Here is a 60,948-nt window from a genome sequence, read left to right on the forward strand (position 1 = left end):
TTTCTGAGAAATAATCACTGATTAACTTAATATCATCAATAAAATGGAATAGATTTACAGCCACAGGCTTCTTCCATGCAGCCAGATCTTTTGCCAGAAAGCTTTCCAGATGGTTTGGCTATGCAAATAGGCTCAGGGAAGAACTGTAAAAGTCCAGTGTCAGCCTTTGCACAGGAAGGCGAAGGCAGGATGGTTTGACTTGCCTAGGGAGACACTAAAGAAACCATTAACAAGACCTACAACAAAGTGATAGTGAAGCAACTCTGTACTAATTTCTTGCAATAAACTGACAACGTGTGGGCCTGCTGAATAGAGTTGTGGTGCTACTTTACTTAATTCTTTACTTAATACTTTACTTAATTCATTAATCTACCGTCATGCACCACCCTGAAGCAGCCCCCAAGGCCACTTTATTAGGTAGCCACAGGGCTGCTTTTTTAGTGGAGGTGGGGTAGATCAGATGAATACTAGCTAAAGCAGCCACCTCTTGATTCCCAGGCAGAAAGGTTGGTTAGGTGACATACAATATTTTAAAAATAATTAAAACCATGATTAATAAAATTATACTGTTATTTAATATGAAAAAATATGCAAGAAGAATTGTTAAATTTTAGGAAAATTTTATATAATCTTTAAGTGTTTATATACACGTATATATATGTATATATATTTTTTACCCATACCTCTTAAATTAACAGAAGGCTAGAAAATCCCTTTTAACTTTGTTACACTTTCTATATACTTTTTACTTAATTAATAACACATTAAATGAACTTAACTTTTTAGTACTTAAAATTTTTTAGGGTGAAAGAGCACATTTTTGCAACAGTTTGAAATAAAAAGATATTTTTCAGGATTTGACTTGAGAAAACAAAATGCTAAAAGTTGCTAGGTTTGAATATTATGCTCTTTTAAAAGTGAGAAGATGTTTTTAATCATGCAGGACACTATAATGCTAAAGTGTAAGAAGCTACTTTGATAAAACAGACTTTCTGCTTTGTACACCATTTATTCAGGGAAAAAAACTCTTTACAAACTTTCACTAAAACAGACTATTTAAGAAATATTTTCACTTTAAAAGAGAGAGAACCAAATTTTAGTTTTGCATCAGTATATTATTTGAAACTAAGGCTTTTTAAAGTTTTCTTTTTTTTAGATAGATCCATTAAATCTCACTTACTTAGACCACAAAACTTCCTTTTCTACAAATCTTCTGAACTTTCTGTATTTGTTCAGCTTTTGTCCCACATTTTCTTTTCTCTTAATAACCAGTCATTTTCTTGAGGCCAAACTACATTTTTTAAAAATAATAAAAGCATATTCAATATACCTTGCAGAACAGCCAAAGGTGTGCTAATGCAAAATACCAGAAGACTGTTGGCCTTTATAAAATGGTATTTATCTGGAGTAGAAGCTTACAGTTACCATGACGTAAAGCATAAGTTACTTTCCTCACCAAAGTCTTTTGGCACATGTTGAAGCAAGATGGCTGCCAAAGTCTGCAAAGTTTCAGCTTCCCCCTTCTTCTCTTGCCTCTATTGTCCCAGCTTCTTCCAATATCAGCTGTAGGGTTGGATAAGTCTTGTCTCTCTCCTGGGGCTCATTCCTTTCTGGGCTCAGCTGCTCTGCTCCCTCCACAAGGCCAACTGTAGACTCTTCTGTGAATGGCTTGTTTCTCTTCCTGGGAACTCTGCCATGTCTAATGGAGATTTCTCTCTTTTATCTGCTTCTCTGTGTCTACTTCCCAGGGGCTCTAGCTCAAAAATCCAATCTCCCTTTCTTGCAATGTGTTTTCCCTGTGAGTCCCCAACCACCAAGGGGGTTTGCATTCAACATCCTACTGAAGTGGCCCCTTCAAAGCCATAAGCATTATTTAATTAATTAGAAGTGAAACCTTTGAATCTAGTACAGTCTAATATGCCTAGAAAGGAGGCCAGATTACAAATATCATCTAATATCTATTTTTGGAATTCATAAACAGTATGAAACTGCTACATTAACATACCTAAGCTATCAAATGATGTTAGAAACTGTCACAAGCAAATTATTTAAATCATAAAACTACCATAAATATTCAACAAACTTTTCAGAGTAATGATTCAATTTGGTTACATGGAGACACAACTTTACTTCACTTCAAATACCCAGGAGCATGCAATACTCAAAAGAGTTTTTGAGAGACAAGATGGCAGAGGAGACTGGTTTCTATTGAGACTAAGCCATAATTTAATTGTAGGCTTACAAAAGCAGTCAGCATTTTTTTTTTTACTTTTTTCTCTTTTACTTTCATCAAGTTGTTTGGTTTTAAAGTAACTAAATTTTAACAGCAATAATTTTGTCAATGTAACTCTAAGGTCCAATTAGAATTAACATGGACAAAAAAGAGAGAACATTAATGTTGCTATGTTTTTCTACTTCTCCAGTAGTTAAACTAATTCTATCAGCCCCCACAATCCCACAGCTGCATCATCCAGGTGGTAGGAGGTTTGCAGGTTTGCTGCAGGAATATTTTCCTTATCTCAGTTAACACTGGCAGAATATTTTCTTACAAACATGGTTTCAATGACAAGTGCCCTAAATTAGCATTTTTGTTTGTGTGAGTTGTTGTAATTGAAATGTATCCTTCCTTTGCAAAAGCAGTTCAATATGATTCAAATATTTTTTCTTCCAGAGGTGCTACCTCCGAATCACTGTCTTTCTTGCCATGGGTACCAGATGTTAAGTTCCAAATCCTTCTTAAATAGTTTCTCATAGAGATCATTCTCTAAGGTAAAAGTGGACGTTCACAAATCATTTTCTAGTTGTAACTCTTCCTTCAAACCGCAGATTTCTTTGTTTTCCTCAAGACAATCTGTTATAGCTAGCCATGCCACCCATTGCAACAGACAATTGACTCCTGTGGCAGCATGCCTGTATCTTTACCAAACTTCATAATCTTTTGTGCTTTCAGCATGAACTCTATTCCCATAAGGGTATTTGGCTGTCCTCATAGGCACATGGAGTTCCAAGACATCCAATCAAATGGGCAAACCAATATTCTCTTCATCAACTCCACTCATCTGGTCCCCAAATTCACAGGAGGGCAGGCAATTTCCTACATGAAAATGATAGGACAATGTGGAATATTCCGCACAGATACTCCCTTTCTGAGCTCATGCCCAATACTGCCATTTTCTTTCAGTCTCCTTCTGTGGCTCAACAATTGTTTCAACCCAACTTTAAAGGACACAGGTTGGGGAATCCATTTGACCAAAGAACACATGAGGCAAATGAATAGCATGAGCTTTTTTAAGACTTATAAATAGAAGAAGCTTCAATAGTGGCCAGTGAAAGAATGAACTTATCAACCCACAAAGAAGTAAAAAAAGAAGGAGGATGTAAGGGACCTCAGGACAAAGACATTGCATAGGGTATAAGAACTGAGTTTCTGCAAAAGATACATGACATTCACAAATGGGCTGTCTGTTGATATTTTCACAAGAATGGAATATATAGCCTTGAGAAAATTAAAGTTTGCAGTGGACCTTTACAACTTAACTAGTATGTGCACAGGTTATGGCAGGTCGCTATGTGCTTCAGGCTGAGTTTCTTTTAAATGGGAACATCCTGGTTCCCAGGCTCCCACACCCCTAAACATATGAAAAGATAGTCAAGCTCATTCCTTTTAAGAGAAATGCCAGTTAAACTACCTGCTATGACAAATTTCACCTATTACTGAAAGTATACAAGGCACTACTCTGCAGCCACTCTTCCTTCTGAGCCTTGTTAACACCTATTCAGATTCAGCCCCTCCCCTCCCTGTATTTTAGGCTCAATTACCAACACATTCCCTCATTTAGTATGAATCAAAAATTATAATTACGTACCTGGAACAGTGTTGTGGTGCCCAAACATTCACAAATCACAAGACCACAGGGGGGGATTTGAATTAGTAGGCATCTGGAAAATTGTTTAAGGCATAAGAGCAGGGATTTCTGAGTGTGCTTTGGAGAAAAAAAAAATAGCACTGTATACTTCACAATGCCAAACAATCCAATATAAGTTAAAAGTCATTTAAGTATGTTGTATTACTGTTCCTTTTCCATGCCCATTATATAAGTTTATGATGATATAAATCTTCCTCAAATTTACAGTCTCTTGAAAATTTATCCTTTCTAAGGTGTGAAAAAGAGGATTTATTTTAAGGATGAAATGTAGAAGAGAGTTTAGAGAGTGGTTTTTCAAGGGTGGAGACCTAAAGAAATGGGAAAAAAAAACTCCCCATATTTCTTCACAAACTACTGTTGCATCAATTTTCTCAAAATGAAATATGATTGTGGTATCTATGATTCCCCCCTCCAAAAAAAATTGGTGGTCCAAAAAGATGCAATATTATCCCCACCACTATTTGCCTTTGAAATTCTTCTATATTTCTCTACAAGGCCTAGTATCATCTCTGTAGTTTATACCTTAGAGAAGATACAGTCTCTTTTTTATATAAAACGAAAAGTGGAACCATTCATCAACATTAGTAGGCAAGACAATTCTTAATATTATGCAGTGGAATATTTTGTGCCTCGTGTTTTGAATATCAGTGAAAATTGGATGAAGACTGAGTCTCGATCTCTGGGTATATCAGCATTTCCTGGAGGAGTTTCTAAGGATTGCTGACCCGAACTTGAACTTTTTTTTAGGTCTGAGGTGGTGCTTGATAATCTGTATTTCTAACAATTTCTCTGACATTCATCTTTTTTTGATAATGTGTGGCTATTTTTCCTTATAAAGGGCAACTTTAATATCACTTCATTCCTACCATCTCCTAGCTAAAAGTCTTGATACTCATTTATTAAATTGCCCCCATTTCCTGACAGCAGCCCTCTGAAAAATAAATTCTGCTTTTTTAAGTCCTCCTTAAAGATATCCAGCATAAGGTAAAACCATAAAGCACGACTACTCTAACTTCCTTTAATGGAGATATTCAATGTTTACACGGGGATAATGTTCTTTGGTGCAAGAAGCTGGCACGCCTAACTTGGTTGACTAAAGGTGTCTTACTGCTGACCTGTAGATGCTACACTTTATCAATACTCACTGGTGCATTCTATTTCCTGATGTGTGAAAATTGGTGTCATTACTTGGGTCAAACCCACTGCAAAAGTAGCTTCCAATTGCATTGTTATAAATTACAGAGGGTGGGCAGGCAGTGCTCTTTTGGCATTCATCCACATCTCCAGAATGGAGTGAATAGTTCAATATCAAACTAGCCGAGTGGGCAAACATTTACTCCATCTGTCTATGTAAGGTTGTTTCCAAGGTAAAACTGGTCAAATAACATTATAATTATTTAGAACCACTTGCTGAAAATATAGTTTCACAGGCTTCACTCACACCCACTAAATCAGAATTTAAAAGGTCAGAACTCAGAAATTAATTTTTTAAAAACACACACTATGTGAGTTTGTTCATTCATCATACATTTTTTGGGATCTGTTTTTAAGCCTAGACATAATGATGGCTAGGCGAAGAAGATAAGAAATATTCCTAAGTTACCAAAGGCTAGAGAAAATATCACAGGGTATTTTCTCTGAGAGAATACCTGGATGTAAAAGTGGGATTTGCAACACACTAATAACTCCCCAGGCTTCTCACACTATCAGATGAGAAGAGAAAACTCCACCATTACTACACTGGTAGACCTCGATGGCAGGAACTGGAAAAATAGGGAAAAGTCAGCCTCTATCTGTTATGACGCACTTTTATTCCTAGCCTTTGCTTTTGATAATGCATAAAGGATATTCTCTTTGCTTAGAAATATTTCAAAGTGTGAAAGAGCTTGTGCTTTGTTTACAAAATTCTGACTTTTTAACTGGTGTTAGGGGAGGAATGACTAATACCATAAGATGTAGAATGATCTCAAAATTCAGTGTCATTTTTGTAAGACTTAAATAAAAGAGATAAGTCAGATATTTGCATGCTTTCAAATTACAGTTCTATTCCTGTTCTTTACCTGGTGTATTTATGCACCTATTAAGACAATTTTTAGAATCCCATGTCACATTCTATAGAATTAGTTCAGTTTTGGTGCACCTAATTGCATTCCTATTTTCTTAGAGAAAATGTGCTCTTTTGACTCACCATTGCACTACTCTGAATTGTTCATAAAATGCTATCTTCCACAACTTAATATAAATCCTATACTAAAACAAAAGTGTATTGCTAGTACTTTAGCAAGTTGCATTTGGGAAACAAAGAGTGGAGACATTTCCACAGGGGACAAAATTTGTTGAAATCAAGAGGAGAACAAGAATATACTTCAGGAGGTGGAATCATCATGTCCACTTCCTGCCATCAGAATTTGTGACATGAGGCTTTTAGGTATCAGTTTCCTCCAGAGATGAACTTGACACTGTACATGTGTGTGTTACTCAGCATGTAAATATATGTTAAATGGATGAGCAGGAAACCTGACTGACACTGCCCATTTATATTCATAAGAAAGAAAAGGAATTTTGTTTCAGTAGGAATGAATAGCCCGCATTTAGGAGACATGTAGGCACAGTCCTCTTAGACGTTAGTGTGAATAAATACTTCCTCCTAGGCTTTCCCCAGGGCACATAGCTGATTAATGACTCTACTTTTACATTCCATGTAATTTTCTGATCTTATAAAATAATTTTCTGCCCTCTTGTTTTCTCTAACCAAATCTTAATCCAATCTTTTCTGAATTCAAGCCTGCTCCAAATCTTCAAATTTTCCTTTCTGGTCTGTACTGTAACACCCATCCAAAGTGTTTTGTATATTTGCATCCTATGAAAACCTATACTTACTCATTTGATTGATATGATTTGTGCCCAAGAAGGAAATGTATTCAACACACAAAAGAGCTGTATCTTTTTTAAAATGCTGCATGATTTTAGCTGTTTTATTTATTGGCAATTAAATAAAAAATGGAATTTTATGTCATCAAATGGAATGAGTATCCAAAGAAAATATTATTCATTAAAAAGAGGGAATACCCAAGACAATGTAGTTTTATATTAATCTGATAAGGAAGTGGGATGATATAAGGAAGTAATATGTTCTGACTTCTCACATGATTTTACAACTCAAAATACAGTTCAATATGGCTATAATTAAAATGATGACAACATTAATGAGCATTATCAGATAACAAAATCAACAGGTGGACCTCAAATCTAAGATAATGGATAATAGGATGCAAAGCCATCAAGCCCGTTTTTACCAGCTCAGATCAACTAAAAATTCAACAATAATGAAGAGTATATTATTTGCAGAAGTACAGCCAAAGATACTTTATTTGGAATCAGAAAAATGTACATTTGAATATCTTCTCCCACAGTTTCCAGAAAGATGAATTTGGGTGATTTCAGAACCACTTTCAGTTGGATCTGAGTGGGTTTTCTGCTGTGCATGGACACTGGGTACATTGTGTGGAGGTGATTGTGAAGTTGGATTTTTCTATGTTAGGTAAGAGTGTGAAATAGTTTCTTCTGTTGTGACCTGTGATTCTTCATATTTCCAGGCTGCTCCGGCCAAGAAGAGTGCTGGATTGGATTTGATGGTCTGCTCATGCTGAAGGGACTGTGGGATTGCCTCTGGGGGTCTGCTCATGATGAGAGGAAACTTGAATTTTTAGTTGATCTGAGCTGGTAAATATGGGCTTGGTGCATTGCATCCTATTTTCCATGATCTTAGATTTGGGGTCCATCTGTTGATTTTGTAATTGTGTTCTAGAAGATGAGAGTGGTTCAATTATTTGCATTTTCAAAGGCCAGGACTCAGGAATGATTTTGAGAAGGAAGATATGATCTATTGATGGCTGGCCAGATTTGGGAGCTTTCTATTTCAAAACCAAGTCCTGAACAAGATATTTGAGTTCCTTTTATACAGAGGAAGGGTCAAATTATTCTTTGTTTCAGTGCTCAATAGCTTGAATTAGCATATATCTTCCACATCCTAGGTAAGCTTTTAGCATGGACTTTATACATTCTAGATAAGCTTTTAGCACATTTGGTTTGCATTTTCCCTGAATATTTAAAGTTTATAGAGTTGCATTGCTAAACTGTTTCTCCGGGTCTGGAGTCATTTCCATGGTCACCAAGGGCAGGGCTGCAGCCTCTTACTGTCCCACACCCACAGGTTGGGACACCTACAGCTTAGGTTACCTACAGAAGGGAAGAACAGCCTCCCACCCAGAGCCCACCTCATTTCCCCCCTTATGCTGAAGCTTAACTTGCTAAGCTTTGGCATAATTATTGTTGGAGTTATGAGGTGGGTGACTGTTTGTTTTTTGATTGATTACTTATCAATTTTCAGTGAGGACCTAAACACAAAGTTCCTGTTTTTAGAAGTTTTCATTCTGGACAGTAGAATCCTGGGTGTGGAGCCACCTTGCAGTCATCCTGGGGCCACTGGTGCTCACATGGATTTCCAGTAAGGCCCAAGAAACATCAGTTAATTTTATTTTACCCTTGAAGAGTTTACACCTTTGTCTTAAGGGAGTGCTGAATGGGCATGATCTCTTTTCTGTGATTGATTCCTGCTGGCCATGGGCTGTAGTTATCTCCTAACAAGGTGTAAAACTACTATTTTATTTTAACTGGAGGAAGATGGATCTGGCATTCTGTATGAAGTTTTCATATGGTTAATAAGAAGCTCATTCTGAAAGAAACAAACTTAATTAAAAATTTGGAATCCCCATTTTTAAAAGAGGACATTGAATTACAGAGGTAGACAAGGTTAGGTGCCTATAAAGATGGCATCCCATTTTAAAAGCTGGTGGGAACTGTATATATATATATATACATATATATATATATATATATATATATATTCAGAGAGAAACTGCAACAGCTATTTAGCTTTGTTTTGCAGACTCATTTCAGTCTGTTTAATGATTGGCACTCATGTGCTCTGTCAGATGGTCTTGGTGAACTGGCAACTTTTCAGCAGTTGGTTTTATTTAGGATTAGTGCACCAAGTTGGAAATTTTCTTAGTTTTAGCTGTGGGAGTGATCAGAACTACAGAATAAAGTTGTTGTTTTTTTTTTTTATATTTTGGTTTTAATTATACAATTTCTGGTAATTTTGAATGTTCAATAGGCGATACATTATTAGCAAGCAAGCCTCATTTTTGCTACACAGTAGAATAGTAACTTGATTGAGCCTGGCTAAGACTGCACCTTATTTTATAAACATGTTTATTAAATAGTTAGAAAGTGAGGTTACCAGGATTTTAACATGTCTAATGCACTTTTTTACTTGATCTAGAATAGAAAAGATAACATTATAATTATTAGGCATATGTTTAGTACAGGATAAAAGTACAGCATTTAATATTAATTGACGTATTACTTAATGCATAAAAATTCTGAGTTGTCATTAATACTTTTAAGTTTCAGGTTTGTAATACTTTACATGTTATCTCTCCATGGGAGCAGGACATACTGAAAATTTTGTTTAAATTTTACTTACAGAATCCTGATAATCGTGGCTCCACTTAGCATGTTCTTCACACAGTGAGTAAGTCACATCATCCCTGATCCTAGAGAGAGTTTCCAGTATTCTACCAGCCTGGTGCATAGTGCCCCCGTCACTAAGGAACAGTGCCAGTCTGGAAGCAATATTCATTGTACGCTTTGATATACCGAGTCATCATTGGCTGCTGCATGAGCTTGAAACTTCATCGTAGTTTTTGTCAACTTCAGGAGGATAACAAGAGGCTGATAGAGCAAATATTTCTATTTGAGGGCTCAGTGACCAGCCAATAACTCACATGGAGAAGCAACCTGTAATGTTTTCAAGGCCTGGTTTGTATGCACAAAAGAGTTTGACAATGTTGAAGTTTATTCCTTGTTCTTATATATTTTAAACATTTTAATGCAACTCATCATATGTATCAAATGACTTTATTTACTTATTCAAATTTACCATGAAGATAATAGTAGGTATTTTACTTTACTAATAGAGGGAAAAAACTTTTTCATTGTTGAAATGAAAATGGAAGATTCCCAGTAGAATCAAGATAACTTTTATCACCCTTTACTTAAATGTGCACCTTGCAGAGGCCTTCAGACAGGTTTTGTGATCAAAAGTTATTCTTTGCCACCAATACCAATCCAGGTTTTTAGTTAACAGTGAATTCTATAACTAGAACCATTTAAATGTTTTCAGTTTGGAACATGTTTTTACAAACTCTTTTTAATTGACCACAACCACATAGACTAGTTACCTTACATTTAAATGAACTTATTAAGTTACAATTACCAACCAAAGAAGTTTACCTTATTGATTTAAGAGAGCATATCTACATTTTTTCTTAGCTTAATTTCATTAACATGAACTTAAAATTTTCATTATTCCAAAGATTTTGTATATATAATGTTAATTTATTTAATGGGTAATTTATAAACTAAGGGAGATTATACCCAAGCTAAATAAAATTGAAACGATTATAGTTTTTGCAAGGAAAATTCTCTTTTCTTTGCAGGATGCTACAACCTCTTTTCTTTGTTTTGGTTTTGAAACTGTGAATACTTTTATATGTATACTGGCTACCAGGTTCCAAAACACATTATAATCATATAATTTGTTTAATCATAATCCAGGAAAGATCTCTCCACAGCTTTTATGGACCTTCCTTTACTTACTGAAATTTACGCAACGGAACCAAAATCATCCTTATTTTAAGGTTGTCAAAAGGTTTTAAACTGGGGAATTACAGGGCAAACTGATTCTTAATTCCCCAGCCTAGCAGATAGGTTTTAATCTGCCACACCTAGTTCAGCCCTCAAAGCTCTTGTAAAGAGAAGGCCCTTTCCCGATAGTTTCTATAATCAAATTTTTATATGACCATCCTGCTTAGTTTAATTTGTGCTCCTGGAATATTTATTCAGATATATAACTGCATATTTCACTTTTAGGAATTTGAATAGAGCTCTTTTAAGAATTTTCATTTGTTACTTTGATATTATTATCCTCATGTATGAAGATATGCACTGAGAAAATATGCAGACACAAATAGAGTTAGACACAGAAACACAACTCATTGATGTTAGTATAATTTACATTATTTTATATACCTTTCAGTCTCTCTCTATATTTATATATATTACTTATATAACTGCATATTTAAGCAACAATGAGCAAATAGGCATACATGAATAGTTTGACACAGAAACATAACTTAGTTACTTAAAACTTTCATTGTTTTTATAAAACAAATGTGACCGCAAACTTTCTAAAGTTTTTTTCCCCTTAATTTCCACTATAACCATGCAATTTTGCACAAGAATTTTGTCACTTAACTAATGGCTTGTAACCAAAATGTTCTCAACGCCCTAGCACCATTTTCTTTTGTTTCAGAATTTTATATTTTACCTGGAATTTAGCAGAATTTTGCATGAACAACGGGACTGATTCTATGTATATTTACTGAGGCTATTGGAGCTTCAGGGAGACTGGTTTCTTTCATGAATTGCCACTCAAAGGAACCCTGACAGTCAAGGCAGGAGACCTCCTTTATTTTCCAGTCCTTGGAGATAATAAAACTCCTGTGGTCATTCAACCCCGAGGGCTAAGAATTTCACCAGGCAGTAATTTAGTTCACACCTGGAATGATGAGAGAAAGCAGGGTTACCAACATCAGTAGGACAGGAGAGAAGGATGTCTCATGTCTGCTTTTCTCTGGAGTATAGGGGCAGAAGTTGTTATGAAATAACCATAAGCAAAGGCAAGGGATGAGGCTAGGCTTGATATAACCATAAAAGAAGGTAAGGTTAGATTAGAATTCACACTTACATTAATAGGTTCAGGCTATAAATACACCCCATTTTAATTTCAGTTATTATCCTTGTGCTTCTTTATAACATAAATGCATCTATAAATGATCTTAACTCTTATTTTTCTTATTTTTTTTAATCTTAGATCTTAATTACAGTTTTCATTATGTTTTAACCTTATGGTGAATTGGATACCTTTACTAATTAATTTACAAGAATTTTATTAGTAACAATTCTGTGAAGTTCTGCATTTTCCCAGTAATGGAACAAATTCTCATCTGCAAGTTATACATTTAACTCACCATCAAGAGAGTATTGGCATTTAAAGATTCATTTTTAATTTGTCTTATACAAAGAATACTTAGGCACCGACAACCAACAAAAAACAAACACAGATTTTTTCCTCTGTAGTTTTACAACCCTGATGTTCCCAGCCAGGAAATTAAAAAGGCTATCAAATGATTAGAGATCTATTGTTTCAAGTGATAGCCTCCTTTCTTCAGACAAGTGTACAGTTCTAAAACATTTCAAAGCATTTCTACATAGTCTCACAGAGAGAGAGAGATATTTGGAAAAGCAGAAGAACCTGGACAGAATGTAAATTTATTTTGGCCATTAAAACCCTAGGGAGGAAACTTTACTGCATTTATTTTGATCATGCTCTGCATCCTGTTTACCTCCCCACTTCCAGGCAGTCATGTGCACTGCAATCAAATAAGAATGTGGCTTATAAATAGAAGGTGTGGACTCACTGGAAAGGGGCAAGCCATACCCGCTTTCCAGCTTTCTGCCAAAATGGGCATAAAGAACTTACTCAAATTTGGTGCCCCTCCTGGGAACCCAGCCACCCTGTCTGGGGCCAGCCCCAGCAAACTCAGGTGAATGGTGTGGAAATGGACAGCCCCCAAGCCCGAGAAAAGGGGCAGACCAGAGACAAGACAGCAGAGCATACGCAAACATCCAGACTCTGCAGGTTTGCCTTATAATCAATTCACCCCCTTTCCAATGGCAAGGGAGGGTTCCAGCTCAAACAAATTCCACCACTTTTTGTAACCACACATTGAGATGACACATACAGAAGCAAAAAGGTCATTAATCTGACCCACAAGGTCTATATTTATCTTTTTCAGCACAGCTGCCCCCAGAGCCACAAACCTTAGAGAGAACACTTAACATAAACATCTGATACAAAGTAAATTCATTTGCAATTCAGCACCATAACAAAAGATGCCAGCTAGACCTATTTCACTGTTTAACTTTACACCCAGTCTAAGCTTCACTAGAAAAGGTGAATCATTTTCCCTAACCAAGTTTTTCAAAATCCAGACCAATTTCCAGGACCTTAGGACTCAAAACTATAAACAACCTTTCCCATGATAATCAAGCCTCCACTCTTTCAGCAGAGATAAGACAGTACTAGAGTCAAACATGCAGTTAGACAAAACAAAATCATCAGGCTTTTTCCCTTTTTTCAGACCTAAAGAGAACTGCTTCCCCTCAGATTTCTGGAGGTACTAGGGTCCTTTCTTGGGAGGTGATCAGGATCCCTCTACAGCAATTAAAGCTATGTTTTTTCCCAACTATGCTCCCCTGGGGTCTCTTACCTTATGCCAAATCCAGAGTTCTTTTATTTCCCCAGAATTTTCCTCCAGACTTTCCATTGCCCTCAATTTTCATCAGGAAGACTCTGCTGGAGCCCACATATTTTCTGAATTAAATTTAACCCAGGAGCAGCCTGATGACTGGGGTTCACCCAAGTCCTCCCTGCTTCCTCTGGGATCCGGAAGGGGCAGCAAAATGCTACCATCTCTTGTCTTCATTTCCAATCCTGGATGAGCCACCGAAAATATTGTAGAAGATGACAGAGTTTCAATCATTTGCATATAGAAGGGCCAGTATTCAGAAATGATTTTGTGAAGGAAAAAACAATTTATTGGTGGCCAGCCGGACTCTGGAGCTTTCTGTTTCAAACACGAACCCCAAACAAAATTTTGAGTTCCTTTTATACAGAGGAAGGACCAAACCATTCTTTGTTTCAGTGCTCAATACGCTTGAATTAGCATATATCTTACACATCCTAGGCAAGCTTTTCACATGGGCTTTATACATTCTAGATAAGCTTTTAGCACATTTGGTTTGCATTTTCCTGGAATATTTAAAGTTTATAGAGTTTGCGTTGTTAAACTGTTTTCCAGGACTGGAGTCGTTGCCATGGTCACCAAGGGCAGGGCTGCAGCCTCTTACTGTCCCACACGCACAGGTTGAAACACATACAGCTTAGGTTATCTACAGAAGAGAAGAATAGCCTCCCACCCAAAGCCCCCATCAATTGTACTTTTGCTTTGATGTGGGAAAATGTTGACTTTGAGGAAGTCCTGATATTGATGTTCTGTCTTTGTTATTTCTGTTGGTGCTGTGTATTCAGCTACATCTGATCTCATTGGTGTTTTGGAAAATTGGTCTGAATTTGGAGGAGACCCCCTTAAGAAAAAAGAAATGCTATTCTATTTCCACATTGACTGGCCACAGTATAAAAAATGGTGTAAATAACCTATTAATGAGTCTTTAAATTTCAATAATGTCTTTCAATTGATTTCTTTTTGTAAAATAAATCACCACTGGAATTAGTTTAACTGCTGAAGAAGCAGAAAATCTTAGCAACATTGTTGTTCTCAGTTTTGTTTCCATGTAAATTCTACTGGGATCTTGAAAGATAAGTTAATAATATCCATGTGTTTAAAGTTTAGTAACTTTTGAATTAGACAACTCTATGAACATAAAAGAAGGGGATAAAATTAAAAAAAAATGCTAGCTGCTTTTTTAAGCCTGCAATTTCACTGTGACTTAGCACTGAAAATGTGGCTCAAGAAAATTGTTTCAGAGTGTGTCCTTATAAATGATTCTTAATACAGCTCTATAATATACTGAAAAATAGTAAACTAAAGATCCCTATAAGCTATCAATATACAAGTAGTATTTAAAATGAAGAAAAGTTATGTTTCCATATAACTAAATTGAATCACTATTCTGACCATTTTTCTTAGTGTTGATGATAATTGCATACTTAAAAGAGAATTGCTTGGAGAGAGTTTCGAAATCTTTAGATCAAGTAGTATAGTGATGCAAAAGTAAAATTTGTTTTTTCTCTGTTAAAATGACAAAGTTGCTTAAATTATTAGTATAGATTAGTAATATATCATTGAGTTTTTCTCCTGAATAAGCAGTAAACAAAGGTGAAAGACTGTTTTGTCAAAAAGAGCTTCTTGTTCTTTGAATTTATCGTGTCCTTGGTTTAAGGGAAAATATTCCTCTCACTTTAAAAACAAAAGTGTCTAAACCACAACTTTTAACCTTTTGCTTTCTCAAAGGCAATTCCTGAAAATTATCTTTTTATTTCAAATGATTTCAAAAAATATATTCTATCACCTTATAAAATGTAAAGTACAAAATTAGTTAAGTTCAATGGAAATGTTATAAAATACCTAGGTAAAGATTAGAAAGTGTGTAAAAATTTTAATAGTTGGACTTCAGTGTCATTAGACTCTCTTGTTCATTTAATCCAGGCCCCTACTACGGTGTATGGTGCCTCCCAATCATTATTAGCTAGTTTGACCTCTATGACCCCTAAAATAATAAAGGTATCTCTCACAACTCCTGGACGTTCTCTTGGAGAACATGGAAATGTGTTTCTCCTTCATATATCGTTGGCTCTGCCAACTGCAGATGGCATGGCAATACCTCCATACTGGCTCTCCTTCATATCATGGAGATGCTATGCACCAAGTTTGTGGAATTTATGTGCATGCACATTGCAAGATTTCTGAAAAATATTTCCAAATTATCTTCAAAAATATTTACTTTATTTATATCATTTTAGTTACTATAAACATTATAGTTTCTAATGAACTATAGTAACAATTTCCACATCCTTTCTCTATGAGAGGTTATTATTTTCATTTTCATTTGAAAATGGATAGGGAGTGCATTGATTGGAGGCTTGATGTGTTTTATATGGGCTAGTGTGGAGGACTGAATCATGACCCCCAAAAAGGCATGTTCAGCTCATGGGTGTGTGAACCCAGTTGTAAATAGAGTCTTTTAAAAAGCTTTTAGGTAAGCTGTCCCCAAATTGAATGAGGATAGGCATTAATTCAAAATTGGACACCAAGAGTAAGCCATTGGGGCCAGCGAAATAAAGGAAATCAGTATAACACAGGGGAGAGATTAGATTCCAATGCATTTTTTTGCATTGTACTGATTTTTTTTGACTGTACAAAACAGCACATATTGGACATTATTAAGTGAAAAACATCAGGCTTAAATTTTGGACATATCTCCTCCATTATTTCCTCTAATTTGGATTTTTTTGTTGTTCAATGTATTCTCTCTTTCTGAAACATCTTTAGTGATTGGAATCATTCAAGATTATCTCAATAACACTCATTTCCTTTGGTATTGTTCACTGTTTTCTCATTCTTTTCTGCGTTCTTGGTAAATTCTACAGTTCTATGTCCAATTCCAGTCTTTTGATGACTATGTTCACGTCTGGTCTAAGTATTTGTTCCAAATATTTAAATTGTATAATTCATTTCAACTAGTTTATACATTGTTTTAATGAATTATAATTTTTCTTTTTCTTATCTTTCTGTTCTTGATTACTATATATCAATTTATTCCATATTATTTCTTAATACGCATAATATTTCTTGCTTCTTTGAAGAACTTAAATATACTTGATGTAAGTTCATTTTGAGATTTACCTAGTAGTTCTATTTTTTCCTGAATGAATTCATCTCCCATTTTTGAAGGCTGAGCAGTCTCAATTAGTAATATTTTCTCTCATATCTTTGGATGAATCATAGGGATTTTCTCTCTCCTTCCATGACTCACTCCTGCCTACTTCTACCCACACACGGGAACCTCTACCTAAGAAGAAGAATTTCCATAAATGCTCAAGAATAATTTTTTAAACTCTGATTTCTCACACTTAGGAGCCACAGAAGTGCCTTGGAAAGACAGTTGTTCAAAGCAGGGAAGTAAGAGAGGTGAGCTGCCCATCTCTGTAAGCAGTACATCACCTCATGGCTGTCTTGCACAAGATGGCACAATCAAGAGAGATGATGTCGTGCTGACTATCAATGCTAGAGACTTCACCAATTTAAATCACGGTGTGGTGGTAGCTATGCTGAAAACCAGTGCTGCTTCCCCAGCTTATGCCCTTAAAACACTGGAGGTCCAGTTTTAGAGGAGCCAGTACAAGCCATGAAAGTGCACCAAGTGCATTCAGTGAGAATGAGTATCCTGCCAGCTGGTCCCCATCATGGGTCACATGGTTGGCCTTCCAAGAGCCCTGCATGGCTGCCATGATCTAGATTTAAGAAGAAGCTATTTGGGAAGTTGGTGGACATGAGGAGAGCCACATCAATCAGCATTTTTTCATTCAAACTATCATCCTGGAAACTTCTGCTTATTATGATGGAAGACTAAAATGTGTAGACAATACAGTGGTGGTGAATGGCCTATCTGACATTGGAATGAGCCATTCCACATTAATCTCCATCCTGAGGGAGCAGAGGAACAAAGTCATGTTGACCATTTGTTAGCCTGGAAGCTGCATGTATATTTTTGAAAAGTTAATATATTTTTTATTTATTTTTAAAAGATAGAAATAGCACACAAAATGTTACTAAAAATGTAGGAAATTCTCATATGCCCCACTCTCCTCAGCCCTCACTTTCTTGAAATTAGTTTTGAATCAAGCACCTTTTCTAGTGAAAAGATGAATTTGTAAAGTAATTATAGTTTAGTGCTGAAGATGGTTAAAGCATTTATTTGAATAGTCCTGCAGCATTAAAAATTATTTGCCAAAGGAATGTTTCATTATGAAGAAAAATTCTGAAGCAGTTTTTGCTAAATATTGTTTTTGGAGTATGTATTTTTATTATCAGCCACATTGACTGGAAATATTTTTGTGACTTATGCAATTAAAATGGATGAAGATAAAACCATACTGCTATTAGATATACACTCGTAAATATATATCAAAGGTTATTAAGAGAAGGAGATCATTTATCTTATTTTCATAAAAGTCTTAAATGTTTTAGAAGCCCTTGTTTTCCCATTATTTCTTTAATTCTGAACTTAATTATTTCAAGTAAATTATTGAAAAGTTATTATTTTAATCTGAAACCATAGATATTTGATGTTACCTTACAATCAACTCTTGGTCACTAGACTATTTCATATTTTGAAATATTTTTGAAAGATGAGCACCTATATATATATATATATTTTTGGTCCTTTACTCAATATGGTTTTCCTTTGAAATAGCATAAATAAATGAATTGCAAAAAGTATCATTTCCTTATTAATATTATGCATACTTGAAAAAAGTTTCATTTAGAAACCTAGTACAGAATGTAAGCTAATTTACAAATGACCTCTGGAATAAATGGTATTGATAATCAAAGAATATATTTCAAAACACTATATCTGTTGTGCAACACAGCCACTTTATTTTCCAACTTAGTAATTTCCTTACTATGGTTTAGTATATCTACATGGCACTGATGATTTCAGTAAGTTTTATAATAATTTTTTAAAAAAAACATATCTCTTTTGAATAAACAAGAAATTGCATTTATAATGATTCCTGATAATTTCAGCACCTTTGCTACACTCTATGGTCAACATATAACCAGGACACAGTGAAATGTCCTCTACATTACAGTATGGTTATTAGATGATTGCTTTTGAAATAATTTGATGTTGGAATGCTTTGATATTTTAATTGACATGGAACAAGTTTTTTCCTGTTCTGCAGAGAGAATTTTGTAACCTACTTTGCTATTTTTCAAAACATTTTATAAGAGTACATCTTTTTTATTGGGGAGTAGCCATACATCAACAAATATCATAATTATTAGTCTGTTATATGTGAAAGACTCACATTGAGCCCTGGGGTATAATGAGCATTTTTGGAGGAAAATGTTTTCAATGTTATTTTTTTGTATACTTGTTTTATTAAAGTTAATAGATCAGAAAGAATCCTACATTTAAAAACATAAAAAACATAAGAGGTCCCCATGTAACCCACTTCTGACCACTCCACCCCATCATTTTCATAAATTGTAATTTTTTTGGATATATACAGAAGCCGTGGAATGAGTTTAAGGCACAGGTTTTCTTACAGAGGATTTTTGATACTGGTCGGAACGATGTTTGGTGATGAAAACTTTTTCATAACTTATTGAAACTATGAAAACACTTGGATTTTCTCATTTTAGGGTCTCTAGTTAAATATTTTGATTGTTCTGTGTCTTCCTTGAATTATTTCAGTGTTTTTCAGATGTGTTTAAATAATTTTGTTATAATCATTCTGGATGGAAGCACAAGACATATTTTCCAATTAAAAAACAACAACAAAGGAAAAACCTTCTCCTAAATCATACCAGATTCAGGACATCTCAAGACTTCTGTCTTCCTCTCAAGTTCTGAGAGTTATCCCCTCTCAGACCAAATGAATTTGGCCATAAGCATAAAATATTTTACACAGTCCCATGTTAAAGCAGGAGTTTCAACCCCTCATTCCACATGCTTCCACAGACTCCTAGTTTAGCATATGTAAAAACAAAGGAAACATTTCTTCTTGGAATGTAGATGATTCAAAGTCTCAGGCAACAATCCAAGCATTAAAAAGAAAAAAAAAATCTGTTTCATAGAATATCTTACTTGCTTCATCATGAACTGGTTAAGGAGACATTGTTCCTTGTAATATGTGAGGAAGGACCCATTGTGCATGACTACATTTACCTTTTTTAAGTATATTGAATTTTAAATATAGATGTTCAATGAAAAATATAGAGGATTCCCACATGCCTCACTCCCTTCCCCTCCCACACTTTCCAACAATAACAACATTCTTCCTTAGTGTGGAACATTTGTTACAACTGATGGACTCACATTGAAGCACTATAGTTAAGTGTGGATTAGCATTTACATTGTATTTTACATTCTGTCCCACACAATACATTATTATGAGAAAATATATAATGGCTTGTATCCATCCCTGCAATGTCATTCAGGACAATTCCAAAGTCCAAAAAATGCCCTATATTACACATGTCTTTCCCTTTTCCTCCCCCTCAGAACTTCCAGTGACCATTGTCTTCACCTCAATGATAAAATACCTAACATTGCTGGAATAACACTAAGAATGTACTAGAATAGCCATAAAGTTTCCATAGTCCACCTTTCCTTCCCTGATCCTGAGGATGCTGGGATGGCGATGCTCATCCCACCTCTAAATGAGGAGTCTTAGATCCCATGGAGCTGATGGATGGGACTAACTGGCTTGCAGTCGCAGTTTCTCTCGTTCCTTGAGGTGGATGTGGTCCATCATCATCTCCTTGATACATGTCCTGGGTGTGTAATGAAATGGAGAATAGGTGCTAGAACTTTGTTGAGATTTAGGGCCCAACTGGCACATGGACACATCAAACATTTAAGTCTTACCAAGGCTAGTACTAAGTAGAGGTTCAACTAGAATGTGCAGAAGAACAGTGTGTAGGGAAACCACAAATGAGTCTAACTCTGTCACAGAGTCCAAAGTAGGGCTCATTGGCAGGGTGTGAAATACAGTTACAACTTGAGAGCTCTTTCTGCCAATTTGAATCACTTGCATCACCTATATCCCAATAAACTTCAGCATAATATTCATTGTCACATGAAATTGTCTCAAAACCCTCAAATATGGTAATGAACTTACCAATATATATGACTTCAACAAAACCACAGTGGAGCATGTTTATGTACGAACTTCACTATTACCTGGAAGAGAGAGTAAAAAGCCCCTGTTGTCTGTTTCAGTTGTCTCTTTCTTCCTGGTGTTTTAGGATCTCTGCCTTCAACAGCGTCAAGGATCATTAACTGGCTTAAAATCAGAGGAGGTAAACCTGATGTGGTATTCCCAAAACATAGAACTTCCCGCCCTGACCATTGATTAACTCGTAAGTGTATGTGCCTGTGAGATGGGCACAATTTTAATTTCCCTTCTAAGTTAGTGGCCATAAGCCCTTTACTTTTTATCCAGGGTAATAAAAATCCACGTGTTGCCTGTGACTTAGATGTTTGATATGGTGGAGAGTATATGGGCTATTAAAGTGACTGTTCTCTGCTTTGGGGTGACAAAAAAATAAGTGTTTCCAACATAGCTTTGTGTTCCTATAGAGGTGCAGTTATTAGGGAAAACTATCTGTTGATGGAGAAATGGATCAGTGAAACCTGCTGATCTATGGTTTAAACACATTTTACAGGGGCTGAGGAGTAGATAAGTGTGTCAAATTTTAGGAATTCAAAATGTAATTTTATTTTCACATTAATCTTATGCTATTGATTTGTAATTTCTGAATATTACATGACTGCTGCTTCCCAGGCTTGGGCACATTGGATTGTGAGTGTTTCTAGTCACAGGAATGGTATGCAGGCCGGCATCCACCTTAGGAGGCATGCTGTTTTCCTAATATCAGACATAGCTGTCTGAGGTTGTCCATCTCGCTATTGGACCATGATTCCAGGATGTCCTTTGATAAAGCATGACTGGCATGAGCCCCTATTGACAGAACACTCTTCTGATGCAATAAAAAACAGTTTTTTTGACAAGGGATAGCACTCAATCTGCCTGGAGAGGAGGTAGTCTGTGGGGCTTTGCTATCCCTGGACTGGGGTGAAATCATAGCTCGGAGGGGTGCTGAGGATAATCCAAAACATATTTTCCAACTCTTGTTTTTCACCTGTGCACAGAGCCTCAGCTGCAGAGCCCCAGGGCAAGAAGTGTTACAGGTCCCCCTATTGTCTAGAGAATTTGGAAAAGCATAGCAAAAAAGAGGTCATCACAGCCCTTAGATTTGACTTTCCAGGTCATAACAACAATATATACACCGAGATGTATCTGCATGAGTCTACAGGTTCCATTTCAGCTCTGAATGCCCCTTACCTGGCACACAATTAAAGCTTTGGCTAAATTGGGGAGCTACTTCAAAGATGTACCTATTGATTTTCATTGACCTGCTCCTGCAACTTCCGCTTTCTGCATGGAGGTTAACGGATCCCTCCTGCTTCGACAGAATGAAACCCAGGATATTTAAGGATGGATATCTGGTTATTGTGGGGTTTTTCTCCCTTTATACACTTCTAACGGAAGGAAGGATGGCCCAGCCAATGAAGGAACTCTATGTTCAGCAGTGAGTGCCATTGTCATTTATTTTCTGCCTCATTCTTATGTTGAGTGATTTGTGGATAATTTACAGATGGCTAGACCAACATAATCCACGTTATTGTCCTTGCCTTCCCACCTGCTCTCCTACATCTTAGATTGTCCATAATCTAATAACTGGATTTTTTTCTTTCAAAGCAAAGTGAAAATATTGCATTTTTCTTTATTTTAGTTCCCATGACTTACTCTTTTCGATTTCTGGAACATAAGGGCTGCATCCTACTCCATCAAACTCCTCTCTCCTTGCCTCTCTTCTGACCTCAGTTTCCACATGCAGTGGATGAAATGATAATCCTTAGAAACACAATCCACTGTCATTAGGGCTTTTCTAAGAGATTATAGAAAAATGTCTCTTCCCCAAATGAGGGGTCCGCTAATGCTTCTTTCACCATAGTTATAATTGCTAATATTCCTACAAAGCTGCCACAAATATCTGGGGTCCACTTTATGTACAGATTTCTTACCGTAGACAGCTGGTTGTTCTTTGAAATATCTTTCTATCAAAGCCTGCCAGGTATCCTCCCTGCCTCCTAAAGCTGCCAACCAGGCCACGATTAAAAAGATGAAGGATCTGTGTGTCATTTTCATCTCCAGTATGATTCTGATTTATTTTTGCATTTAAACTAACTGGGTTTTTAGATTTATGTGAATGTCGTTTCTATAGCCAATGTTCTAGTAATGAATTGATATATCTGCAGGAATATAGGTTTCAAAAAACTCTTTAAAAATATTTTTGATGGGCTTCCAGCAAATAGATTCTGCTTGAGTGAAATAGGGTGTTTCATTAAAGAAAATGTTGGCTTAATACTTTTTTGAAGGTGCCAGACCCATTTGTTTTACAAGCATCTGCACACATTTGTGACTGCTGTTGGCACGGTTCAGAAATTGCTGTAGAAAGAGTTTGCAACTCAGTTTTCTTATTTTTCATTTCTAGTTGTTTTTCTGATTATCTCTTTGATTCTTTGACAAAACTGCAGTGATTCACTGCTCATTTCCTTTCTGTAATTTTCCAAAATTGCTATGAATCTCTGTAATATACACACAGCTCATTCTGATGGGCACTGCTGACTGTTCTCCAGTGTCAGGGCTGCACGAGTTGAGGGTGGTTGATTCACGGCATTCTGCCCTGAATCTCCTAAGGAAGAAGGCAAGTTTGACTCATGTCCCAGCTTGCATGAAGCACCCTGTAAGGTGGAGGGGAAGAGTTTGTGCATTGTCAGAGAAGGAGATATTAAATGCTTTTCTTCTTATCTTCTGCTGTTCTCTCAAACTACTAAAGGAAAATGTGCACTTGGTGGATTTCATTGTTGTAGAGTAGAAACCCAGAGTGACACTTGCTAGAATGCCCTGATAATTAAAAAAGGCTTTCTTTTCTGTGGTGACTTATCCACTAGGTTCAGAAGGTGCAGTACCCAGTGCTGACCACACTGGGGATCAAGAAATGCTTTAATATCCTTTTAAAACTGAAGAAAAAATAAATGTTTTGTCAAGGAAAATGTTTTAATATATCATTTTAATAAATTTGCCTTTAAAATAACTCAGTCATAAAAATAAAATCTATATAATAATGTCTCAGACCATGGAAGTTGTAATGAAATCCTGAACATATTCTTTACTTTTTCTGTGCTAAAAATTTGTATATAAGGTTGAGATCATTCTGTCCCCATTCCCCTTACATGTGACTTGCATATAAAAGATGCCATGAAGAAAAATACATGTTTCCAAAATACAATTTGTATGCCTACATATAGTAAAGTCTTAGGGCTAAAATAATTTTTATCCAGTAAAAAGTTTTGTGTTTTTATTGGGTTCTAATATTTTATTACTATAATTAAGTACATAATTAATATAGTAATAGATCTTTGCATTATGAAAGCAGCTAACAGAATTTTTGGGGTTAAGTGGTTGAGTGCAATTGTTGGTGTGTTTTAAATGTTTTATAAGCATATTATAAAAGAATCCTCCAGAAATATACTAATTGACACTTTCACTAGCTATAAAGGAAAACATCACTTTCCTTGTATTGTTTTTGAACATGCTTGAATGAATTAATGTTTGATAATGGTATCCTGTTGATCACATTTGCATTTTTTAAAATAAGTGTTGGATTAATATTTTCTTGCGTTAATTGGTCTTAGAATATATTGTTTGGTGACTGAAGCTTTGGTCATTTTTTCTATTCATGTATATAACTTTTCACTTTTTACAAATGTTTTAGATATTGAAAATATAAAGAATGTGGTTACAAATATTCATTTTAGGGCTGTGGATGGAGATCAATGGTTGACCATCTGCTTCCCATGTACAAGGTCCTGGGTTCAATCGCTTGGACCTCCTAAAATATTTTTTTTATCCTGTTGTTCTTTAAAAAAAAATAGTTTTGATTGTGGCATATTTAAATCAAAAACAAAATGAAACTTCAGTTATGTAAAATCCAATCATCTTTTCTCCTATTCTGTCTGCCATTTTGGCCATGCCACTCCAATCTGTGGGTTTATTAAAAAGGTGCTAATTTCAGTAGTTTGTTTTATTTTTGAAATATGAAAAGTGTATGCCTCTCAGATGAAGTAGATTACTTCAATTTTATATTCCAAAATTATTTTCTTTCTCCACTAATTAAACCCATTCATTTACCCCTTCTAGTTTTTCAAGACCACCTGGATGATACATGAAACATTCCCTTAGACACAAATCCTTTCTCTATTTTCTATTATTTCCTAGAGATACAACAATATCTTCCTGTGTCATTACCACACTCTTTAAAATATTGTGGCTAATTAAAAATTGCAGTTATTGCTTTTGGTAAATCAAATTCTGCTTTTAGTGTTCTCAATTATTTTCCCTAATTTCCTGAAATTCTCATGCTTCCAGGACACTTCTAAAATTGTATTAACATGACATGAATTTTTATAATTTTTTATCAACTTACATACATCCTCCAAAGTTTCCATTTTAAGCACTGTCAAGTGTACAATTCAGTGGAATCAATGGCATTCACAATGTTGGGATACCGTCAACAGCATCCCTTACCCCAACCTTTCATCATCTCTAACAGAAAATACTTGACCAATTAGAAACAATTTCCCCTTTCCTCATCTGCTGGGCTCTGGTAACTTACCTATTGTGTTAGCTTTATTTAAGAAATCAATTTTTGACACATATTAATAAAGCATACATTTATTCAAAGTGTACACTTGTATACTCACATAGTTGTGCATATATCACTTCAATAATTATGAGAGCATTTTCATTATTCTAGGAATATTAATAATAACAAAAAGCAAAAACAGGAAAACTCATCACTGCTCAATCTTTCTATGCTTCTTCTACTGTATTTAGCTGCTATTCTGTTTTTATTTAGTTCATTGGGATTTATATTTTGTAGAAATGGTTTTAAACATGCAATATCACCCATATTCATATTTCTCATGAGGTTTTACTATGTTTTATAACCCAATGCTAATTTTTTTTAGTGATCCTTCTAGTAATATACATGTACTTAGATTTTACTTTTCATCCTTAATCATATCCATATAAAAACTCTGTGCTAGTTACTAACACTATGATGTGCTTTTTCCACTACTATTCCTTTCCAAAGATTTACAAGCAACCTTTTAACAGTTCAGCAATTTGTTAAAAACTGTCCATTCCCTATCCTCATTCTATTTTCTAATTGTTAATTCCATGATTGAATACAACATATTTAGTCCATAATAACACCATCATACAATATTTATCCTGTGTTAACTTTTATAGAAATTTTGTAGATTTGTTTTTACCTTTGCAATATTGTTTTCAATGTTTTTACATTCCTTGATAAGATATTTATAATCTTATCCACAGGAGATGCAGTAATGTTTAAATATATTGCTATCATATATATCTTCCCTAAAAGCTTCTATAAGCTGTTGTTATAATATTGAAAAACCATTGACTGTTATATATTTGTTTGAGTACCATCTTATCAATTACATTACCTTATCACATTTACTATTGGAGTTCCTATGTGAACAACCATATCCACAGCAAAATACTGTGACTCATTACTCTTTCCATTGTTTTTTACCTGTTATTTTATTGCATTATCTAACTGACTAGAAATTCCAACAATTTAATAATTCTGGCACCAACAAAACTTATACATATTCTTGATTTTAAAATTAGTGCTTTTTGTGCAAGGAATCTTTAGCAATATTCATCCAACTATACATGAGGAAAATGACACTCATAAGTAAATTTCGCTAATAGTGAGGATTCATTCAGACTGCAAGGAGAGAGTATGGAATGTGGAGATGAGTCCCTGGATGGGGGTGATTAAACCATCCCTGACTTTCATTTACTTTCAATTGTGATTCACTGTCTCTGATTTAAGCAAAGTCTATATTCTAATGTTAAGAGGGTTTTTGCTTTTAAGCGTATTCAGTAACAACTCTTCTCCTAAAATAATATGTTCAATTAGAAGTTGTTCAATTTTCTTAAATTCTTTCTTTCTTTTTCAGTATTGTGAAAGCGTTTCTCACTAGGTAATTCAATTTATTTTCATAAAGCCTGTACCATGCTTTTTCTATATTTTTATTTATGAGACATTTGGGGGGAAAAGGAAAATATGAAAGGCAACATATGGAAATAGAGGTAAAGGTTCCCAAGGAAAATAAGAATCAAAATAAATCAGAGGTAGATGTATTTATATCAGACAAAATGGATAAGGATAAAATGCATCATTAAGAATCAAATGGTAAATTCATAATGATAAAAACACTCAAATCATCAAAATTGTATAGTCATTGTTTTGTATTAATGAAGATATAAAGCCCTAAGATTAATAAAGCAAAAAAGAAACAAGAAGATATAAAATCAGTTATCATAGTGGAGATTTTCAACATTTATCTCCCAAACAAATAACATATATCTAAGAAATATAAATTCTATTTGATAAAAGAATAACAAGTTTGATTTATTGAGCACATTTGGATACCTGTGTGCTACTATTGAAAATTATCCATTCTTGTCAAACATACAGGGTGCATTAAGCTACAGTTAGTCATATTTTAATCAAACCTGAACAAAAGGACTTTTGAAAGAAATACAAGATATTTTTATTTTTATTGAAATTTCAGATAAAAGTAATAAAAATGAAAGGTATTTCCTTTGGTCTGGACGATGATTTCCTAATAAATAAATGGGAACTTAGTACAAGCTGCAGAAAAGATGAAAAGAATAAGGATTATTTGGAGAAAGTACCCCTGAAAAAAATCTTGATTAATTATTAATAATAGGATTTTATTTTTTTAGTTAGCAAACAGATGATAGACTTTTTAGAATTTATGATGCTGTTGGTCTTAGACCCTAATGTTTTTCCTCTCCTATTAAGTAAACATAATATTCAATTCCTCCTCCTTCATCATTTTTTTTCTCCCAAATCTTCCTGCCTTGCCTGATTCTTCCTTCACTGGGTCACTGAGGCTCTTCACAGTTCATTGATTTTTGATGATGAAAGATCCAAAACTTGGTGGGGTAGATGTTTAAGCTAATTGAAGGTCAGTCTTCTGTGGGTCACTCTGTCTGTCCCATCCATTTCTGCCTGTTTTGTAGATCTGATAGGTTAAGGAGATTCACGCTTTAGTTGGAATTAATCCCTCTTCAAACTCATGACAATATTGATAACATTGTACAAACCATTTAATAATATATTAATATGAAAAAAGGATTTTGGTTCCTGAATTAAAGAACAAATCCTACCATGAAGGTGGTCTGCTTTTCCACTCATTACACTTTCCATTGTCGCTACTCACACCTTTCCCCACATAGGTTGAATTCAGTTAGGGCTTTATAGAAATTTTTAGGTTTTAGCTTTAGCTAAAATTCTGTGGATTAGGAAGACTCTGTCTAGAATGACTTCAGTGTGTTTTCCTCCTTAATTTGGTCATTGAATTTGATTGGTAGATAATCATGATTTGTGTCTTTCACCTACATATCCCTGTGCCCACCACAAAGGTTTCTAACCAAGAACTACCAGTATGTTCTGGCCATGCTTTTTGCAATCGAAGAGATCAACAGGAACCCCAATCTATTACCCAGTATTTCCCTGGGATTTGATATCTATAATGGCCTGCACAGTGAACAGAGGACTTTGGAAAGTCCCATCATTTGGCAATCTGGGCCGGACAAGTACAACCCTAATTACAACTGTAGGAAAGAAAGCAAGTTGGTAGCAGCCCTTAGAGGAATAACATGGGCACTTTCCGTTCAGGTTGGGACACTGCTGGAACTCTACAAAATTCCACAGGTAAGCCTGAGTGGAGCGGGGGGAGATTAAATCAAGTATCCTTTGTTGCAATTTTCAGGAAACTTAAAAGGAAAGTTCAAATATGGAATCGTGTTTGTGCATCTCTGAAAGGGTGTGACCATTATACAGAGAGTTGGTGGGATGAGCACATGACCTTTATATGGAACAAATATCAATGCAAGGGAGGTGAGGGACATGGGGGGTTTATGGGAACCTCATATTTTTTTAATGTAACATTTAAAAAAGATAAGGAAGGGAAAAAAACAAAAAAACAAAACAGGCAATGGGGGAAGAGACAAAGGAGTTCCCCAGACCTCAAATACTGATGAATTATTTTCTAGAACTCTCCCAGGAATTAGAAGATGATTAGAAAATAGAAAGTACAAATCTTTCCTTCTCTGTTTCTAAGAATGCTTAATATTTATTGGGTTTGAAAGGGTAGTTCACCAATTCTCTTCTTCATATGGATTTAATTTCTCCTTACTCTGTAGCTTACCTATGGCTTTTATGATCCTAATCTGAGTGATGAAGGCCAGTTTCCATCAATCTATCAGATGGCTCCCAAGGATACCTTTCTGGCCCTTGGCATGGTTTCACTGATGCTGCATTTCAACTGGACCTGGGTGGGGCTAGTCATCTCAGAAGACAAGAGAGGTATCCAGTTTCTATGGGACTTGAGAGAAGAGATGGACAGAAATGGAGTCTGTGCAGCCTTTGTGGAAATGATCCGCGTCACTGAGAGATCATATTTCTCATTGGACTGGCCGTATTATTTACATATCAAAGAATCATCAGCGAAAGTGGTTGTCATTTATGGTGACTTTGACTCATTAATGGGTTTGAGTTTTTGTAAATGGGAATTGTTAGTGATAGGGAAAGTCTGGATCACAACCTCGAAATGGGATGTTATCACAAGTAAAGGAGACTTTTTCCTTGACTCATTCCATGGGACTCTCATTTTTTCACAGCACCATGGTGAGATACCTGGTTTCAAAACTTTTATCCAGACTGTTAACCCTGTAAAATACCCAGAAGACTTTTACCTTACTAAATTGTGGTTCATCTCTTTTGATTGCTTGCTTTCAGAGTCTGACTGTAACACTCTGGAAAATTGTCCTCCCAATGCCTCCTTGGAGTTGATGCCTTGGTGGCAGTTTGACAAGGACTTGAATGAAGGAAGTTATAATGTATATAATGCAGTGTATGCTGTAGCTTAGAGCCTTCAGGAAATGCTTCTTCAACAAGTAGAAATGCAGTCAGTGGGTAATGGAGATGGGCTTATTGTTGAGCCTTGGCAGGTAATGTCTCCTCCTTTTGCTAGCATGTGTTTTTTAGAACACATCATAAATGTGACTTTCTTAGAGTGCCGTATGTGCTCAAGTTTATAGATTAGGGTTCTTTCTCCAAAATTCCAGAATTCACTGTACTTGTTTTAGTGTCTAGGAGGTAAATCTAGTCTTAGGTAGAAATGGTCATCAAAAAGAAAATGCCATTGGCATGGTGGAAATGAGTTTAGAATCAAACTCAAAATTTTTGTTACTAAGGACATCAAAACCCTTCCCAACTAATGTTTTAAATAGTAAATATCAAGACATCTTCCATGAGGCACTTAAATGACAACAGGAATTAATTCTTTTTAGACTTCTTAGACAGTGCTGTGTATTATACTTATATTATCACATTTAGTTCTACAACCACTTTAGATATTGCTAACCATGCTTTGAAATATGATACTCTGGGAGAATTCAAAGAGTAAATGAGTATGGTTAGGTATAATCTACCTTAAGATTTTCTGCAACCCACATCTATAGATTGTTTCATTATCTTGTCTTTAAAGTTTTCTGCCCAAGCTGATTATTATTTTATTGACTTATGACATGTTAGACCTCCATACATTTTATTTTATTGAAATATTCATACATGAAAATGCAATAACATTAAGTGTATAGTAAAAGCTATGAACTTACAAAACAACCATGCATATCATACATTGGTCCCATACATCATACCACCACCAACATCTTGCATTGTTTTGAAACATTTGTTACAATCTATGCAAGGATGTCATCAAAATATTACTAATAATTATAGTCCATATCTTATATTTGTGTATTTTCCCCCAAACCACCACATTATTTTTTAAGTTTTTTCATTATAGAGGTTGTGAAGTTACAAAACAATCATACATGTGTTCAGAATTCCCATACAACATATATTCACCAACACATCACACAGTGGTGGAATATTTAATATGGATTATGAGATAATAGTATCAGACTGTTATCAACAATTATTGTCCAGAGTGTATGTTTGTCAATCTTTTCCATACCTTACCATTATCAACACAGTATATTTTTGGCATTGAGTTGAGAATATTACAGTAATGCTGGTAACCACAGCATTGTATTCCAGCATAGGTATATACCAGATTTTGTTTACCATTCATCGGTTGATGGACGCTTGGATCATTTTCACCTTTTGGTAATTGTGAATAATGCCACTATGAACATTGCTCTGCAGATGTCTGTGTGTCTCACAATATTCAGTTCTTCCAGTTATATTCCTAGTAAAAAAATGCTGGGTCATACAGCCCTTCTATATTTAAATTCCTAAGGAACTGCCAAACTGTCTTCCACAGAGACTGCACCATTTTACAGTCCCACCAACAGTGAATGAGTGCTCCTATTTCTCCACATCCTCCCAGCACTTATTGCATTCTAATTTAAGAAATAATGACTGTCCTATTAAGTGTGAGATAGTACCTCATTGTCATTTTGATTTACATTTCCCTGATAGTTAGTATCATGGGACTTTTTTTAATGTTCTTTTTGTCCATTTGAATTTCCAATGTCCTCTTTGGAGAAATGGCTTTTTAAATCTTTAGCCCATTTTTAATTTGGATCCCTTCCTCTTTTACTGTTAAGTTGAATGATCTCTTTAAATTGAATGGAAATTATACCTTTATCACATATCTTGTCTCCAAATATTTTCTCCCATTTAACAGGCTGCCTTTTCAGTTTCCTGGCAATTTCCTTTGAATCACAAAAGTGTTTAGGTTTCAGGATGTCGCATTTATTCATATTTTTCTTTGATGCTTGTGCTTTCAGTGTAAGGTTTAAGAATGTATCGCTTACTTCCAGATCTTGAAGGCATTTTTCAACATTTCCCTGAGAAGTTTATGGTTTGCTTTCCTTTCATCCATTTTTTGTTAATTTTTGTGCAATGTATGAGATAAGCGTCCTGTTTCTTTATTTTGGCTATGGATATCCAGTCTCCCAGCACCTTTTGCTGAATAGGCTGTTTTGCCCCACAGGGCGGGTTCTCAAAAATCACTGGACCACAGATGTGTGGGTGAGTTTCTGAATAGTCAGTTCATTTCCATTGGTCTATGTGTGTATCTTTATGCCTGTTCCATGATATTGCTACCACTGTAGGTAGGCAATATGATTTTAAGTCTGGATGTGAGAGTCCTCCAACTTTACTTTTCCTTTTGAACATGTTTCTGGCCATTTGTGGATCCTTACCCTTCCAAATAAAATTTTGTAAACGTGTTTTCCACTTTTTTGAAAAAAATGCTGGTTGAATTCTTATTGGGATTGCATTAATGCTGTATAAAAATTTGGTTAAATTGGCATCTTAATTATATATAGTCTTCCAATCCATGAGCATGGAAAGATCTTCCAATTTTTTATGTCTTTTTAAAAATTCTCTTAACAATGCATTATAGTTTTATGAATATGTGTTTTACTTTATGTTGAAATTTATTCCTAAACATGAGATTCTCTTATTTGCTATTTTAAATGGAATTTTTTACTTCATCCTTCCAATTGTGACATTACAACTCTATAGACATACCACTCATTTACGCATATTGATCTTGTATCCTCACAATCTACTGAAACTTTTTATTAACTCCTGCAACTTTATTGTAGATTTTTTGGATGTAGTAGATATAAGATTATATCACCTGCAGTAGTGAAATTTGACTTCTTCCTTTTCCATTTGGATGCTTTTTATTTACTTTTTGCCTGATCATTATACCTAGAATCTGTAGCAGTATATTGAAAATCAACAATGACAGTCGGCACTCTTTACTTCTTCATGGTCTCACTTTGAAAGCTTTCAGTCTTTCATCTTTGACTACAATGTTAGCTGAAGGTTTTTCATATATGACCTTTATCATGTTGAGAAACTTTCCTTCAACTCCTATCTTCTGTAATATTTTTATCTTGAAGAGATGCTTTGTTTTGTTAAAATGCCTTTACTGCATCAATCAATAAAGTCATATGATTTTTCATCTTTGATTTATTAATATGCTGTGCTATGTTGATTGTTTTTCTGGTGTTGGACCACACTTTCATGCTTCATTAAAACCCACTTTATCATGATGAATAATTCTTTTAATGTGTCAATGAATTCAATTATCCAGTGTTTTTCTTGAGGATATTTGCATCCGTACTCATTAGAGAAATGGGATTGTAATTTTCTTTTTTCCAAATATCTTTATCTGGCTTTGCTATGAGGGTGATATTGACTTCCTAGAATGAGTTTGGAATCATTCCTTGTTGTTCAAACTTTTGGAGACACTTGAGTAAGATTGCTATTAAATTTTCTTTGAATGCTAGGAAGAACTCACCTGTGAAACCATCTGGTCATGGGATTTTCATTTTGGTGTTTTTTTTTTTTTTTTTTTTTTGGTGATTGCTTCAATCTTTTTATTTGTGATTAGTTTGTTGAGGTCTTCTATTTCATTTAGAAACAGCATAGTTTGCACATTCCTAGGAATTCATTCCTTTCCTCTAAATTGTCTGATTTTCTGGCATATATTGTTCATAGGATCCCCTTATGATGTTTTTTTTAATTTCTGTGTGGTCGGTAGTAATGTCTCCATTTTCATTTTGTATTTCATTTATTTGTACCTTCTCTATTTTTTCCTTTAGCAGTCTACATATGTGTTTGTCAATTTTGTTTATCTTCCTGAAGAACCAAATTTTGGTTTTGTTAATTCTATTTAGTTTTTCTGTTGTTGTTGTCAAATTCTTTTATTTCTCTTCTCATCTTTCTTTTTTTCCTTCTCCTTGCTTTTTCACTACTTTGCTGTCCTACTTTCTCCAGCTGAGGGGTTAACTTATTGACTTTAATTCTTTCTTCCTTTAAATGTAAGCATTGAGGACTTTAAATTTCCTTCTCAGCACTGCCTTGATTGCATCCAATAGGTTCAGATATGTTGTGTTCTTATTTCCATTCATGTCATGCTATTTGTGGATTTACTCAAAATTTCATATTTGACCCCCAGAATATTTAAAAATGTGATGTTTAATGTTCACATATTTGTAAATTTCCCACTTTTTCGCCTCTAGTGAATTTCCAGCTTCATTCCATTATTATCAGAGAAAGTGTTTTGTATAATTTAGATCTTGTTGAATTTATTGAGATCTGCTTTGTGATCCATCATACAGTCTTTCTGAAAAAAGATCCATGAGCACTTGAAAAGAATGTGTACCCTGCTGTATTTGGATGCATAGCACTGTATATATCCAGTGGATTTAAACCATTTGTCATATTATTCAAGCACTTTGTTTCTTCATCTGTCCTCTGTGCAAATGTTCTCTCCAATGCTGGGAGTGGTGTATTGAAGTCTTCACTATTATTGTAGAGCTAACTTTTCTCCTTTCAGTTTTGCTATGTACCTTGGGACATATTGCTTAGGTCTACATACATTTATGACTATTACTTCTTCATGGTGTATTGTAACTTTTATTAATATATAATGTCCTTCCTTGACTGTAATGAAAACTTTGCTTTTAAAGTCTATTCCATCCAATATGAGTAGAGCTACTCAAGCATTCTTTTTTTGTTTACTGCATGCAGGGAATATCTTTTTCTAGTCTTTCATGTTCAGTCTCTTTGTATCTGGGTTTTAAGGTGAGACTCTTGTAGACAACCTATAAATGGCTCATATTTTCTTATCCATTCCATCATTCTGTGACTTTTGACTGGGACTTTAATCCATGAATATTTAATGTTATTCCAGTAAAATCAGTTCTTATTTAACCCTTTTTAAGCTTTGGGTTTTATTAATCATATTTTATTTTCACCACTCTTTCGGCACTTTTACTTAATTACACTGATATAATCTTCATTTCTAGACTCTCTTTCAAGACTGTCTCCTTTTGTTTCTTTTCAGACTCTAGCACTCTCTTGAGTATTTCCTATAATGCTAGTCTCTGTAATAAACTCTCTCAGCTACTGTTTTTCTATGGCTATTCTAAACTCACCCTCATTTTTGGAAACAGTCTCACCAGATATAAAGTCTTGGCTGGTATTTTTTCTCATGCAGTATCTTAAATATATCCTGTCGCTTTCTTATTTTATCCATTGTTTTCAAGGAGAAATCATCAATTTAATTTGGTATCCCTTTTATGTTATATATCACTTTTCTTTTACTGCTCTCAGAATTCCCTTGTCATTTTTGGTATTTGACATTCTGATTACTGTATGTTTTGGAGGTGGTTTGTTTGGATTTATTTAGATGGCAGTATATTGTGCATCTTGGACATGGATATCTAAGTTCTTCAATAGGATTGTGAAATTTTCTACTATTATTTCTTCAAATAATCCTGTCCCTGTTCCCTTATCTGCTCCTGCTGGAAAATAAATGATATATATCGTTCCATGTCTCTTTCTGCCATTTAGTTGAATGAGACTCAGTTAATTATTTCTGTTCTTTCCTATCTTTGTTCTTTTGTATGTTTACTTTTAGAAGTGATACCTTCAAGTTCAATGAACTTTTCTTTTCCCTCCTCAAATCTGATGTTATATGCCTCCAGTATGTGTTTAATTTCATTTATTGAATCATTCTCATAGAACCTGTTGTTTTTCTATGAATACTTTCAATTTTTTCTTTGTGCTCACACAGTGTCTTCTTAATGTCCTTAATCCCTTTATCCATCTCATTGAATTTATTAAGGAGATTTGTTTGAAGTCTAGGATTAGTAGTGTCAAATCCTTTGTCATCTGGAGGGTTATCTTGATCCTTTAAATGGCTCATATCTTCCTGTTTCTTGTTCTGGATTGTATTCTTTTTGATTGTTTGTTTGTTTTGGTACCTTGGTATCTGCCTTACAAGATTTATTTATAATGGCTGCAGGTTCTGCTTTTACTCTAAACCCTTATTGCCTTTTCTCTTTTGGTGGTGTTGTATAGAAGCTAAGGGTGAACTTGATGCTGTAAGCTTGTAGGCGTAAGCTGCTTTTGTTGCCCTGGTGCTGATTAAGCTTCTCTAATATTTCTTCTCTGCCACGAGTAGGGACAGAACCTCAGCCATGCATAATAATCCAAGATGTTCAGGCAAAGATTGTCTGTAGTTGCCTAAAGAGACTGATGAAGCATCAGGACCCTTCCTCCCCTGGTAGGGTGGGGGTAGAGATTCAGGTATGGGCTTCAGTCTATGCCATGTAGGTTCAAAATGTGAGGCCAAGGTAGACTGACATAGCTCCAGGACCTCTCCCTGCTGGGGGTGGGGAAAGACCCTCTGGAGTGCCCAACAATCATATTCATTTGGGCTAAATATGGCTGCAGTTGCCCTGAGGAACTGCTGTTTAGGGGTGAGACCAGAATCACTGACACCCTCCAGTTTAGTCTGTGCCTACCAATACCTGGAGTGGCTGAGGAAACACCAGTACCCTCTAAATCTTGGAGCATGTGGGGGTGGATCCAGAGGCACCTAACAGTTCATTCCATGCATGCCAGAAGTGTCTTCCATTGCCCAGAGAGACTGACAAAATGCCAGCATCCTCCTATCCTTTTGGGTCACAGGAGTGTACCCACAGGTGACCAAATGTTCAGACCATGCAACCTGTAAGTGCCTGCCGTTGCCTAGAAAGGCTGTGGAAACATCAGACCCTTCCTTAACTATTGGGAGTTGGGGGCAGATCAAAAGATCCTCATCAGTTCAGTCTATGCAATCCAAAAGTGCCTACCATTGCCCAGAAAGGCTGGGGAAAACCAGCTCCCCTCCTATCCTATTTGGGGAGCAAAGGTGAAGATGGAATTGAAAGTGATTACAAAACAGCAGTCCAAGCCTTCCAACTATTCATTCTGTACTTGTCAAAATCACCTGTGGTTACAGGGAGAGGATGTCCAGGTCTCCCCAGCTCCCTCCCTGCCAGAGCTGGGGCTGGAGCCTAGGCTAGGGCTGCTATTCAATTCTGGTGGAAAGAAGCCAGTCCCTACCTTCACTGTGATTTTCTGTCAACCCTGCCTCCCATCATGCCAGAGAGATTTAAAAGGGAGGCTACTGTTCTTTTCCTGACTTGGGCAGTTTCAAACTTTAGCTGTTTTAGGATTATACTTTATCCAGTTGAGTGTAATAATCAGGAGCTGAAGTTGACACCCAAGTCTCTTCCTCTGCCATTTTTACAAAGTGGTGCTTCCAATTTCAAAGATGTTGCAGGCTGCTCCACAGTCCTCCAGGTACCCCCAAAACAGGTGCTTTAGATAGTTCTGGGCGATTCTTAATTGCCTTGTAGGACAAGCTGACATTTGTAACTTCTTACTCGGCCACCATATTTTCCCATCTTCCTTCCATTCACTTTTATTTCTTTTAGTTCATTAGATGCTAATAATTAATTTGCATTTTGAAGCAGGGCTCACATAGGTTCATGTATGTTCCCTAATTTGGGTTTTCAATCTTTAATCTTTGGACAAACTCCCTCACAAAATGATGTCTCTTTTAGCTGCACCCATTTCTGAAAAACATACAATTTAAAAATCCTGTTGGTGACTGCATGATTTTGAATGAGGCAAGGAAATTGGAGGCCCCGTTTGACATTCTTAACTTTTGGAATTTCCCTGAAAGTTTTGCTCTAAAAGTTAAAGTAGGACAATTTGCCTCAGATGTGCCACATGATCAACAATTTTCAATATCTGAGGAGATGATTGAGTGGAACGCAGGATTTTCAGAGGTGAGTATGTCTCAGGTATCATATTTTGTATTACATATAAGAAAATCTCTTTATAGGGGATTTCTTCTTCCTTACTGTTTAGTAAATTGCCACATGTGGGTATTTAACATCTTACCTTCCAACTTGAAAATTTTTCTTACCCAGTGTCAAATGGATGGTAAGAACACATTTATTCAAATAATGTATTTGTAAATTATTATGTACTTCACATGTTACAATGAAAATGAAATCCTTCTAGATAAATTGATTTATGTATTTATAATTTAAATTTGTGTTTGAGTCAATACCACTAGCAGTCTTATATTTTGGAGAATGAAAGTCACAGTTGTTAACACATTTTTATTTTCTTCCCAGACTCCCCACTCAGTATGCAGTGAGAAGTGTATTCCTGGATTCAGCAAAACCTCTCAGTTGGGAAAGCCTGCCTGCTGCTTTCTTTGTACTGCATGCCCAGAGAATGAGATTTCCAATGACACAGGTAAGTTTCACTTTCTGCTTTCTCATACATAGTTCACAGCTAACTGAGGGGACAACACATAGGGATACTTTGTGTACATCCTTAAAGCCTGCAATTAGTGCATGTATAGAGTCTTAAGGGCCTGCAATTTCATTGGGACAAGTGGTTCCAAGGAGTTTTTCATAGAGGCAGTAGCATTAGTATTATCTAAGATGAATAAAGGGGCAATAAACTCTTGGGAGAATTCTTATGAATGAGAGAAAGGCAAATCACCACTGCATGTATTGTTCATAGATTCAGAGAGCTGCAAAACAAAGGATCGGTATGACTAAATCACAGAAAACTTTGAGGATAGTGACGGAAACACAGAAATGTGACAGAAAATCAATGTGCCATATTTTCTTCATAATACAATTCTAAAAATTTACCATATTCATGATATTACCTGTTGAAATGGCATCTTCAGTGGGGAATTTCTGATGATCATTTCTTGATTAATATGCAGTTAAATTTTCCAAAACACTATTATTTTATGTTTTGGAGATGTGTTCAGACTAATGATATAACCTTGCAATTAGTCAATATGGGAAAATGATCCATGTACACATCAGCACAAAATAGTTTCAAGTATATGATTCATGTGCACATATAAAGAATGCATTAATCATCAACTTCAATTCCCACATGTTTGAAGATTAAGAAACATACTTTTTGGCAACTCATTTAATTTAGATAATACAATAGATTTTATGAAAATTTTGAAATTGAAAATGCTGCATTTCAATTCAGTGGTATAGCGCTAAAGCTAACTATTTCAGAGAAAATTGTATAATACTAGAATATATAATATTAAATAGTTTAGTATATTTATTTAAATGAAAAAAGCTGAACATCTAAGTATTCATCAAAAATTAAAATAATAAAAGCAAATAAATCATAAATAAAAGACAAGATAGAAAATATGAATATAAGAAAGAAACATAATAAAGGACAATATAGATAGGATAAAAAGATAAAGTTAACTCCAGAATTAGAAAAAATAATAATAATCCCTACAATGGTGTATTAAAAAAATTGAAATTTGCAAAATATGTAATACCAGGACTTAAAAAGTTGCCCTCTGTGCAGAATTTTGTAACATAAAAAGCTAGTATAAATATTTTCATGCCAATACATTTGAAAATGTAAATTATATACACAAATTCCCAGAAAACTAAGAGTTATCAAAACATGTCCCAAGAAAAAATGAAATATCTCAAAAGTTTTATGTCTCCTTCAGTTATTGAATTCATAGTTTAAAACATTTTCATACATTTTTATATTGAGCAATGGCTATATTTGGGAATTCCACCAAACTTTCAAGGCAAAAATAATAATTACTTAAACTCTCACAAGGAATAGGAAAGAAATCGGAAAACTTCTCAAATCATGTTATGATTAGTGTTTACCTTATATTTCAATATCTTATAAGGTCATTACAAGATAGAAAATTTACAGGTGTCTTGCTTTTTAAACATAAACTCACAAACTAAAGAAAAAAATTGCAGTCTAAGTTTCCAGCATATTTTATAAAGATCTGTTCTCAGGGCAGCAAGGTAATTCAGTACATATGCCCCTGAAAAGTAGAAACAGTCATCTAGATGAATGCAGGAAAACATTTAATAAAATTCAACACCCACCAGTGTTTTTAAAACAAACAACAAAAATAGCACTTATCAAAAAGGAAAAGAAGGGAATCATCTTAATCCCTTAAAAGACATATCCTGAAAATTAACAAGTATCATTATTTGGAAGCATTCATCCCTGGGAGATCAATAATGAGACAAAAATCTACAATATTCACACAGCTACCAATATACTGGGGTTCTTTCCCAATGAAATATTGGCAGGAAAAGAATTGGAAGGAATAATTATGAGAAAGGATAAACTATAGTTGACATAATTTGTGAAGGATTTTATTGTGCAAGTCTAAAATTGGGAAGATTTTATAAATTGTTATTAGTGGTCTGAATACAAGCGTAATATAAATCCTTCTTATATATGCAAGTCATAGGGCTTTCTAAAATGAAATTGTTAGGATGATATTTACAATATCTTGAAACTGTTAAATGCCTAAAAATAATATTAAGCAAAGTGTTGAAAGACTTCTACACATGAAGATACAGAAAATCATTTAGAAAAATTTAAAGAAGACTAAATAAATGGAGGGAAAAACTATATTCATGAGTGAAAGTATTCAATTTTGTAAAGGTATCAGTATACTTCAAATTGATTCAATGCAATTGCTGTTAAAATCACAACTCTTTTGAGGCAATTGAAACTTATTAAATCATTCATATGAAATCAAAGAGGACAAAAACTTAGCTAAGACAAACTTTAAGACAAAGTGAAATTGAAATACTTATTCTACCTGCATCATTTCTTATAATGTCACAATAATGTTGTTTCAGCACAGGATAGAAAAGAAAAAAAAAATCCAAATGGCATATCCAGAAACAAACTGGTCACATAAAGATTCATTAAAATCAGACAAATTGGAATTCTAAATGTAAAAATAAAAATATTAAAGAAACATAAAGAAGAATATTTTCATCTTCAAAGTCGAAAATTTCTTAAATAAAACAAATGTAACATTTAATAAATGTTAACTACACTAATACTGTTATTTTCTGTTCATCAATGAATGGCCAAGACACAAGTGTATTAAATTTTTTAAAATAGATCTAGTCAACAATTAATTATATCAAGAATATACAGGGAGCTCCTACAGAAACAAGAGAAGCAAAAATTTCATTAGGAAAATAGTTCAATGTGTGAACAAGGCCTCATTACCAAAATATCACCAAGCACACAGTGCACATATGTGATAGTCCTTAATTAATTATTCACAAGGAAATTACATTTAAAAAGCATAATAAAATAACTTCAAACATCCCCATAAAAGCTAAAATTAAACATTATTACTATGTCCATTGTTGAAGAGAATATGGAACAACTGGATGGTAAATTGGTGTAAAACTTTGGGAAGCTCTTTGGTCTTACTTGCAATGGCGAATATTTGTTTATTATATGGTCCAAAATTATAGCATAACATTTTATGAAATTATGTTCATGGCAGTAGATTTAATAATAAACAATATTCGTAAACAATCTAAAAATCCATCAAGTATAAAATGGACAAATAAAAGATGTTATATTAATAGAATTCTATTCAGCATTGTAAGAGAATAGATTATAACACTTCATATCCACAAAGACTATGTTTTAAAAACATAAAATAAAAAATGTCAGAAAGTGCCCCTATTTCTCTTTTTTGGAAATCCGTGGGGGGTATACTTATGGACGTGTGTAGGCTATATTGGCCGCTAACAGGGGGCGAGTGGCAGGCCCAAAGGGTGGCAGGCAAGCAGAACAGACCAGCTGTGCTACACACGGGTGGTGGGCTGCACACTTCACCCACCATGTGCGGCTATGCTTGCCATTCAGACCTGAGCCCGCTTGGCCCCCTGCTCGACTGGGGAGGGGAGCGAGGTTGGCTGCTGAGTTGGGGAGTGCACGGGCTGGGGGTGCAATGGGATGCGTTGTGAAGTTTTTGGGTGTTGGGTTGTTCTTGATTTCTTCTTGGGGCGGGCTGAACAGGGCTTGTTGGGGGGGCTGTCTTCAGTGGCGAGCTGATGGTACTGGATGAGCACGAAGGATGTGAGGATTGCGTTGGTTTGGTCCTTGGCGAGCTGGATGATCCTCCTGACAGCCCAGGGCCCTATGGTAAGAGCTAGGAAAATTATTATTAGCGGGCCTAGAAAGGGGAGGAGGTATGGGAGGAGAGAGTGGAAGAGTGTGAAAGAGTAGTTCGCATTGTTGCGTTCTCTTTGGGGTTGCTCTAAGCCCTCGCGGACTTTTTGCAAACTATCTTCGGCGAGGCCGGTGGTATTGGCGTACACACAACATTCTTCTCCAAGGGCGGCACAGAGGCCTCCCTCTTTGAGCAGGAGGAGGTCAAGGCCACGGCGGTTTTGGAGAATGACCTCAGAGAGAGAGTTAAGGAAGTCTTTTAGATGTTTAACAGCTTCCTGGAGATAAGTAATATCTTGATTGACCGCCTGCCGGAGGGAGGAGAGAGAGGCGGACTGCGTGGCAAGGGCGGCGATCCCTGTGCCCGCTCCAGCAAGACCTAAGAGGGTGGCGACGGTGAGGACAGTGACAGGCTCCCTTTTTTGAATGTGGGAGGAGAGGTGGCGGGTGTGAAGAGAGAGAAAGAAGCCGTCGTCTCCATGAAAAAGGACTCGTGGGGCAAGGAAAATAAGCAGACAGGTTTCATTTGTGGCATTGAGGGTGGCGACGTTGAGGCAGGGGGTTAATCCTGTGGAGGTACAAAGCCATTGGGAGGTGTTATGGGGGATTAGGAATTTGGCAGAAGCGCTGGGAGAGGAGTAGTTGGAGCAAGCGTACATAAGGGGATGGGAACCTTGGCGGGAATGAACACATTGCCCTGTGGAAGAAACAGATTGGAAGGTTAGGGGTACAGAGGAAGAGTTCCAGTTGCATCCGGTGGGGGAATCTTTAGAGGATTTGCTGAAGATGAGATTTGTGGTGAAGGGCTCATATAGAGGAAGGGAGGGGGAGAGACAAAGCCAGCAGCTTGCAGTGAGGTTGGGGTGGGAGGAGTTTAGAGAGGTGTATGCAGCCCTGATTAGGTTAATGAGGGGGCTGGAGTACTGAGTGGGGGGTAAGCGAAGTTTGGGGTTGAGAGGGGGGTTGCTGGGCGAAGGGGAGGGTGAGGTGGGTGGCGAAGGAGGCTGTGCCTTTGGAGGATTGAGAATCTGATTTGGGCCGACGGCGGAGGGGGGTGGAGTAGAGGGCGGCTTCTTTAGTATGATGAAAAAGGCACCATAGTCGTAATTGGTCATGTATAGGCGGATCCCACATGTGCGACCTTGTAACCAGAGGTCTGAGTTGGGGTCTTTGACTGTGAGGGTGATAGTGTCCCATCGAGCATTGTTACGTTGAAGGGTGAGATATGGGTCTTTGTTTGGGGCTGCAGACCAGCCGTGGGCTATGGTTTCACAGCCCCAGGATGGGCAGTAATAATGTGTTGGGTCATGACAGCCTCTTGCCGATGAGGGGCATACATAAAAACCGGAAAGAGCATACCCGTAGGGGCCGGTCAGGCCAGTTCTAGGGGTGCTTGAGCACTTGGGTGGGGGGGGCAACCTAGTGCTAAGGTGTCCAGTGTTAAATGTAGTCAGAAGAGCGCCCGAGATTTTAGCATCCGTATGATTGAATCCAGCTAGCTGACAAATGTGCAGCGTGAAGGAGGGGGCTCCAGCGGTCACGTTGAAGGCCAGAATTTCTTCAAACTGCCAGAGACCGAGGGTCCAATTGAAGGATTGGTGACTCGGGTTGGCAGCGGCTGGGAGAACGAGGGAAGCCAGGACAATAAGGACGTCCCAGAGGCGGCAATGTGGCATTTGGCGGTGATGAGGCATCTGTGGAGACAAAACAAGGAGAGAGACTCCCAACCCCAACTTAAGACCCCAATTATAGAGTTTTTGCTCCATTGGTGTTGTTATCTCGGGGGGCAGACGGAGAGGGGGTGCCTGGTGGTGGGCTGTTGCTTGATGGTGCAGGCGCAGCGTTCTCTGGCTGTGGCAATGAGGGCTGGAACTGGATAACTGCAAAAGGTGCGACGTTGTCCAGCGCAGGCGGTGTAGGGTGTTTGTCAGATGGTGGCACGAGGGTTTCGGTTGCGGGTCGGATGCAACGCGCAGGAATCCACACTGGCTGAGGCTCGGAATCTGGAAAGACACAAGCAAAGCCTCGCCCTTGGGCAAGGAGGGGAGCTGGCTCTTGCCAGCGGTTAGTGAGAGGGTCTTTCCAGTGCACGAGGGGAACCTAGGAGGGCTGCCACGTGGGACCCCAGTACTTATGAGTGGGGGAAAGGCCTTCTTTATCAAAGGAGAAAAGATTATGGTGTATAAGGCAGGCAGTGATGATGTCGGTAGGTGACTTGTCAGGAGAGGTGGCTTGCTCCTTGTGGATGAGTAGCTTGAGGTGCTGGTTGGTTCTTTCCACAACACCCTGTCCTTGGGGGTTGTAGGGGAGGCCAAAATGGTGTTTGATATTATAGAGTTGTAAAAAGGCAGCAAAAGCTGAGCTATGGTATGCTGGTCCAGTGTCTATTTTTAGGTCCCAGGGGACTCCCATGAAGAGGATGGCTTGTCGAAGGGCTTTGATGGTGTGTTTGGCAGTTTCTCCGGTTTGTGGTATGGCAAAGCACATGTGCGAAAAGGTGTCTACCGCTACATGCAAGAATTTTAGGCGCCCGAAAGAATTAACATGGGTGACATCTAGTTGCCATCTGGAGTTTGGGCGAAGGCCTTGAGGGTTAGCTCCTTGGGGTTGAAGTGGCCCAAGGGGGAGCAGAGGTGTGCATGTACGGCAGGAACGCACCAAGTGTTTGCAGGTTTCTATAGGTAAGTCTGGGAAAAGTTTGTGGATGGAACGGGTGGAGAAATGGAACTGTGAATGAAGCAATTTTGCTTGGTTGATAAGGTCTCCGAGCCGTGTTTCATTGACTAGTCCTTCGTGATAATTTGCACGTGAGAGCGCGACGCAACATGCGGAGGAGATAGCTTGGTCTGCCATGTCATTACCACGGGCAAGAGGCCCAGGTAGGCTAGAGTGACTTCAAATGTGAGCGATGAACCAGGGCGACCGTCTGGACTCTAGTTGACGTTGCAGAAATTGGAGCGCTCTGTCAATAGTGGTGTTTGTTGGAAAGAAGGTGGCCAACGGCAGAGCATGGCACACTTGCATAGTGTAGAGACTGTCTGTGAATATGTTGAGTGGTTGGTCAGGGTAGGCGTGCAGAGCAGTGGCGACTGCGAGAAGCTCTCCTACCTGAACAGAGAATGTGTTTGTGAACACAAGAGTTCGCGGCTCGGGTGACCCTGAGATGTAAATGACAGCCGCGTATGAGGTTTTGGAAGCATCGGTGAAAGCCGTTGCGGCAAACGGAATGGGCTTGCGGGCTGGCAGCGGATGGAACGGGGAGGAGAGTGAGAGCCGTGAAAGCCCTTGAAGTAGTCGATGATGAGGATAGTGATTGTCAAAGGAGCCTCGGAATGTTTCTACAAGTATTTGCATATCTTCATTGTGCATGAGCAAGTTGGTGGTGGCCTTGGCATCAAAAGGCCAGATAATTGTAGAAGGAGGAACTCCATAGGTATGCACGCAAAGTCCCACAAGATCGGAAGCGAGGGTGATCCATGCCCTCGTGAAAGGGCAAATTTTTGGAAGCTTGCTTTTGGAGGTATGTAGGTAAAGCAATGGCCCATCTTGCCAAAAAAGTCCAGTAGGCGTGACTGGGGTGGGAAGAACTAACGCAAGGATTGGCTGTCCTGGAGCATAGCGCTCGAGACGACAAGCTTGGAGAGCCTCGTTGACATCTTGCACGGCTGCTCGCGCAGCAGGGGTAATGGTGATGGAGCGGGCGACTGCATCGGCGGGAAAATCCTTTGTTTGAAGAAGTTCGAAAAGAGGCTGCATTTGGGCTGTTGTGATTGGGAGAGCTGAGCGCAGCCAATTAATTTGGCCGCAGAGCTGTTGCAGTTCTGTAAGCGACATTTTTGGCGCGACTCGAAGCTTTGGTGCCACTGGCTTGACATAATGATGGAAGTGGAACCCCAAAAACTGAAAGGGGGTTTGAAGGCAAATTTTGTCTGACTGAACAGTAAGACCAATCTGAGCAAGGTTATGTAAGAGTGTGCTGACGAGAGCCTCGAGCTTGCGCGGGTCGTTGTTGCGGCAGGCGAGAACCCAATCGTGGATTCCTTTGTCCCTCATTGTAACGATGATTTGACGGCAGGCATCGAGACATCCCTCAACAATGAGGTCCTTTGCAAGGGCTAGTTGTGCTTCTACTCCTGTGACTTTCCGTTGACAGGCCTCAAGTACACGAGCTACAAAAGTGGCAAAATCTTCATCTTTGCCCTGGGTAAGCTGTGTGACCTTAGTAGGGCGCGTGGTAGAAACATTGCGATAGGCTTGTAAGGCAACAGCTTTTAGCCATAACCAGAACCCAGCAGGGGCCTGGCGATATTGCGCTGGATTGGCATAATTGCCGGTGCCAGTGTACGCGTCAGGTGGGTCTTGGATACCTGTGCGGGCGTTTTTGGCAACGCTCTTTTCTGCCTCTGCTTGAAAGTGAGCCCGCCATTCAATGAATTGGCCTGGTGTGAGAATAGCACGAGCTAGGGAGATCCAGTCATAAGGGAGGACGAGTTGAGCCCCCAACTCGTCAAGGAGCTGTTGGGCGTAGGGGCTGCCCACTCCGTCTTCTTTAACTGCTTTGCGGAGTGTTTTCATCTCATCGTTGGTGAAGGGGAACCATTCTTGTGGGTGCGCTGCAGTGGGCACTGGATTCAAGGGGAAGAGATGAGTAGTCGGGTGGATGAGAACGCGAGGATGTTGTGGCGTCCATGAATCCGTGGCTTGCCATGAAGTTGAATAAGATGGCGGTGGCTGACAAAATGGTGGCATTCCTGCTGGTGGGTGTTGAGATGGTGGCGGTTGGTTTTCCGCTTTATAGCAAGATGGTGGCGGCCCCTCTTCCGGTCTATACCAAGATGGCAGCGGCCTCTCTTCCTGTCTATATCAAGATGGCGGCAGCCTCTATTCCTGTCTATACCAAGATGGCGGTGGCCTCTCTTCCTGTCTATACCAAGGTGGCGGCGGCCTCTCTTCCTGTCTATACCAAGATGACGGTGGCCCCTCTTCCGGTTTATAACAAGATGGTGACGTGGCAGGAAGAGGCGGGTAGAGAGAGGCCGACTCTTTACCAGAAGGCTCAAGCTTCCCTTTTTTGGGCAAGGAAGAAGGCGGAAGTTCGCCATCTTGAGGATTTGTGGGTGGGGACTTCCCGTCCTCGGGTGGAGAAGAAGGGGGAAGTTCGCCATCTTGGGGCGGCGGAAAAGGGTGGCGCTCAAGGTCGGCATTGAGCTGCTCGGCTAAGGACTCGGTATCTGAGTCGGGAGTGTCCTCCTTATCAGGGTCGCAGTTGAGCGGCCGCGCAGCAGCCCCGGCGGAAACCTGGTAAGCGTCTTTCGGGGCAGGCGCGCCAAGTAGGCAGGCGCGGATGGCCACGAGCGTGGGCAGGAGGCCAGGGGGAAATGACCTGCCATCGTGCTCCATAGAGGAGGTGACGCGGTCAATAAGACACGAGTAAGTGTCTGGGCTCCAAAGGTGGCAGGTGGCTAGCCATGGATTAAAGGGCAACAGAAGGTCCCAGTACTTTTGGAGCTGTCGCAAGGAGACTTTAACTTGGTTTGTATCAAATAAGGCAGCTAGTGCCCTAACTTGGGGCGCCTGATGGGAGGATAGGTGCCGGCCCATGACGTTCGCCTGGGGCCGGTAACGAGGGGTCCTTACCTTAGAAGCGTGGCGACTGAAGAGACGAGGGGCAGCAGCGGGCAGGAACCGGACAGTGCGGAGGGTCCCTGTTCGGGCGCCAGATGACGGGCTGCTTGCACCCAAAGGGGTCGGGCGCCAGCGGGGGTTGACGGAGGGGCTGGCACGGCCAACGATGGTGCTCTAAGGCCAAGGTGAGGAGTGGGCCAGAGCGGGGCTTCTAAGGTGTGGAAGGATGCGTGGTAAGGAGAGACCACAGAGACAGCCTGGAGTGCAGAGCAAGTCTAATTTATTAAGGAAGTACGGGGGTTTATATAGAGAATGAGGAGGGCGGGATAGAGCAGGAAGAGTGAGGGCTACGGGACGGCTGGGGATTGGCAGAAGCTTGTGGGCGGACTTGTGGTCTTGTGCCGTTAGCTGTTACTAGGGAAGTGGGCAGATTTTAGGTTAGGATACAACAAGAAAGATGCAGAGAAATTGGAACTCTTATACACTGTTGGTGGGTATCTAAAATAGTTCAGCTGCTGCAGAAAGCAATATGTCAATTTCTTAAAGAGTGGAATTACCACATGATCTGGTAATTAATTCCATTTCTCTGTATATACCCAAAGTGAAAACATGTTCTCAAACAGATAATTGTGCACAATGTTTATAGGAGCATTTTTCACAATAGCCAACATGTGGAAGTGACCCAATGTCTATCAATAAATGAATGGATAAACAAACTGTGGTACATACAAACAATGGGGTATGATTTCACTACAAGAACAATGAATTTATGAGATGTGCTGCTAAATGGAAGACCTTGCAAACATTATACTCTTTGAAATAAGGAAGTGAAATGTCATTTATATGAGATGTTAAAAAGGAGTAAATCTCCAGTAGCAGAAAGCAGTGAGGAGGTTACTAGTGGTTGAGGGTAGAGGAAAGAGGAAATATATGTTGGGTGCACCTAATGAGACTGTAAAAAGAAAATAAAAATATATTTTAAAAATGAATGAAATCTAAATTATGAAAGAATATCATAACAATCTTACTATTAACTATAGTCCATCTATAATATTTAGAGTATTTACCACCAACACACTCAATTATTAGTTTTAAACAAATTTTTCACTAAGTTGGCACTTACAAAACAATCAAGCACATGTGTAGAATTCCCATACAATACCCTTTCATCAACACACCAAAATATAGGGGAACATTTGTTACAGATTATGAGATAATATCATCAGAATATTGCCACCAGCCATCATCCATACCATATATTTGGCACACCTTCTCCATACTCCCCAATTTTGTCTCTCAACAATGCAGCATGTTGGTGGTGTGTTGACATATGGGAAACCTGTATGATATGATGCATGTTTGTTTTGTAAGTTCACAACTTTTATATTACACTTAGTTCTTGTGTAAGTTCATGTATTAGTGATTTTGTATACAATTTTGAAAAGTGAAAGAACTGTGTAAATATATCCGGTGAAATGAATGGATCTCACAAATAATATTGGTCAAAGGACCCAAGCAGAAGTAAACTACATGCTTAGAATTCAAGAAGGTAGTTTGTTTGGAGATTTGAGAGGAAGTAAATTATTTAGAGGGGTTAGAGAAGAGGCCTCTGGAAGGCTGGGTATGTTCTAGTGCTTGGCATGTGTGCTGTTACCCACAGGTTCAGTTCCTCATAATTCTTTAATGCGTACACTTATGGTTTGTTTACTTTTATGACCATATGTTACACATGAAGAAATATATTTTAAAAAAGAAAAGAATGGAAGCTCATCAGTGAATAAAGTGCAACTGTTATCAAATTGACGCACTGAATTTTTAAAGAAAGCCAGAGGTGTAAAAGAAGGTTTAGGGGAAGGATAACAAGCAGATTAAAACATGGAGTTATTTAGAGTCATCACAAACTGAACCAATTTGGGTCCAGTTTTGTTCTGTTGGGTCCAGTGAATAGGTGAGAATTATTGAACATGGTCTGACGACAATTTGCTTTTCTTGTCAGATACAGAACACTGCGTGAGATGTCCAGATCATCAGTATGCAAACAGTGAGAGAACTCGCTGCATCCAAAAGGTTGTGACTTTCCTGGCTTATGAAGACCCTTTGGGGATGACTCTGGTCTGCACAGCACTTTGTTTCTCTTTCCTCACTGCTGTTACTCTTGGGGTCTTTGTGAAGCACCAGGACACTCCCATCGTCAAGGCCAATAATAGGACTCTGAGCTACATCCTCCTCATCTCCCTCAACCTATGCTTCCTCTGCACCTTACTCTTCATCGGTCGTCCCAACACAGCCACCTGCATCCTCCGACAAATCACATTTGCAATTGTGTTTACCATGGCTGTGTCCACTGTCTTGGCCAAAACAATCACTGTGGTTCTGGCATTCAAGATCACTGCTCCAGGGAGAAGGATGAGACAGTATTTGGTGTCAGGGGCACCTAACTTTATTATTCCCATTTGCTCCCTGGTCCAGATGACACTCTGTGGCATCTGGCTGGGAACCTCTCCCACATTCATTGATAAAGATGCACACTCTGAGCCTGGTTATATCATCATCGAGTGCAATAAGGGCTCAGTCACTGCCTTCTACTGTGTCCTGGGATACCTGGGCTGCTTGGCACTTGGGAGCCTTACTGTAGCTTTCATGGCCAGGAACCTGCCTGACACCTTTAATGAAGCCAAGTTCTTGACCTTCAGCATGTTGGTGTTCTGCAGTGTTTGGGTCACTTTCCTCCCTGTCTACCACAGCACCAAGGGGAAGGTCATGGCAGCTGTGGAGATTTTCTCCATCTTGGCTTCCAGTGCTGGATTACTAGGCTGCATCTTTGCCCCAAAGTGCTATATTATTTTGTTATGCCCAGATAGGAACTCTCAGCGTGCACTATGGTGTAAACCACATTCTGGAGGCAATAAGTGTTCTTAAGTTATAATTGAGTATTTTCCTGCAACAAATAGAAAGCCTGAAGAAAATCAACACCATGCTGCTTGCATTGACCTTCATCAATTATGAAGTGAATCACATTTTTCTCCTCTCTAATAATATCACGAGAATGACAACAACAAACTTCCAACTTTTCAACATTAAATTTCATTTTTGTTCCTGTTTTTGGTCACATTTAATCTCACATTGAATACTGATATTCTAGTTACTTTTGTGTATTCTGACTATATTTATATAGTCTTCCACTTTGGTTTTCATTTCTTTGTTTCTCAATTTCCTTTTGTACTAATTATCCTGGAAAGCACAACAAAGATTTCTCCCTTTTCTGTTGCTAAGATTTTCTTTGTTATTGTTGTTTCTGTTTGATTTTTTAAATACTTATTTATTTTTAAAAGATGTACTAATCACACAAAATATAACGTTAAAAAATATAGGAGGCTCCACTTCCCACACCCCGAATTTTCCCACACTAATTAGTTCTTTCATTAGTATGGTACATTCTATTGCAATTTATTAATACATTTTGGAGCACTTTTACACAGCAAGGATTATAGTTTACATGGCAGTTTACACTCTCTCCTAGTCCATTCAGTAGGTTATGGCAGGATACATATTGTCTTACATCTGTCCCTGCAACACCTTTCAGGACAAATTCCAAGGCCTGAAAATGCCCCCGTATCACACCTCCTTTTCCCTGCCTTCCCTGCCTTCACCAACCCCCACAGCCAATGTCTCCACATCAATGACATAATTTCTCCCATTGCTAGAGTCTCGATAATTCTATAATAGAATACCAGTAAGTCCACTGTACTCCATATTTTACTTCTCTATCCTGAGGACCTAGGGATGCCAATGCCCTCTCCACCTCTCAATTGAGAGGAGGCTTTGATCGTGCATGGATTGTGGATGGGAATCTCATGCCCTCAGCTCTACTCTCTCAGTTCCTTGGTGTGGTGGTTGTCCATCCTCACCTCCCTATAAGCTGACCTGGGAAAGTCCAATGGACCAGAGGGTAGGAGTTGCAAGACTGCTGAGTCTCAGGCCCAGCTAGTTCATGGACAGTCCAGAGATTCTAGTCTGCTTGGCATATACCAGCCCCAGTGCCAACCACAGGTTCATTAAAAAGGTCAGAAAAGGCATGTGTGGAGAAGTCATATCTGAGTCGAACTCCATCTAACTCAGGAGCACAAATTCCAAAGTAGGGCTCACTGGCAAGGCACCAAATTCCAGATCCATCTGCCATGACTGTAAGACCTGGGTGTGTCTATACCTTCAGGAGTACCAGTAGCTGGAGTTGTATCTCCTTTGCCTGTCTCTGAGATCCTGCTGAGATGTGCATTAGCACCACCCTTCTGAGGACCTCCCAACTAATTTTGAAGCCTCTTAGTCATATAAACTCAGTTGTCTTTTCCTGGCTATGGTGATCTTGAACCACAGCATTTTCCCAGTGGTGGAGCGGACCATGGTATAGCTCTCATCCAGTCATTTTCATTATCATGTTAATGCATTTTTTGTACTCCATTCTCACACAAAAATATATGAAATGAATATACTTGCCAACTAGAAGTCCAAAAATGGAACATGGGATCAGATTTTTACTCACTCTCCTTCTAAGTCCCATTTTACCTGCTTCAGTTTATATTACTAACACTGAATTACTGACCTTGAATTTACCCCTCTGTGGAATGTCATTAGGGGTTTAACTTTTTAAATCCTCAGAGGAAATATTTTCTATGCAAATGATCTTGTGCACACTAGACTTCAATATGTTAGTTGAATAAATTTGAGAGTGAATTTATTTGTGATGCTATGTGTGCATTTCATTTTCTGTGCATTTGTTCATTCATTCAACATGTATGCATTAATACATTTAAAGTATTTATTCTATAAAGATACAAAAAAGAACATCATAGAACCAGAAATTGTCTTCATTAGTCTAGTTGAAAAGTTTGATTTGATGACATTGGCCTTTGAAGGGAAATTCAGGATGCAATGAGAGAATAGAAGTGAATGCCCTAATATAGATATCATAACTAAGTTAAAAGCCTAGTATGATGAGGAAATTAGACAAGATACTTGGAAGATGGGAATGATTTAGGAATAGGCAGGGAAAGGGGACAGAGATGTAGAAAAAATGATTTTACAAGCATGGGGACAAGCTGAGCTTAGATCTTGAGTTTGACAGGTGCTCTAAAGAAGACAGAGGCACTGGAAACCAAAGTGAAGGGAAAAGAAATGAGAATAGACAGGCATGGGTCAGCCTGTACAGGTTATATAGTTCATTTTAGGAGTTTGAAATTTATTGTAAGAAAGGGAATTCATTGAAAGATTGCCAATTAAGGACGTGGAAGATATTCATAAAAATGATCTCATTTTGGTAGCACATTCTTGTGAGTTTAATTAACACTACTGAATTATATTGGTGAGTATGGTTAAAAGTGGAAACTTTAGGTCTTATATATTATTGGGAAAAATAATAAAAATAACACATAGGACTGTATAACACAGGGAACATTATTGTAGATGATGAACTTTATTTAATAGTGCATTTATAAGAACGTTCTTTCATGTATTATCACAAATGAAGAACATTTTAATAGCAGATGTTAGTAAGAGTGTGATATAAGTGGAGAATGCACCTAATGTAAGCTATTAATGATTGTTAATAGCACGATTTTAATAATCCTCCATCCATTGCAACTAAGAATACTTATGCAAAGTGCAAAAGAATAAGAGATATATGGGAACACTTTAACTTTACATGATTTTTCTGCAAATCAGTGACTGCTTTAATTAAGCATACATGATAATGATAATAGGAAATAGTTCACGTGTCTTTGTAATGGGTGTTTTTTATGTTGTAATCCATGTAAATTGCTTCACACACTGCCGAGAATATAGAATCTTTCATTAAATACTGGGTATTACAGTAAGAAATAGAGCTCACTTATATTTAAAAATCTGTCTTCAAATTTAACAATTATTCCATACCAATGGAAAGTGTTGGTGGTATGGTGATATATGGGAATCCTGTATTTTCTGCATGATTGTTCTGTATACCCATAACTTGGCTAATACTGTTTTTTAACAAATCAATTTTATTGCTAAATATTATTAAAGCATAAATCCATCAATAATGTAAAATCAGTGGTATTCAGTCTAATCAGACGTTTGTGCATTCAACACTGTTTTCATTCCTAGGGCACTTTCATTAACCCAATAATAATAATAAATATTAACAAAAACAGATACACACACAAACAAAACTCATCACCTCTCATTCTCTGTGTTTCTCCAGCCACAGATAGCTGCTATTATTTTTACTTCTCTGTAGTATATCATTATTTATAATTTGTATAAAATGTCTTATATATGCAATATCACACATATTTGTATTTTACATGAGATTTTACTATCTTATAGAGTCCCATGTTGCAGTTTTTAGCTTTCCTTGTTTAATATACATGACATTAGACTTTCCATTTCAGTCACTGTCATACACATATAATAGCTCCGCTAGTTACAAACACAAAGATCCATGCTGTGCTTTAACCATTTTTATTTATTTCCAAAGATTTATAAACAGTCTATTTTTTAGCCAATTTTGCTGCTTACTCATCAAGTTTTTATTCTATATCATTCTCCTATTTTTGGTGTCTTATATTCTAATTATTAACTCCATGAGTAGTACAATACTTAGTTCATTATAGCCCAATAATACAGGATTTCTCCTTTTGTGTCTGGCTTGCTTCTCTCAACAAAATGTCCTCCAGCTTCTTCCATGTTCTCATAGGATTCATGATTTCATTTCTTCTTACTGCTACATAATATTTCATCATGGCGGCGGACCTGGCCCAGTGGTTAGGGTGTCCGTCTACCACATGGGAGGTCCGTGGTTCAAACCCCAGGCCTCCTTGACCCGTGTGGATTTGGCCCATGTGCAGTGCTGATGTGTGCAAGGAGTGCCCTGCCACGCAGGGGTGTCCCCCACATAGGGGAGCCCCGTACGCAAGGAGTGCCCCATAAGGAGAGCCGCCCAGCGTGAAAGAAAGTGTAGCCTGCCCAGGAATGGTGCCTCACACACAGAGAGCTGACACAAGATGACGCAACAAAAAGAAACACAGATTCCCATGCCGCTGACAACAACAGACGTGAACAAAGAAGACGCAGCAAATAGACACAGAACAGACAACCAGGGTGGGGAAAAAGGGGAAATAAATGAATAAATAAATCTTTAAAAATTTAAAAAAATTATTTCATCATGTGTATACTCAACAATTTGTTTAGCCATTCATAAGTTGATGGACAACTGTGTTGTTCCCAACTTTTGGCAATCATGAGTAATGCTGCTGTGAATATTGATGTTCAGATGTCTATTCATACCTCTACTCTCAGTACTTCTAGATATATTCCTAATAATGGTATTGCCAGGTAACATGACAAGCCAATGGTCAATGTCCTTAGGAAATGACAAACAGTCCTCCACAGTGACTTTACCTTTCTATACTCCAAACAATGAATAAGTGTGCCTATCAAACCACATCCTTTTAATACTTTTCTGATATTTTAATAGTGACCAGTCTAGTGAGTATAAAATGATGTCCCATTGTCTGTTTGATTTGCATCTCCCTAATTTCTAGTGATATTGAATATTTTTTCATGTGTTTCTTCACCGTTTTTATTTCTTCTTTCAATAAGTGTCTTTTCAAGTCTTTGATCTATTTTTTAATTGAATATTTTGTCTTGTGATGGAGTTGTATGATCTCTTTGTATATCATGGATATTAAAGTCTTTATCAGATATTTTATGACCAAATATCCTTTTGATTTGGCTGCCTTTTCACCCTTAATGCAAGTCTTAAAGTTGCATGTGTATATTTTTGCGAAAGTCCTTATTTGCCTATGTTTTTTAATTTCTCTCCCCTTCCCCACCTCTGCCCCAGTTGTCTTTCTCTGTGTCCATTTGCTGTGTGTTCTTCCTTTGGTCGCTTCTGTTGTTGTCAGCGACATGGGAATCTGTGTTTCTTTTTGTTGTTGTTGTTGCTTCATCTTGAAGCATCAACTCTCATGTGTGCGGCACCATTCCTGGGAAGGGTGCACTTTCTTTCATGCTGGGCAGCTCTCCTTATGGGGTGCACTGTTTGTGCGTGGGGCTCTCCTACATGGGGGATATGCCTGCGTGGCAGTGCACTCCTTGCTACACATCAGCACTGCATATGCGCCAGATCCACACAAGTCAAGGAGGCCCAGGGTTCGAACCACAGACCTCCCATGTGGTAGATGGACGCCCTATCCACTGGGCCAAGTCTGCTTCCTCTATTTTTTCTTTTGTTGTTCATGCTTTGGATATGTTATAAGAAACTACTGCCTATCACAAGATCTTGAAGATATTTTCTTAAATTTTCTTCTAGGAGTCTTCTGATTGTAACTTTTATACATGGGTCCTTGATCCATTTTCAGTTAATTTTTTTTATAAAGTATGAAATAGGGATCTTCTTTCTTTCTTTTGATAAGGATATCCAGTTCTCCCTGCACCATTAGTTGAGAAGACTGTTCTGGCTCATCTACTGGGTCTTGTCCACCTTCTAAAAGTCATTCGAGTGTAGATGTGAGGTTGTATCTCTGAGTTCTTAAATAGGTTCCAATGGTCAATATATCTGTCTTTATACTAATACTATGCTGTTTTAAAAACTGTGACTAGGGGGCAAGATGGCGGCTGAGTGAACTTCCCGGTTACTAGCTCCTGGGGGGAATCGGCCGGGCGGCGTCGGAGACTCTCTGGGACCAGGCTGTTTAGGGATTTTTTTCTGGTCTGGAGGTGTCTGGACATAGATTTGGAGGGTCCTGCAGGAAACACCTCATATTTGCTGGGTTTCTTCATCCTGCACTGCCTCATTTCTCTGTGAATAGATTTAGCCTATCTACACTATCCCCTTTCCCCTACAACTTGATATACTCCACCATCTGCTATCTCTCCTATATTCCACCTCCCTTTCTTTGATCCACAAAGTGTCTAACTCTTAATTTCTAATACCTTTGTTTAGTTTTCCATCTGATATTCGTCCCTGAAACTATTACCTTTCTTTTCTCTTTCCCTCTCTCACGAAAACGACAGCTTCTTAGTATGTACCATATACCTCCCATGTTCAGTCATCTACCTCATTATAGGTACTTTCCTACTACTATAACTCTACACAATTTACATGATCTAACCTCCATCCTCCCAGAACTCATATTGTTGCTTTGTTAACATATATCACCAATACTACTTCACACTTTTCCCTTCCTTACACAATTGCCTTTCCCCAGCACTAATACTTTCCTTTAAAGTGAGCTTAACCAGCAATAAGAAATTAGAATAAGAAGAACAAAGTGACAAAGAGAAGATATAACACTTAAACAAAAACAACAGCTAATTAATCTCCAAGACTAGATAAAGAAGCTAAGAAACTGATTAAACCTGTCAAGAAAAAATGTTGACAATACAGCAACAAAAATCTACAAACCAAACAAGTAATCAGGAAAATATGGCTGAATCCAATCAACAAACTAAAAATCAGGAAGGGGAGCAGGACTTCCCACAAGCAATGAAAGATCTCAGAACACTTATCACTGACAAATTTGATGAAGTAATGAAAGAGGTTAATAACATGAAGACAACACTTGGAGGGGAAATTGCAGACATGCACAAAAAGATAACAGATATGATGGAAATGAACACCACAATTCAAGAAATCAAAAATACACTTGCAGCAAATATCAGCAGACTAGAAGAGGCAGAGCAGAGAATTAGTGATGTGGAAACAGTGCATTGGAAATTAAACAGATAGTAGAAGTGGTCAATAAAAAGGTAGAAAAAATCCAGATAGGACTTAGGGACTTGAATGATAACGCAAAACGCTCAAATATACGTATTATAGGCATTCCAGAAGGAGAAGAGAAGGGAAAGGGGTCAGAAGGAGTGTTGCAGGAAATAATGGCTGAAAACTTCCCAAATCTACTGAAAGAGACAGATGTACATATCCAAGAACCACAGCACACTCCACTGGTCATAAACCCCAACAGGCCCACCCCAAGACATATACTTGTCAAATTATCCAATGCTCAAGACAAAGAAAAAATTCTAAAAGCAGCAAGAGAAAAGAAAACCATCACATACAAGGGAAGCTCCATAAGATTAAGTGCTGATTTCTCATCTGAAACCATGGAGGCAAGAAGGCAGTGGTATGATATAGTTAAGGTACTAAAGGAAAAAAATTTCCAAGCAAGAATACTCTATCCAGCTAAACTAGCATTCAAAAATGATGGAGAGTTCAAAATATTCACAGATAAACAGAAACTGAAAGAGTATATCAACAAGAAACCTCCCCTTCAAGAAATTTTTAAGGGAGTTCTGCAGGAAGAAAGGAAAAAACAGGACAGTCAGAGATGGAGGAGAGTGTAAGAGTAACAAGAAAGACAAAAATAGAAAGGGAAAATAAAATAATACAAACAAATATAACAAACACAAATCCAACCAAAATATGGCTGCCATAAATAATTCTCTGAAGATAATAACATTGAATGTCAACAGATTAAACTCACCTATCAAAAGATTCAGACTGGGACACTGGATAAGGAAATATGACCCATCCATATGCTGCCTACAAGAGACACATCTTAGACCCAGAGACTCATGGAGGTTGAAAGTGAATGGCTGGAAAACAATCATACAAGCAAACAACAACCAAAAAAAGGCAGGAGTAGCTATATTAATATCAGACAAAATAGACTTTAAATGTGAAACAATTGTGAGAGACAAAGAAGGATACTAAATTTTAGTGAAAGGGACAATCTGTCAAGAAGATTGAACAATCATAAATATTTTTGCTCCAAACAAGGGCACCTCTAAATATGTGAGACAAACGCTGGATAAACTAAGTGAAAAAATAGATGCATCTACAATTAGAGTGGGGGACTTTAATACACCACTATCAACTCTGGACAGAACATCTCAAAAGAGAATCACTAAAGAAACAAAACATTTGAATAGTATATTAGAAGAGCTGGATCTAATAGACATATATAGATCATTACACCCAAACACAGCAGGATATACATTTTTCTCAAGCGCACATGGAACAGTCTCCAAGATAGACCATATGCTAGGCCACAAAGAAAGGCTTAATGAATTCAGAAAGATCGAAATCATACAAAACAATATCTCTGACCACAGTGGAGTGAAGCTGAAAATTCACAAGGGACAGAGGCCCAGACTTCACACCAAAATTTGAAAATTAAACAGCATACTCTTAGAAAAACAGTGGGTCAAAGAGGAAATCTCAAAAGAAATCAATGACTACCTTGAAACAAATGATAATGATAACACAACATACCAAAATTTATGGGATGCAGCAAAAGCGGTACTGAGAGGGAAATTTATAGCCATAAATTCACATATCAAAAAAGAGCAAAAATTGGAGAACTAACTGCACTTTTCACGGAATTAGAAAAACAACAACAAAGTAACCCAACAGGAAGAAGAAGGAAGGAAATAACAAAGATAAGAGCAGAACTAAATGAAAGAGAAAATAAGAAAGCACTTGAAAATATAAACAAGACCAAGAGCTGGTTCTTTGAGAAGATCAACAAAATTGATAAACCTTTAGTGAGACTAACAAAGAAAAAAAGAGAAAAGATGCAAATACACAAAATAAGAAATGAGAAAGGCGATATCACCACTGAACCCACAGAAATAAAGACTATCATAAGAGGATACTTTGAAAAACTATATTCCAACAAAAATGACAATTTAGAGGAAATGGACAAATTCCTAGAAGCACATAAGCAGCCCATACTGACGAAAGAAGAAATTGATGATCTTAACAAACCAATCACAAGCAAAGAGATAGAATCAGTCATTAAAAATCTCCCAACTAAGAAGAGCCCAGGACCAGACGGCTTCACAGGTGAATTCTACAAAACATTCCATAAAGAACTAACACCAATCGTATTGAAACTATTCCAAAAAATCGAAACAGAAGGAACATTGCCAAACTCCTTTTATGATGTCAACATTACCCTAGTACCAAAGCCAAACAAAGACACCACAAGAAAGGAAAATTACAGACCAATTTCTCTAATGAACCTACACGCAAAAATACTTAACAAAATACTTGCTAATCGTATTCAACAACACATTAAATGAATTATACACCATGACCAAGTGGGATTTATTCCAGGTATGCAAGGATGGTTCAACATAAGAAAATCAAACAATGTGATACACCATATAAACAGATTGAAGGAAAAAAATCACATGATTATATCTATAGATGCAGAAAAGGCATTTGACAAAATACAGCACCCATTCTTGATAAAAACACTCCAAAAGATCGGAATACAAGGAAACTTTTTGAACATGATAAAGAGTATACATGAAAAACCACAGCCAACATTGTTTACAATGGCGGCATCCTGAAATCCCTCCCTCTAAACTCAGGAACAAGACAAGCATGCCCATTGTCTCCGCTCCTATTTAACATTGTCTTGGAAGTACTTGCTAGAGCACTGAGGCAAGAACCAGATATTAAAGGCATTCAAATTGGAAGGGAAGAAGTCAAAATTTCATTATTTGCAGATGACATGATCCTATACATAGAAAACCCTGAGAGATCTACAACAAAGCTTCTAGAACTCATAAATGAGTTCAGCAAAGTCGCAGGTTATAAGATCAATGCGCAAAAATCAGTAGCATTTCTATACATCAATAATGAGCAAGATCAGGAGGAAATCAAGAAACAAATACCATTCACAATAGGAAATAAAAAAATCAAATACTTAGGAATAAATTTAACTAAAGAGGTAAAAAGTTATACACCGAGAACTATAGAAGACTGTTCAAGGAAATCAAGGAAGACCTAAATAAATGGAAGAATATTCCTTGTTCATGGTTAGGAAGACTGAATATTATTAAGATGTCTATCCTACCAAAACTGATTTACACATTCAATGCAATCCCAATAAAAATCAACACAGCCTTCTTTCAGGAACTAGAAAAACTAACTATGGAATTTATTTGGAAAGGAAAGAGGCCCCAAATAGCCAAAGATATATTGAAAAAGAAAAACAAAATAGGAATCACACTTCCTGACTTCAAAACATACTACAAATCTACAGTAGTGAAAACAGCATGGTATTGGCATAAGGAGAGACACACAGACCAATGGAATCAAATTGAAAGTTCAGATATAGAACCTCAAGTATATAGCCATATAATATTCAGTAAAGCCCTCTCAACTGGTAGAGAATGGCCTTTTCAACAAATGGTGCCTGGAGAACTGGATAGCCATATGTAGAAGAATGAAAGAAAATTACCATCTCACATCTTATACAAAGATCAACTCAAGATCGATCAAAGACCTAATAATAAGAGCCAAGACCATAAAGATCTTGGAAAGCAGTGTAGGGAAACATCTACAGGACCTTGTAATAGGAAATGGCTTCATGAATATCACATCAAAAGCACGAGCAGCAAAAGAACAAATAGATAAATGGGACTTCCTCAAAATTAAAGCCTTCTGCCCCTCAAAGGAGTTTGTCAAGAAAGTAGAAAGGGAACCCACACAATGGGAGAAAATATTTGGCAACCATATATCTGATAAGAGACTTATAACTTGCATATATAAAGAACTCCTATATCTTGAAAACAAAAAGATAAACAACCCATTTAAAAAATGGGAAAAAGATTTAAACAGACACTTCTCCAAAGAAGAAATGCAAATGGCTAAAAAGCACATGAAAAAATTCTCCAAATCTCTAACTATCAGGGAAATGCAAATCAAAACTACAATG

The 60,948-nt window shown here is 37.4% G+C and overlaps 1 pseudogene; it reads left to right on the plus strand.

Moving 5' to 3' along the window:
• Positions 1-28,081: 28,081 nt before the first annotated feature.
• Positions 28,082-50,276, plus strand: LOC131272981 (vomeronasal type-2 receptor 116-like; annotated as a pseudogene).
• The last annotated feature ends 10,672 nt before the right edge of the window (positions 50,277-60,948 follow it).

Source organism: Dasypus novemcinctus, chromosome 30 (assembly GCF_030445035.2).
Source record: "Dasypus novemcinctus isolate mDasNov1 chromosome 30, mDasNov1.1.hap2, whole genome shotgun sequence".
Classification (NCBI taxonomy): Eukaryota; Metazoa; Chordata; class Mammalia; order Cingulata; family Dasypodidae; genus Dasypus; species Dasypus novemcinctus.